The sequence below is a fragment of the Ornithodoros turicata genome, chromosome 1 (genome assembly GCF_037126465.1).
Source record: "Ornithodoros turicata isolate Travis chromosome 1, ASM3712646v1, whole genome shotgun sequence".
NCBI classification, from domain to species: Eukaryota; Metazoa; Arthropoda; class Arachnida; order Ixodida; family Argasidae; genus Ornithodoros; species Ornithodoros turicata.
In genome coordinates this window covers 75576900-75648988 of record NC_088201.1, presented here as the reverse complement: position 1 = coordinate 75648988, position 72089 = coordinate 75576900, and the positions used below count along the sequence as shown (strand labels likewise).

Genomic DNA, 72089 nt, shown 5'->3' with positions numbered 1-72089 from the left:
ATAAGTCAAAGCGACACAGGACTGTCCACTTACAAAAAGCCGTTAGAACTGGCGCATCGACACGGGAGGTCGCGACATAAAGAGATAACTGATTGCAGTGGGGATAAGTCAAAGCGACACAGGACTGTCCACTTAAAAAAAGCCGTTAGAACTGGCGCATCGACACGGGAGGTCGCGACATAAAGAGATAACTGATTGCAGTGGGGATAAGTCAAAGCGACACAGGACTGTCCACTTAAAAAAAGCCGTTAGAACTGGCGCATCGACACGGGAGGTCGCGACATAAAGAGATAACTCATTGCAGTGGGGATAGGTCAAAGCGACACAGGACTGTCCACTTAAAAAAAGCCGTTAGAACTGGCGCATCGACACGGGAGGTCGCGACATAAAGAGATAACTGATTGCAGTGGGGATAAGTCAAAGCGACACAGGACTGTCCACTTAAAAAAAGCCGTTAGAACTGGCGCATCGACACGGGAGGTCGCGACATAAAGAGATAACTGATTGCAGTGGGGATAAGTCAAAGCGACACAGGACTGTCCACTTAAAAAAAGCCGTTAGAACTGGCGCATCGACACGGGAGGTCGCGACATAAAGAGATAACTCATTGCAGTGGGGACAGGTCAAAGCGACACAGGACTGTCCACTTAAAAAAAAGCCGTTAGAACTGGCGCATCGACACGGGAGGTCGCGACATAAAGAGATAACTGATTGCAGTGGGGATAAGTCAAAGCGACACAGGACTGTCCACTTAAAAAAAAGCCGTTAGAACTGGCGCGTCGACACGGGAGGTCGCGACATAAAGAGATAACTGATTGCAGTGGGGATAAGTCAAAGCGACACAGGACTGTCCACTTAAAAAAAGCCGTTAGAACTGGCGCATCGACACGGGAGGTCGCGACATCAAGAGATAACTGATTGCAGTGGGGATAAGTCAAAGCGACACAGGACTGTCCACTTAAGAAAACCCGTTAGAACTGGCGCATCGACACGGGAGGTCGCGACACGGAGTTGTCCAATTTGAAAGAAAACCACTAGAAGCGGTGCGTCGACGCCGGAGGTCTCAACACGGGATTGGATTTTGTACTCGTTACCATAGGTCATGGGAAGATGCAATAAAAAACTGCTTAGGAAGAGCCACGAAATGATTCCATTTCTACTTAGAAGCGGTGCATCGAAGTCGGAGGTCGCGACACACTGTCTTCCACCTTGAAAGAAGTGCTGGGGGGGGGGGGGGGGGGGGGGAAGCGGAAATAAGTGGCGACAGGTAAATGGTCTGTCAAGTCCTAAAAATAAAACAAGGGAGAGGGTGACACTTGTATTCAGTCACAAGCATGTCACTGGTCAACGTAGTCCACGCACAGTCCGAATTGGTTTTGAAGGGGGAGTGTGAGCTTTTTCAAATCCCGCCCACTCAAATTTCTATAGAATCATGCGAGAATCAATTATTCTACCCTGTATCAACAATTACAGGCGGCGAATCTACGATTGAATGGAATATAAGCAGCTTATCCGATCTCTATCTCGATGATTCTAGTATGTACATTAAACTAACTATGCAGATATTGACAAGCTAGAGAATAAGAGTTCTACATCTTGAATTATTGTATGGAAGCTGTGAAATTGGTAATGAGTAAGTATATTCTTTATTATGTGTCTTGTGTTGCTTCTGTTACAGGTCGTGAAGGTTTTTCGGCTGGGTTTTTCTCCTTCACCTGATTGGCATCACAATTGGCACAATTCCCAGCACAATTGGCTTTATAAATATATATCAACTTGATTGGCATTACAATTGCCATTAATAAAGATACTTTCACTTGTACTTTTTGTGTATGGCCCTTCTTTGCATGTCTCTGCATGTTATAAGCGCACGGACAACCCTCCGCACACGCGCCGCGCGGGGAAAAATACGCGAACGACAGTGTCGCTGCCCTGGTGGCAATGTTCGAGTTTCTCATGCGGCCTCCTAGGGCCAGACACAGTACTACTAGCGCTTACCGACATGTTCCAGTCGCATAAAACGAGATGAACGCATTTTGCCAGCGTAAACTATACGGTCTTCCGCGAGATGGGGGCCTATTTCTCTTTAGAAGCTGTCTTCGATTGGGCCACACTTCGTGAACTGGTGCAAGTAGTGCAACATCCCGCATTCGATTCAGCGAAAGTGGAGCCGTTGCACTACGCTCTCCCATTCGATTGAGACACGTGCCACGGGAGCGCAGCACGAGCGCATGGAAATCCTGCACCAGCTCCGACGTTCGACGTTGGTGCAAGGTTTTCGTGCACCATGAAGCAGACGACAAAATGAAATTTTGCAACGCTGAATATTAGGCCATTTGCATTAATGAGGGGTGACTGAGGATCCGTGTGACCCGCATTTAACTTGACCTGCTTTTTGAATTCGTATCCATCACTCATTTCCATCCTCCGGTCTCCTGACGGCTGCCTTGTTTTCTTTTCTCCTCCTCAATTTTCCACGGGTTTCTCAACTGTGTCGCTCCTTCTCGCCTGGTTGAAGCCGCAGAAAATACGTCGCTGTACACATGTAAATAAATAAAATATTCGATTAATATGGAAAAGCTCTCTGAAGCGCACAGTACCACAGAACTTAGTACTACAGGACAATGTATTTACATCAGTATATATTACATCACATATTTACTACGTACAACACGAATCAATCGCAACACGTTGGGCTGCCTCTCGTGGCTTTTGCATGTCTATTCCGCATTATTCAAGTCTCAGTGCAAGATTTTCACACTCAATTGTTGCGGTGAATCACCTCATACCATCGTCATTCATGTAGTAGTTGTTGTTGTTCTCGCACTGAGCTGAGACGTCAAACCTACCGGTGTCGGGTACATCGGAGATGGAGGATTTCGTACCCAGGTACAGCAAGGCTATCAGGCGTGCCTTGTCGCCTGGTATACACGGCCGACCCCTACTTGGATTTCTGGGAAATAAGGCGAGTCTGCTTCGAATTCTCTCGACAGAGAATCCCGCGTCTTCTTCAACAAGCGAAATAACTTTTTGAACTCAAAGTAGGTGACTACCCTTCTCATAGTAAGTTCACCCTCTTCCTGCCCAAGCACAGTCGCGCAAAACGTTACCCGCTGTAATCAACAGTTTCGATATTGTCGTCTTCTTCTTCCTCCTCACTACTTGACTCAATCAAGTACATAACTGTGGGCAAACAATCGCTCCTATCGAAAGCTATCAAAACGGCGGAGGGAAATAGCAAACGCGTTCTTTATAAACATGGAGGAAGGAAACACAAGAGCGGCCCTTCCAACTTTTTGCGATTGGGACGGGCGTGCCAGCTTTCGCATTGCATTCTGGGATGCTCCTGTCTACCATGTGACCAGTCTGCAGGGCTAGAAACATCATTCGTGGCAGCGACGTTTGTGTGACGACGTGGCCACGTTTTGTGTGTTTGTTGCTGAAGTGGTAAAGCATGCCAGTAATCAAACTTGTACAGCAATGGAGGAAATCAAATGAATCTGCAGCTGTAGCACAGCGCCAGCTTGGAAACGAACGATTCAAGATGACTCTCTCACAGACAGGGGTACAAAACAACCGATCAAGTACGTACTTACCCAGGGAACACATGGGAGTCTACTAGACGTCCAGACCTGTTCTAACCCTAGACTTTAGGGATAGTGCCCAAACTAGACGTTGACTAGACGTCTAAAAGTCTAACCATTATTTAGACGTCTAAAATTAGCGATTTACTAGAGATCTGGTGGACATTTAGTAATTGACGTCCAATTGTAGACGTCTTGTAGCTGGCCTTGTACATACCACGTATTAGAAATCATCAAGATTTTGTCTTATTAGGTTTTTAAGAGGTGTGGACACATTCACACATCAAATAGAGTCACTAAATTATAAGAGGTGGTTCTAAGCTTAGCCTTCAGGCTTACAAAACTGAAGTTCAATTGTAACAAAACATATGCAGGAAACTGAATTACTTGATGGCAGAGTCTACATAATTGTGTTGTTCAAGTTGTCCGTGAACCTGCCTTGGTGGCTGAGTCTGTAGTGTGTTCGCCTTCTGATCCCGAGATCGCCGGTTCGAACCCGGCCAAAAACACCAGCAACTTAGTGTCAGGATACAAGTTGCTTAGACATGCCATCTTCCGCAAGGGACATTAAATACGGTGTGTTGTGTGGTGAGCTTTCATTGCACATTTAAGGACACTCAGGTGGGCTATCCACAGACCGACTGTTGTGGCGTCGCTCATGATCTCAGTTGTCTCGCAATGTAAACTCCAATTATTATTAAGTCTTCCATGCTGGTATCTGTCCACAAGAGTCACCACAAGAAATCTAAAAAATGCAGCCAAATGCAGAAAGAGAACTGGAATTAGGGGGGTCATCCAAAAATAAGTTTCCCGATATTCATATTCCCGATATTCAGGAATATATTCAGGAATCCCGATATCCCGATATTCAGGAAACATCACTAGGACAAACTGAATGGTGTAGTAGTTGGGTGTGACATCCCGGCACTGCAGACGTTGGTTAATGGAGTGCCGTTCACCTATGTGTCAGGCATTCAAGCATGGATGTAATATTTCCGAGTACGTCTGACTATCCTAGTAAGTAAGAGTTATCCTACTTTTCGTTAAAGAAAAAAGAGTGCTTTAGAGAATACCCACTGACAGTTAACACCTGTTTATACAAAACACTTTACAGGCATTGAAATGGTGTGTCCTCTATACAGGGTCGTGAAAATCTGCACAATGAACAGTACAGTGGGAGATCAGCTATAACACCACGAAACAACGTTTCTTTTCTGAAATTCCGAGAACTGTTAACGGAGACTGGCGGGTCACTGGTACTGCACTCTGATACTAATGAGAACAAATTTCCTTCAGCTTGGTCAACGAAAGTTATGCGAAATGGGGGCCACATTTGCTCGGTAACGTTCGTAAAGAGCCACGAAAAAATGCAGCTTGCATTTTCCTTCAATGGTATCAAGACGGTCAAGATGAATTTCTTGGAACAATTATTATTAATGAAACGTGGGTGCACTATGCAAGTGCTGAGACAAAATACCATAGGAAGTCATGGTGGGTGCCCGGTGCAAGCATTCTGAAGGAGGTCAAACTCGCGTTTTCGTCTGGAAAGGCTATGCCGTGTTTTAGGACTATCGTTGTGTGCAACTTGTAGATTATCTCACACGCACAATCACAGTAAATGCAGATGTACTGCGAGATCCTGGGTAAGCTTCAAACTACAATGAAACAAAAACGCACAGTACTTGGAAGGGTGTAGCATATCACGTCAACGCTGTCTGCACTCGTCTTGAAAGACTCGGGATTTGTTCCAAAAATGCATCTGGAAATTTGCCAAAGAGAGAAAAAGTACACAAGCGAGCTGGTACAACGTTGAAGTAGGAAGCATCACCTTGAGCATGAGGAGAATGAAGTATACAGGAGACACACAAACGTGTGTTCCCTCTTCGTGAGCTTCCTGTATACTTCGTTCTCCTCATGCACAAGGTGATGATTCCTACTTCAATGAAAATTTGCCCAATTTGCTGTTCCATCTTCCTCTCAAAGCGCCCCAGTCTCGGCAGTCACCAATTCGCAAGTGATCATGAAACACAAATTGATCAGGTGAAATGCAAAGTGAATGCCTCACTTTGCAAACAGGACATGGCACAGACAATACAGTATTGAATACTTGATATCACAGTACCAAAAATGTTCAGCTAAATAAAGTGACTATATTAGGCAGTAACGTTGAGCTCTAATCTGTACATAATTTTTTCCCGATGTTATGCTGTAGGTTTATTATTTTGTTCACAGCAGATGAACTTTTGTTGGATGATCCTCATACATGAAGGAAATTCCTTATTCTGTTACTTTCCATCACACATGTGTGAAGCAGCAAGTACAATCTGTTTGCAAATGATCATACTGAGGTAATAAAACTGGACTCTGTAACAACTTTCAGAAACTATGCACGAATGGACCACATTAACTTTGTCCAATTATATTATGACCAAATGGATAGTATGTAGTCTTTCATGCTATGTGAGTTGTATGCCCATATATTGTAACAAAAGATCAGTCAGATGAAGGCAGTCTCACTGAGGTACGTAGATAATTTAAGTAATGTCCATACATATGATTATCCGAGTTTTTTTGGCTCACTGGCATACGTATATACCGGGTGTTTCGGTTAAATCCCCGGGCTAAATAATTCGCGAACCGGTGCACCAATCGAATAACTTTCTGTTTTACAAGTATCTGACCAATACCGCCTACAAGATGCGCACCGCGTGAATGAGCGGGAGGCGCTCATTATTTAAATAAAAATTCAAATGAGTTTCGTGAAAAAAGCTAACTTCTAAAGCAGGGCGCCGTCGGCATTAAAATGGGTACTACCCCTTCTGGGATCTTCAGTAGATACCTTTTAGAGAAAACACTGCAGCCGAAGTCGGTCATTTGTTGCAGTAATAAATTGGTTTCGGTTTACATATTTTTGTCGCGGCTGGTCGCGGTGAAGCGCAAAAGGACGCTCTTCCACTCCCTTATCCACCAATGAATTACGTCCTTACACCAATGAATTACAACAATGAATTACGTCAGTTTGCGCTTCGCCGCGACCAGCCGCGACAAATATACGTAAACCGAAACCAATTAATTACTGCAACAAATGACCCGCTTCGGTGGCAGATTTTTCTCTAAAAGGTGTCCACTGAAGGTCCCAAAAGGGGTAGTACCCATTTTAATGCCGACGGCGCCCTGCTTTAGAAGTTAGCTTTTTTTACGAAACTCATTTGAATTTTTATTTAAATAATGAGCGCCTCCCGCTCATTCACGCAGTGCGCATCTTGTAGGCGGTGTTGGACAGATACTTGTAAAAAAGAAAGTTATTCGATTGGTGCACCGGTTCGCGAATTATTTAGCCCGGGGATTTAACTGAAACACCCGGTATAGCATCCACAACTAGAAGACTTTACCAGAATCTAAGTGCTGTGAAGTAATATTTTATTTTACTGAATATATATCTTTTTTCTTAACGAAAGTCCGCATTTGTTCGGGGCAATGTTTCTTGAACTAGCGTTCCTGATGGCGTTACCGTTGCTGGTAAATGTAAATCTTGTACGTCAGTAACTCCCATGCAGAATACTACGCTACACTAACTTAAAGAAATCAGCAACTAAATTATCGAATCACTTAAATGTCAATAAAAAAGTCGACGACTCCGACGAATCGTTCAGCGCAGCACTGTAAACCATTGCTCCATAAACACAGAAGCACTTTGCACGTACTGTGGGCAGCAGATGGCAGATGTTTGTTTACTGCACATAACATTTTCCCACAAGCTACACAGCTGCAGCAGTAAAATGGAATCTGACGTGACTCAGGGATTTCAGGACCCTTCAAAAAGTCTTGAAACTGCTCATGGTATCTCTTTGAAACCGCTGAACAGGCAATACGGTACGTATTAGGCACATCTGCAGCTCAGTAACAAAGGCACTGATAAAATGTTTGCAAAAAGAACAGCTATTTTCAACACACACAGCACCAAAATACGACACTCGTCACTCGTCGCTGCAACGACGATGGCGATGGCATAATGATGATGATGTTGATGTCACTTCCGCTGTATAAGCATATGTGTTATTTAACATTTAACCTCCGCAAACCAATTATAATGAACGGCCACAGAAATTAAAGAATATTAAAAAAAATAAGTACTCAATAAGCACGAGCTAAAGCAATGTCAATGACGTCTGCCCGTCTACCCAATCACCATCCATCATCCATCCATCCAACCAGTTGGAACCTGTTCAGTTTCAATCGTTGAAACGTCGAACTTTCCGAACGCGCAACGGGTAGCAGTTGAGCCTTGGCTGGTTCTAATCTCCCGCACGTTTTGTCTTGCAATTTTTGAGCATAGCGAGAACGTACGCCGTGCTGTCAGTGATAAGAACAGTTGAGCGCAGCAGAGCTCCCAGAGTACACTGTGGTGGACAGCGTTTCTTTGTTCTCTGGCTTTCAAGTTTAAGGGGTGAGTTCACTCTTCATTAAAAGTTTGTGCCTGTTTCTGTGTACCAAATCGCATGTAGTAGAGATGCGTGGCATAATATCGGAATATCGTTTCCTTTATCTATTTCGGCTTCGTGTCGCCGATTGAAGCACATTGGAAGTGTGGCTTGACCTGACTGCACTTGCATTCAAAGTAGTGATTAACGTTATATCACGGTCCCTTGATAGCTTTCTGGTCATGCAGCTCTGTCAAAAAGTTGGCCTAGGGACAACGAGAGCCGCGTGGTGGCGCCGCCATCGGAACGCGGTAGAATCTCCCCCCGGGCCAGTCATGGAAACGGCAGATGCAGTGTTGTTTTTGCGCTTTTCCAAACATCGTACCAGAAAATTATTTGTTGCAATGGGTTTCCTGCTACGTTGCAGCAACTATAATCGAATTATCGTTTTCTGTTCGGCATTATTTTATGCGGAAAGCTGCTACCTTCCACTTCGGGTGGAACGGATGTATTGTCCCGAGTCTCCTGTCTTCAAACCCTCAACCGGAGATTCTAGCGCAGTTTATGTGCATAGGGCACGGTGGTAAGGTGATCTGTACTTTATTTAGCGGGTACAGTAGCTTTTACAGTTAATTGCGGACAGTTGATGCGCCCATGACGGCGTACTAATTGACGCGATCGGCCGATCGCAATCACACCAGTCCTTTCACGAGGTACCCAGATGAGTTACTCGCAATTGTTGCCGCGAAGCTGATGAAGACAAATGTATAGCGTCTAAAAAGATCCCGACTGACAGACATGTCACGAAATTTAACCACTGTGTCCTTGTCGTTCATCTCTTGCTTTAGTCATCTATCGTGTCGACCTCATTTCTTTTACGAAACTGAAAGGAACCGCCACGTACCCGACATGCTTCCGTGAATCAATCCCGAGCGACCTTTTTATCCTGCCATGCTATACAGTTAATCGCAGACAGTTACATGACCGCTTAGAGGCCGCGCTCACATGTAGCAACTCGGTAACTCCACACACAAGCAACCTTACGGCGACCGGAGAGTGTGGGTTCGAATCCAACTGGTGGAGAGTTTTCCTTATCAACCGTTTGTCGAATTATAGTCTTTTTTGTGCGAATAGATCATTATTACCTTCTAGAATGGCAATTGACATATTTTCGTGACGTTCGCAAAAAAAAAAGAAAGTTATTTCTGAGCTGCACTTGCAGGATTTGATCCCGTGAATGCACGAACGAAATCCTCCTCGCCCTCGGGAGCCACGTGACAGTACTCCTCTCGCTGATTGGCCAGCGCGCGAGCAACTTTTCAAGTTTTCGTTCGAGGAGCGATTACGAGCAACTCGAGTTGCTGGAGGTTGCCGGTGTCGCCCGACTGCCAATAACTCCAAAGTTGCTCATAGTTGCTGGAAAAAGTTGCCCCGTGTGAACGCTTGCCTTATAGTATTTGACGCGATCGCACGATCGCGATTACACGATTATTACAAATGTTGACATCCTTGGGAGCCAAATCAGCTCAAAAGCCCCAGTTGCATGAGCAATTTTCTTTCAGATTCTATCTATAAAAGCACTGAGTTTGTTGTTGGTGTCTACGGAAGACGCTTTCTTTTTACGGGGCTATTTCCCGGGCATCGTTGTCTGACGGAACGGCTTCGCAGTTTCGGCGTGCTCAGATACTACGGCAGCCGTCGAATACGCGCGGCACAGCATCTTCTCGAAGCTTTGACTTTCCACGCTTGTGCAGCACTTTATCGCCGTTGATGACGAGTTCGTAGTGCCATATGACATCGCTATGGTCAAAGTGCTTCTCGCAGACACGTGTATGGAGAGTCAAAACTGAACTGCCCACCATCAATGCGATGGATGGCACGTTTCCACTTCTCACACTTGTCAGAATACGCAGGAAAAGCGAACATGTATACCTTGCCAGCCCCCGAATACCCAGAGCGACATTTGGTAACACAGCATGTCTCTGGCATGCTGCTAGCGCACGGTTATAACGCGACAACAGCCGAAAAACGTGCACTGCAATGGGAGACGCAGGCGTCTCTCTTCCGCGTTCCGATGGCAGCGCCACCACGCGGGCGCTCCGGTCCCTGGGCAAAGCTTCCCCATAGAGTTACGGAGAAGCTGCGTGACCAGGAAGCTATCAAGGGACCGTGGTTATATGTTCGGCAGTACAATGTTTCAGTAAGTGCCTTGATTCGTCTTGGTGCTAAAATAAATATCACTAATTAACCATCGAGATTCACGAGTTTTCGATGCCTGTTGAAGTCTTGAGTAAACGAAAGTCGACAGTTACGGTTTGCAGGGCGGACACGCCGGAACATAAATGCTGGTTAGTTCATTGTCATGTTAGCCTGACTTCGGTTGTTGCATTTTTCGCTGGTAGTGAAACCACACACTGAAAATTTTGCGCAAGTACTTTGCATATCATGGTTTCATAGCAACTGCATTTTTCTTATTATAGGTGCTTGGACCACCTCGCATCGGTGGATATGAAAATAGTGGTAACCTACCCTACGAAACATCTATTTGCACATAAGCTTAAAGGTCAGCTATGCCGATATCCCAAATAGTCGAAACGGTTGTGATATTCTGAAAGCCCACATCCAGCTCTCCCCAAAATGCAACTTCATTCTCTCAGTTCGGTACAGTACATATGTCAAAAAAATAGATAATTCATTCCGAAACACACATGGGCGCAGCCATTTTTATGACGTAGATGCACCCGAACGGGCATTGTGACGTGTACGCGCCTTCGTACTTGCCAGTGGATTTCAGCTACGGCTTCTCGCGGCTTCACGTATCTGTGCTTGAAGATGGCGGATAGCCGGGTTCCACCGTTCCGCAATAGTAAACAGTGCAGCAGCTGCGAACTCATTCGCGAACCAACCTCTGTGCGATGTTGTGACTGGAATTCGTCGTTTGTGTTTTGTGAGCATGTACAATTTGTATCAAGTCTCGTCCGCGTTAGCGCCTTTGCAGCACTTGCCCATTGTAGAGACTGACGTTTCGACAGCCGTGTTAGCAAGAAAATGCCGACAGCGTTTTATTCCTGCAGGAAAAAATTGTGCTGTGTATTTGAGAAACCGAATACTACTATGGGACAAGTTTTACGTACGATTTACAATGTGCAACAGCGTCGACGATGGTATGTAATGACGAGAGACGTAAAACGAAATACAAATCACATTTTAAACTTTTTGTGGGATTCTGTGCATTTTCCAGAAGCAATCTTTGAATCACACCCCCACGCTGCGTTGTGTGGCACGCTACAAACTACTGCATTTTATGTCTAACATCTGGATATTGTTTGTAATGAACACCGTCGCACAAAAACATGCACACGAAAGCTCCAGTAGCCATGTGGTTGCACACTATGCAGACGCAAAAGAAGTACCAGAGCACATATTGCCACTGAGAAATTGTGTTTTTAGAAATATGGTGTCTGAAGAGTTAGAGCATAGCATATATACTAGAAATCAGGTGCACCTTATCCTTCTGTAGAGTGCTCTTTCAATTCACAACTCAGCCCATGGGGTGTAAAAGTGTTAGAGGCAATTATGTGACTTGTCGTCCCGGGTGACATCACTGGCCATCAGTTAGGTTATGATGTTCCGTTGATGAAAGGACTCGATGTCAGAGTAGATACATCCGGCCTGTTGAGCACCGCCGGATCCTTTCTGCGCCGGACACCTTGCGAGGAAGACGCTCAGACAACCGCCGTGTGAATGAGTATATACATTTATTGCAGGAAACTGGTGGACCGGAAGGTTCCACTTCGAGCCCGTGCCAGAGACCCTTTAATCCCCTCGTGCTGGGGTTTTAAGGACAAAATTTGCGGGACACATCCCTAACGTTCTCCAACCAATGGTGCATTCAAAACCCTTTCCCCCAGTTCTTATTAGCTGCACAGTAATAAAGCCTACCAATAAGAGTTACCAAACACTCTTTCCTATGTGGATGATAGGCCGGAGCAACACATCTGTGTTTCATTCCAAAACATCGTTAGGGCCCCGACGTTATTCCTAGAACTCGTCAAGGTTCCTTTAATTGTAGAATAATTTGCCCAGCGTTCAATAGGTACATTTGGTAGCGCCGCCGCCACAGTCGGTGTTGTCCCAACAAGAACGACGACGCTCCAAGGTTGCGTTCGGCGGTAGAGCTTTCATCCCCAGAAAACCGTGTCCCAAGGCTAACCGACTTCCGCATGCCGTCGTTCCGCGGGAAGCCGTCCCCGGAGTATTACAATAAGGAAGGGTTATCTTCGGGAACTTTGTCAAGCGGCTTCGACTAAGACGAGCTGTGCCCGACACCCCCACACCAAGTGTGATGCATACCCCTAATGTGGTATGCAGCACTACAACAATAACAGGCACAGTCAAGCACAATTCACAGTTGTTCCACTATTTTGTCACAGACAGTCATGTGTCAGTTCTTGTCCATATCACAAACACCCACCGCGGATGTCTCTGCCCTAACGTCCCCTCAAGCATTATGACCAGGAACGTAGATTCAAATGGCACCCTAGCCTACACAATGTCATAAAGAGAGGCCTCATTGGCAGTCGTTAATCTAGATAGAGCATCAGCATTTGCATTTAATGCACCTTTCTTATGTACAATAGTGATGTTGAATTTTTGCAGAGCCAATGCCCATCGAGTCAACCGAGCACTATGTGGAGTAGTTAGCGTGAGATACTTTAGTGGGTCATGATCCGTAATCACCGTGATAGCTGTCCCGAAAAGCCATGTTTCCAGTCGCTGTAGCGCCCAAATTATTGCGAAGGCCTCGCGTTCAATAGTTGCCCAGCGAGTCTGGGTTGGTGACAACTTTTTGCTCAGGAATGCTATCGGGTGTTCTTTCCCGTCATCCCCCAATTGCGCTAAGCACGCGCCGATTGCGTATTCGGAAGCATCGGTGGCAAGGATGTATCCCTTCTTTGGATCCGGTGCGTATAGTAAGGACGCGCGAACTAGGCACCTTTTGATTTCACAGAAGGCCCTTTCTGCTTCAGCATTCCACGGTAGTTTTTGTGGTATACGTTTACCAGTTAACTGAGTCAAGGGTAGCACTACCTCAGCGAAGTTTGCCACATATTCACGATAATAATTACAGAGGCCTAAGAAACTTCGGAGGTCTCTTTTATTTTCTGGTCTGGGTATATCATTTACCGCTTTGATACGATCTGGGTCGGGTGCATGGGTACCTGATCCTACAACATGTCCCAAATAGTGTACTTGCTTCTGTGCAAATTTACACTTGTTCATATTGATAACCAGCCCAGACTTTGCGATTGCGTCGAGTACCTTGTCCAGGTGTCGAATGTGATCATCCCAGGTTTCCGAAAATACTGCCACATCATCGATGTAGGCACATGCGTATTCACGGTGAGGATACAAGATTTCATTGATCACTCTTTGAAATGTGGAGGCGGAATTCCGTAACCCGTAGGGCATCACACGCCATGCGTACTGTCCCTGATGCGTGACGAACGCTGTGCACTCTCGCGCATTCTGCTCGAGGGGAATCTGCCAATAGCCTCTTAGCATATCGACTACAGTGATATATTTCGCCCTCGCCACTTGAAACAGAATGTCACTAGCATGACCCATAGGGAATGCATCGGGTTCTGTAATCGCGTTTAACTTCCGGTAATCCACGCAGAGACGCATTCCGCCATCCTTTTTAGCCACACAGACCACAGGGTGTGCAAATTTGCTCTCTACTGGATAAATCAAACCCCATTCCAAAAGTTCCGCTATCTGCTTCTCCACTTCCTTGCGCAGTGCTACAGGTATTTTGTACGGGTACGTTCTCTGTGGCGTCGCGCCGTCTTTAAGCCTGATGGAGTGGTATCCTACGTTACATTGTCCAGGTACGTCCCCAAATACTCCTCTATATTTAGCAATGATTTGCGTGAGCTCCTCTCGCTGTTGCAGGGACAAATGCTCAAGTTTAATAACCGCTTCTTGACAGCGCGCTGTCGGTTTTGGGATCCATTCCACCTCCCCAAAATCATCGTCGTCTTCAAATATTACACCGACTGTGTTTACTCTTGAGTAGTATGGCCTTAGTTTATTGGCATGTACCGTCTTAGGATTGCCGCCATCTAGTTCAATCACGTAAGTGTAAGGGCGTACGCGCCTTACTACGGTAGCGGGTCCCGTCCATTTTGGCTTCAATTTGCCCGTGACCTCATCGTTGAACCACAGTACCTGATCCCCTTCGGTGAAGTCCTTATCTCTGGTCCGCAGATTATAGTGTCTCCCGTACTGCTCCTGTCTTTCATCGCATACCCCACGAGCCCGCTCCTCTACCGTTGCCATCTTTTGTCTAAGCTCTGCCAGATACTCGCCCGCAGGCCTGTTCAGCGCATCCGGGACGGTCCAATCCTCAGTCCAGGTCTTTTGCAGTATAGATAAAGGCCCCGTTGGACTTCTGCCATACATCATCTCGAACGGAGATTCCCCGGTAGTTGCATTCCGGACTTCCCGATACGCCCATAACAGAAAGGGCACATGCTTATCCCAATCTCGTCCGAATTCCTCCACTACATGAAATAACATGGACTTAAATGTCCCGTTCCATCTTTCCACCAAGCCGTTGCTTTGTGGGTGATCTGGCGTGGAAAATCGCGGAGTAACACCCATTCGCTCCAAAAACTCCTTCATGAGATTAGCTGTGAAGTTACTTCCATTATCACAACATATCGTTTCGGGCACGCCTAGGCGTGAGAATATCTCAAGCAAAGCATTACATGTTGCTTTAGTTGTTAGTGTTTTTAGGCACACCACTTCGGGCCATCGGGTGCACAAATCAACTACACACAGTGCGTATTTATGCCCTCTAGACGATGGCGGTTCGATGGGCCCAATGCAATCCATATTAACCACCTGGAATGGCACACTGGGCCTGCTAATGGGCGCTATTGGGACCTTATCCGACCACCGTGCTGGTGACTTCACTTGACAACCGTGACAGCCCTGACAGTACCGTGTTACATCGCGACCTATCCCGGGCCAGTAAAACGAACCCTTAATCCTTTGCAATGTCTTCTTCCCTGACAAATGGCCAGCCCACGGACTATCGTGTGCCAGCTGCATAACTTCGTTACGTTTTTCCTTTGGAAGTACTAGCTGTGTACACGTTTGCCCATTTATGACGTCACGATGGTAAAGCAACTCATCTCTAACTATCATCCCGTGGGTTCCTTCCCGCGCTTGCTGCCAAGCTTCGTCCAATGTCGGATCGTGTTTTTGTTTTCCTATGAATTGCCTTCGATTTCCATGTGTCACGGTCTCCTCGCCCTCTACTATTCGCAGATTATGAATTACTGCCGCTCCGTTTCCTTCCTCGTCACTCATGGTGTCCTCCTGGCATTGTATTTGTGATTCCCCTCCTAATCCTACCGCCGCTTCACCTGTTGGTTTCATTACATCCCCTGAAATGTCCTCACTACTACAGCTACTCGGTGGCGCAGACGTATCTTTCAACTGCTGGTACACATCCGGAGTTATAAGCGCGGCGGTGCCTTCGGCTAGGGTATCAACAAGTGCGCACAGAAAGACAGGTTCTGTGCGTTCAATCGACATGTAAGTACCGTTACCCTTCAGACTTAACGGTACATAGGCTAGTTTTGCTCTCGTTTCTCCTCCAAAGGCACCCACTAACTTGATGGTCGAGCCAGAAGGGTCATAGTCACTTAACAGTGACCTCCTAATAACCGAGATTTCAGTTCCTGAATCTATGAATGCCGGAAAAGTAGATTGGTTATTCCTAAGCTGAACTTGTTGTAGTTTATTCAACTGTGGTATTTCACCCCTACGCAATTCTATTCCAGCTTGCTTACCTAGCATAGGTATAGCAACTCTTGCTACCAATACGTTTTCCTCATTTGTCTCCACACTGACCAAATTTGTATGCGCTCTGGTTTCCTTCCTTCGATGGGGGCATTCTCTAAGCATATGATCCGGAGATTGACATCCATAACAGCCTCCTTTCCTCGGCCTAGCTCCTGTGTGAGTGTTACTATGTTTCTTACTACCCTCTGCCATTTTGCCATTTGTACCTCCCCGATGCTCTTCCACATTGGAGCCTCCACTTTCGCGATGTCTATTTGAAGCAGTGCCACCCCCACTGGTTAACTTACATTTAAGGCTTTCATCAAAGCTTTCTGCCTTTTTAGCGAGCTCACTAGGACTTATTAGACCTTCTCCTCCGTTTAGTACTACATGAGCACGAGCCTCAGGTGTCAAACACTCTCTTAGCCTGTCTGCAACCATCAGTTGCTGTAACTCTTCCAGAGTCTTTACGTTACAGCTGCGTATGTAGTAGCTAAAATAGTTTTCGATCCGTACTGCAAATTGGTCCCAGGATTCCTTGCCACTGCGCCTTGAATGTAGAAACAATCGTCGGTATTCGGCCGTGGATAATCGTAGGCCCTCAAGGATTTTGGTTTTCAGAGCATCGTACTGTGTTCTCTCCACTGACGACAATCTAACAAGTAATGCCCTTGCTCTGTCATTTAAAAGTGGTAACACCAACCCCGCTCTCCACTCTTTGGGAACATTGTACGCTTCCAAAGTGGCCTCGACCTCCTCAAACCAGATGGGCACCAGCGACTCTTGGCCTGGCATTGGCGAAAGCACACCCTTCATTAAATTTGCAAATTTGAGCATTTTGTCCTCCTCTCCACAGAGAACTATGTTGTCCTGACGTGCATTGGCTCCTTCTCTTGCTAACCGTTGCGTCTCTAAAACGAGCCGTTGTCGCTCCATTTCTACTTCGGCTACTCTCAACCTGAGCTCCATCAGCCTGATCTCGTCATTTCCTGACGCCACTGAGCCTGTCTCACTCGAACTCGTCTCCGTAACAACTACCAACTGAGCCTCTCTTTGCTGTTCATCCATTCTCTCTGTGCTACCTCTATCACTTCGCAAATTATACCCTCCGGTCATAACGCCTATAGAGTACGTAGCGAGTCAGAGACACCCACCTGTGTATTGGGTCGATGAAAGCCTTCCAGCGATGCTGCAGTTACGTCGCCACGTTCAGAAACTGTCCCTTTTCTCTGAGATCCTCCAGTGCCAGCGTCCCCTTGGAGCCTTTTGACGATCGTTGCCGATGAGTCCGTTGATCCCGCAGATCCAAGACGTTTGTTCGACGCCCTTTTTAGCTGTTCAAGGACAGCGCCAACGTCGGCTGTCTTGCAATCCTACGGAGACGTAGTCAATCACCTCGTCTTTGGCTCCCTGTCTTCCCTCGCAGTAAGTCCGGTCGCATCCTGTCGACTGCGCCAGTTAGGTTATGATGTTCCGTTGATGAAAGGACTCGATGTCAGAGTAGATACATCCGGCCTGTTGAGCACCGCCGGATCCTTTCTGCGCCGGACACCTTGCGAGGAAGACGCTCAGACAACCGCCGTGTGAATGAGTATATACATTTATTGCAGGAAACTGGTGGACCGGAAGGTTCCACTTCGAGCCCCTGCCAGAGACCCTTTAATCCCCTCGTGCTGGGGTTTTAAGGACAAAATTTGCGGGACACATCCCTAACATTCTCCAACCAATGGTGCATTCAAAACCCTTTCCCCCAGTTCTTATTAGCTGCACAGTAATAAAGCCTACCAATAAGAGTTACCAAACACTCTTTCCTATGTGGATGATAGGCCGGAGCAACACATCTGTGTTTCATTCCAAAACATCGTTAGGGCCCCGACGTTATTCCTAGAACTCGTCAAGGTTCCTTTAATTGTAGAATAATTTGCCCAGCGTTCAATAGGTACATTTGGTAGCGCCGCCGCCACAGTCGGTGTTGTCCCAACAAGAACGACGACGCTCCAAGGTTGCGTTCGGCGGTAGAGCTTTCATCCCCAGAAAACCGTGTCCCAAGGCTAACCGACTTCCGCATGCCGTCGTTCCGCGGGAAGCCGTCCCCGGAGTATTACAATAAGGAAGGGTTATCTTCGGGAACTTTGTCAAGCGGCTTCGACTAAGACGAGCTGTGCCCGACACCATCCTCGGAATTAATTCCGTGCTCAGGAATTATTGTACAAATCACTTTGTATGTAGGACATGATAAGCAATATGTAAGTTGCAACCTTGTCTGCAGCATTCTCGATGGCCTCTTACCTTTGCAGTTTCAGACACGTTACCAAACCATTTAAAAAGGGCACACTTACAGGGGCCGTGTAATTTGAGTTTTTAATTTATAAAAATATAAGTATACAATATGTAATATGAAATTTATATAAAATAAAAATAACATTTATAAAAAGAATTTATAAAAAATAAATGAAAAGGCTTCATGGAAGCAATCCATTAGCATACCCATTGCACATGAAGCACAGTTATATATGCTTGGACATCATCTAATTAATCTTCTGAACCATATGTGTGGCTGCATACGAAATTTTTTATGCGCATGCTCTACCTTCCTATTCCTACATGTGCACACGAACAACAGTGAATATATGTGAAGTGGCAAAAAGTAATGCTAGACTCTACCATCATTGTGCCCCTTTAACTTTTCCACATTTATTTCTGGTCAACAGGGAATATCTCACTAGAAAAGAAGACATTTGTGCATTGTTTGGCAAGCAAATAAATATATTTATTTACATTTTCCATCAATCAACAATGTTGTGACCTGGTGCAAATATTAATGTCAACAAGGAAAGTACTTACAAATTATTCCTATGTGCTCAAATGCAGATATGACAATTCTGTTTTTGTACCTCAGCACAGTACAGTTTCAAAATTAACAAACTGCACAGCATCAGCAATCTTAAAGTAGCTCAAGAGGGGAGTCACATAAAGCTCCAATAATAGACTGTGCAAACAAAGCTAAAAAAAAAAAACAAAGTACTTAAAAAAAAATCTGAATAATTGGTTGTCGTTGTGATATGTACTACTATGCACAGTTCATGAATGGAACATGCTACCTCATTGCATTCCCTCCATGTGAGCTCTAGCACAGGCAGCTTTTTAGGTTGCTCTTTTCGTGTTTTTCTATTGTCTTTTTTTGTTTGTTGTTTGTTTTTGCAATAGCAAGCATGGCCATAGTGAAACACAAGCAGCCAAGGACAGGATGAGACATCTGCAATGCGACTGCTAGCTCTCAACTGATATATTAATTAGCAGACTCTGGAATATACACATATATGTTGCTAAGCAAATGACAAGTTAACCAATAGAATAACAGACAAGAAAAAAGGGTTATATATCTTCCCTTCTCCTCATTCTATTTCACAGGCAGCCCTAGTATCATTCGGAGTGTGTCCGTGCGTTCCCTTTGATATAACGTATCTCAGACAGAAGCAAATCCAACAGCAGACTGCTTACACGTGCAACTGTCTTGTATTTCTCTAACCACTTGTTACTTAACCGCTGCCTTGAGCTGTGTGTTCTGGAAATTTATGCAGCATCCATAATCCCTGCAATGTGTTGCCATGTTTCTCGAGGGCATCAAAAGTCTGTCCTTGGCTGCCTGTGTTTCATTATATCTCTCAGATACAAACTACCCCATTTCAACACAGTAGAAAACACAGATTTGTAAATAGCATCTGTTGATTGCACTGTACATACCCCTCATATAAAGGATCATAGTGGATACTACATCTCGTGCGATAATGTCAGAAAAACAAAAAAACTAGATTTGAAACCACTCTTACGTCGTAGTAGTAGTATTTGTGTGAAGCTACGCAATTCCTGTCCTGCAAATAATTTAAACGATATGTTTCATCTGCCAGCGTGATGATCCCCTGAAAAGTAATTCACACTTGGCGGGAACTACCGGTTCTGAAACCTATCCCTGACATGTGTAGCCATCAGGGAGGAAACCCAAGGGCTGCAGTGGAAAAGACAAACACACATGGGCTATGTTCTCAATGTGTGCCAGCTGCTCTGGCTACTAAGAAGAACATGTTCCAAATTAATATAACATGGCTTGACATCATATGCCGGCGAAAGCTAACCAATAAAATTAGTAGTTAAATGTACAGTACGTAAACACTTTCCATAACATGACAGTTCCCTTTCTGCATTTATGCGCTACCATTCAACCCACATAAACAGTGTACTGAATTTTTTTATAGCATTACACGTCGTTTGACAGAACTTGAACAAGATTACATAGCACACGAGAGAAGTAGAGTGAACATAATGTGCAGAAAAAATGGCTAGGAAGCAAGCGAGCTGGTGAAGATGATGCATATGTAAAACCCCGTGACTAGGGAACACAAAGGGACGTGTTTGTGTTTGTCCCTTCGTGTTCCTAGTCTTGGGGTTTTACATCATGCATAATGTGCAGCCTTCCATTCACGCTTAATGACCGTGGCAGTAATGCATGAAGGCCACTGCTAAGTTGTGTTGAGAAACACCACTTTATGTTTGCCATGTCTAAATGAAACGTACCTGACCTGATCCAAATTAACCGTTCTGAGTCTGGAACACACAAAGAGAAAAACGCAACACACGCCACAACATTAACAGATAGACAAATGAGCTGTGGCGAGCTCCACCTTGGGACAAAGTCAACAAGTAATTCACCAAAAGTCAATGAGCGCCTGAAATGTAACATCTCTGACTGGTAGCAGGACGGTCCACGTTCAATTCCTGGTGCTAGCACTGACTGGCTTTTTCATGAATTATTTGTTGAAGTTTCGATGTACTTGAGAACCATTCGTCAACCATTGTATCCTCATGAGGTGATGAGGGTTTGTCATCTCAAAGAGACTCCCTTTCTGCCATGTGTCCTTATGGATGCTCATCACTGCAGAAAAAAAGAAAGAAAAAGCATTTAATGACAAGAAATGGATAGTCGTATTTACTGTATAATGATTGTGCACAAGAGAAAGAAGACTTTCGCACAGAAGGCTGTACTTCTTGAGGTCTAACATCAAGTTACAAAATTCCAGAATATATGACATGTTGTAAGGTAGAGAATAAGTAGAGTTATTGAGTTGTCGAGTTGAGTTGAGGGGGGAGTTGTACCCCCTTTTTATTATATTACATATGATTGTGTAATTATTTTTATGTCTGTAGCAACCCTCGCTCTCTACATTACAACATGTTTTATATATTCCGGGATTTTGTAACTTCATGTTAGACATTAACAAGAGCAGCCTTGTGCACGAACGTCTCGTCTCATTAAAATTTAGATGCTCTCAACAGTCTTCTTTCTGTTGTGAATCTCTATCGCAGCATACCTGCACATTGCTGTTCTACGTACTGTGACTTTGCAGTAAGAGTATAGACTTTAGGTAAAAAGACTACACAGCACTCCTCAGGTATTTTTGCCTATCAAACAGTATGTATGTATGCAGTATGCACACAGTATTTGTGCACCAGACCCACTAAAAATGTAGTGAATGTGGCATTGCCCACGGTAATGCACCAAGTTCAATACAATTATTGTAGAATCCAGGTATTTTAGCTTACATGTCAAGCCAGTACCACATCCAGTGTGAAGTTGTGACAAATAAATAGTTCCGATTTTTCTAAGCTCTCAGAACACAGACAGTGAATTAATAAGAGTAGACAATGTTAACATGAATTCTGGGCTATTCTTCAATTAAAGGTTCACATATAGTAAAGGCACCTTCCTCAATGGACGTTGATGACACTGAAAATTCTAAAACGTTATCAGAGGCGACATCAGCTTCTGTGTGTCAAAGGATTGTATGTCCAACAGTAATCCAACTAACAGTAACGAAAATGTGCAAAAGACAAATTAACTGAACTAATGTAACGTACCTTCTATATCAGACAGTGAAGCTTGTAACAGCCCATCCACAGGAACCAGTGTCCAGACAGCAAAAGTGCTTGAACTGGGAGATAGCAGCTAATCGGAATGGCGACCTTTGTTTTCCACCCTGAAAGCACAGGTTGTAACTTTGAGGGCAGATTTAAAAGTGGTGTCAAGATGTCTGCATGCGAGTGCACATGAAAAGTTGAACATAGGTGAATACTCAAATTATAACATCACACTGTCGTACCTGTTGGTGGAGGTAGACTGCAACTAACGTGCCAGCAATTTCTTCATGCACCAGATGCAAGCCAGATCATGCTTCATTTCCGCCTTCAGCGTGCACCTGTGACAATTCAGAAGTTAGATTATCAATACTATTGTGTTGTTAATCGTGGTTATATCAGAGTAAGCGCAGTAGGACAGCTGCACATCGATTCATTAGGCTTGCTATTTTGTGTATCTGAACCTCGACCTACCTTTTTTGCTCTCGTTTTTTGCCTTGATCCTCCGTGGCACGTTCAAAATGTTGTGCGTCGGGCACCTCAGATTTTCATCCGACGATTTCGTGCCGATATTCCAAATTGCCTCTGGAGTCACGCGTAACCTATGATAACATTCGTTGACGAAATCCTTGCAGTAGAAATTAGCAGGCACCACTGTCAGCCAAGAGCTTCGCACTGCTTGGTCTTTTAGCAGCTTATAAAACGTAACACTTGAATGCTCCGATGAATTGTTCTAACAGCGTAGCACGTAGCACCGTCGCATCATCGACAACTTCGCCGTGGCATATCGCTCCAGCCCATAAAAGGCAAGGTCAGAACAAGGAAGTGCACTTTCCAAACGACGCCGTTCCAAAAAAAAAATATTCACAGGCTTTTTTTCCGGCTTAGCAATAACATAACAGCTGTTCGCTTATGTACGATGCACAGAGGACGAAACGAAAGAAGCCAAGCGGCCAAGCCAAGAGTGCATGCCAAGCCAAAGACAAATAAACCGAGAGCAGTGACGTCGGTGCGCCCGTGCGCAGGGTTTGCCGACGGTCTGACGGCCGGGCGTGGGAACTAAAAAAACTGTTTTCTAAAAAACTACGAACAGTTGGAGCAAGATATTTCGCACACATATTCAGTGTTAGGTAATGAACACACAGCGCGAGTATCGCTCAGTTCTGCGACACTTCAAAATCGGCATATCTGACCTTTAACAGTTCCCTGTGAGGTAAGGGGAAGCAGTTGTCTCTGACGTGTGACTGTGTTGTCCTCCAATGTTCCTGATGTTCGATGTGCCCCCTAATCTTACTCTAGAGGGAGCCTCTTTAAATTTTTGTCAACAAAGTATTGCAAATAGAGTTGGTGGAAGCCTCTGCTTTCCATTTACATGGTTGTTGTGTGGTTAACGAAATCGAACTTTTTTTCAGATGCTGTGAAAGTCAGTATAGGGAAGTGCGATGTAGAAGAAAGGACTGCCAGAAGCTTGCTAAAGAACTGCACAACATGTATGGGCAGCAGACAAAATATTCATCAAACGGTACAATTTTTGCACCAAAGTTATGAGAGCAGCACAGTTGTTGTTTTAACGTAATGCAGTGATGGAAGTGCTGCGCCAATCATGCTTGGCAGTCGCCTGCTCGACCAGGTAAGGTCGTGCATCACGAGAAAACGCCTGTCACATTGATGTACTTTCACCAGGTGTCTTTCACAGCGACAGCTGTTACATCCTTGTTTCCCTGAGATCCTGGCAGCGTCCACATCAGGTAGTCACGCACAAACATATTTTCAGCTGTTGCTGCAATTCGTGTTGCGTAGCTGTAACATTCCTGTGATTTTTGTACGTGCAGCTTCTTTACTTTATGTGCCTCTCAGATCAGTGTTGATACAGTTTTTGCTGTTATGTGGCCAGACAAGCATCCCGTGAAAGACTGCATAGCCACTAAACAAACTAGTTAGAACTACACTCTTAAAAATGAACTTCACCGCATAGCACGCTCCTAGCCAACCATCATCTCGAATGATATCGTTATCTGCCCTGATTTGTTGAAAACGGGAGGCGTACGCCTTTTTTGTGACACTTATGCTGTTCATAATTGTCACAAAAAAAGCGTACGCCTCCCGTTTTCAACAAATCAGGGCAGATAACGATATCATTCGAGATTATGGTTGGCTAGGAGCGGGCTATGCGGTGAAGTTCATTTTTAAGAGTGTAGCAGGCTACATAATGCTTTCTGTCATGTTTTGTTCTATTTTCTAGCTACAGTGAGTCATTGGAGGCAGTGCTGCCGCACGAACAATCACTCATTGGAAGAAAGGAATGAGGTGGCCTTCAACACCCTGCTGCCAGTTCAACACTCATCAGTCAAAACACAAGACGCCTGCTTGGTGGCAAAGTCAATCCAGTTTTAGACTTGAGTTTTGTACAGTACACTCTTAGAAATGAACTTCACCGCATCGCACGTTCCTAGCCAACCATCATCTTGAATGATATCTTTATCTGCCCTGATTTGTTGAAAACGGGAGGCGTACGCCATTTTTGTGAAACTTATGCTGTTCATAATTGTCACAGAAAAGGCGTACGCCTCCCGTTTTCAACAAATCAGGGCAGATAACGATATCATTCGAGATGATGGTTGGCTAGGAGCGTGCTATGTGGTGAAGTTCATTTTTAAGAGTGTAGTCTTCCTGTGTGGTTTACTGTGAATAAATGTTTATGCTGAGATCCGTGTTGCTATCAATTATATCACATTTCTGCATGAATGCATGCCAGGACTGTAGCAGGACTAGTCATGGTCTAAAGTACTTCTAAGGGTGGCTAAAGTAAGGTACAGGAAATGTATAATCCTAGACCTGTCGCCTGCATGGAGGGATAAAATTGGTCTAGCTGTAGACTTCATGTCTAATACATGGTTAATTGTCTGACCCTGTTCCAGACATCAGGTCAAAAGAATGTCTAAATCTCGGCTAGGTACATATACATCGGATGTCTAGGGCTAGATGGCTAGGTGGCGTAACGTTAGACGTGTTATTTGACGTCTAGTGGACGGATACTTGCCATTTGGTCTAGTGCCTAGACATTCTATAGACATTCCTTATCTCTTTTTTTAGACGTCATTTAGACGTCTACTAGCCCACCATGTGCTCCCTGGGTACGCATGAAACGTTATTCCCGTGACAGCTGAGCTGCTTTCTGTTGAACGATAGTCGTAAACGCGGTAAGAACACGTTAACAAAACGTTGTTTCCGCAATTGTGCTCACATTTTACGAGTAAATGACTTTGGAAAAGCATAAAAGCACGGAAAGCAGCGCGAGGAACAAAGCGTTGCTAAACCGAAACTTTAGACGGGATCACGTGGTGGACAGGAAGTAATGGCAGTTTTGACAGGAGCGACCGCAAGAGGGGTCCCACGGAAATCTGTTCGAAACGGCCGCTCCTGTGTTTCCTTCCTCCATGTTTATAAACGGTTTCGCTAGGTTTCGCCGCCGGTCGTGCGGGCGGCCATCTTTAAGGTCACGTGTATGGTGACGTTTCCTGTGACGTGACCTGGACCTGTCCAGAACGCATTGCGCTCGCCCAGAACCCTTTCGTCCCTGGAGCACCTGTGCGTTAAACTAAGATCACACTTGCGTGATTCCGAACACACTACTTTTCAGAACTAGTTCACCCATTTAAGAGGAACGAAAACCCAAAGTCTGGAGTTTTTCTCTTTTTTTCCTGTGAGCAAAATTATATATTTTATATCCAGTTTACAGCAACAACAATTATATTTACTGCTCAAATACTCCTTTATGTGTACTGTCCTTGCGCCTGATTCAGGATTTGTGAACAAACTCTATGCACGCTGACAGACGACTAGATCGGTGAACAGTAAAAGCGAAAAATGGCGCCGCTGGTTTTCCCCTTTCTCTTTGGGGGGGGGGGACAGGTCGTCGCATGAGGTTCGGTCTTCTTTTGTTCGTATACTTTAGGAGGTTCGTTCAACATTTTTTTCCCTTTTGAAATCAAAGGATATTCAATCTGTACCCTTCCTCGTTTTAAAAATGGAACTACATCGATGTAAGGTACTGACAACAGTTACCCAACAGAACACCTTTATGCGATGCCTAGAACTTCTGTCGTTTCTTGTTGTGAAATGTATTCAAATCTCTTTCAATACACGTATCTCGAACTTCAAACTCAACAGTACAGGCAGCAACCTCAAGAAATGGAAGTGCGTCACCCTTCTCGGCATGCTCTCTCGCAAGTGTTTGCACTCACTCTAAAACAGAACTTCACCGCATAGCACGCTCTTCACCAACCATTGCCACGAATGATAGGGTTATCACTTCTGATTGGAAGAGAGAGAGGGGGGGCGTACACCTTTTTGGCAATTATCATATATCCAAAGTGACACAAAAAGGCGATTTCTGGCAGCGTTATCTGCCCCCATTTGTTGAAAACGGGAGGCGTACGGCTTTTTGTGACAATTGTGAACAAAATAAGTGTCACGAAAAAGGCGTACGCCTCCTGTCTTCAACAAATTAGGGCAGATAACGGTATCATTCGAGAATATGGTTGGCTAGGAGCGTGCTATTCGGTGAAGTTATTTTTAAGAGTGTACATGTCAAAGTACTGAAAGAGAAATCGTTTTGCTACAGGTCATAATTACGGAAATACCTTCCCTTCACGCTTAAAACAAAGCTTTACAACATAGCACGCTGAAAGCCAACCACTGTCATGAGTGATACCTCTATCACTCTTGATTTGTGGAATGCGCGGGACGTACGCCTTTTTGTGTCAATTAACATTTCTGCATAAGTGTCACAAAAAGGCGTACGCCTCCCGTTTTCAAAAAATCAGGGAAGAGAACGATGTCACTCGGGATGATGCACTCTAAAAACTGAACTTCACCGCATAGCACGCTCTGCGCCAACCATTGCCACTAATGATAGAGTTATCACTTCTGATTCGAGGAGAGAGGGAGGCGTACGCCTTTTTGTGTCAATTATCATGTATCCAAATTGACACAAAAAGGCGTACACCCCCCTCTCTCGTCGAATCAGAAGCGATAAACCTATCATTCGTGGCAATGATTGGCGCAGAGCGTGCTATGCGGTGAAGTTCAGTTTTTAGAGTGTGGTTGGCTAGGAGCGTGCTATGTGGTGAAGTTCATTTTGAGGAATGTTGAACGTACACTCTTAAAAATGAACTTCACCGCATAGCACGCTCCTAGCCAACCATTATCTCGAATGATATCGTTATTTGCCCTGATTTGTTGAAAACGGGGGGCGTACGCCATTTCTGTGACACTTATGCTATTCATAATTGTCACAGAAAAGGCGTACGCCCCCTGTTTTCAACAAATCAGAGCAGATAACGATATCATTCGAGATAATGGTTGGCTAGGAGCGTGCTATGCGGTGAAATTCATTTTTAAGAGTGTACCTCAGCGGTCGAGCTGGGACATCAGAGGGGAGAGAACGTCGGCCATTCCTATTGGTTCTCGGCAACATGGATTCTACTTCTTATCGGAACCAATGGCAGCACGCATGACTCAGGAGACCGCGCTATCAACCGTCTCCTAACCGTGTATTCACACGAGCGTGTTTTCTGACGGCGCAGCGACTGAAGGAGCGAGAGGGGTGAATGATAAGGCGCTGAGGCTACGCCTTTTTGGAACGCCTACACAGATAGTGTTCCAATGTGCTGTCGGCTCAGATGCTGGGGAAGCCGGGGATTACGTTCGCGCTGCGGTTGAACGTTGCAGCATTAATTTTATGTGCACGGCGCTTGGTACACAATGGACGAAAGAAAGCGAAAATTTGTGGCACTTGCTTTTCTCATTGACGATAGTGAATGCTGCCACGAAAAGAAGCGGTTAAAGAAGCTATGGACGAATGAATGGTTGATGAGGAAAGAGTACGGTCTGCAAAATAGCCTTCTACGGGAGTTAAGACACGAGGACCCATTTGTCCACTGCAAGGTTTTGAGCATCGATGCGGCCACTTTTAAATACATTCTGCTCCGCATAGCAAAGCGCAAAAAGAGAGTATAGAGGCCAATATGCGGGACAGTATACTAGCCAGTGATCGTCTTTTCGTAACCCGTCTGCAACAGGTTCGTTCGCATTATGTGCGCTTAAACATTCCTCTAAATGCATAAAACGTTCGTAAATAAGAGTGAGCGGGAAAGAGAGTAGGAGAGAGTAAAGCTGTGCGTCGTCGTTTTTTACCGTAACTCCGCAGCAGTCTGACGGTGTTGAGTGTGGTGTAAAGCAGAGACGGCTGTGTGTAAAGGTCGCACCTTTCGAACACAGTAAAAACAGCTTCGCCGCATAGCAGGTTCTGCGCCAATCATTGCCGTGAATGATAGGGCTCTCACTTCTGATTGGAGGACAGAGTGGAGCGTACACCTTTTTGTGTCAATTGTGTGTATGGCTCTGGTGATCCCTCTGCTGTACGTTCCGCTAAAGGAAGAAACCTTGTCCTCTTTCTGCAGAAGAGAGGTCTTGCTCAACGGCCCATCTAATACTTTGCTCTCCCCGACGAACTCATGCACCCTCAACGCATCTCCACCCTTCGTCCTCTATCCTCCATCCGTCTTGCTTTTTCTTTTCGGCTAGCTTTGCTAGCTTCCAATTCCTGCGTTTCGTTGGCCCCATTGCTTTAGACGTTGGACAGGCCATGTGTTTGTGTCTACTACTCATTCCCAGTGAAACGTTCATCGCGTATACCGGTGGCATAGCGAGGCAGAGTTCACACCCACTCAAACAACCCTTATGATCTGTTTCTTTTCTTTTTCTCTTTTTTTAGTGGGGGTACGTTACCATCCCATGCATACATATAAAATTATGGAACAAAACGAAATTCACGAATTGGCACTTTTTGCATATCGCGTTATATAGAAAGCTCCCCTAGTGACTAATTATGAAATAATGTCATGACAAAGCGAGACGCCATCACGTAAGTGTTGTATTTTCAGCACTATAGCTTTGTCCAGGGGTAAAGCACGTTACTCTAACGCGCTGTGGCAGTTCTCAAACTGTGTGGCCGCGATGAATGGGAAACACGTAAGAATAGTGAAACCGCGGAAAACTGACTCCCTTTATTACAACTGATCGTTCTCGTTGGTGCTTGTCAGAACACGATGTATGCGCACAGTGGCCTCCCGTGAATGCGCTGCATGACGTGATGATGACCCCGGGGTGCTGCCATGTAGCCTTGTGTAATGACAGCCCTAAAATATTATACCATTACATGGTTAATTTATGATGCCAGACAACTATGAATATGCGTGACCCCACAGTGGCCGGCTTGGGGATAAAATTTTGCACCCCTTTGTCTTACCCGGCGTGCCAGAGAGTCGAACCGAAACGTTTAACGGTCCGGTTCGGGTTTAGGTTCGGCGATAAGGGCTCGGTTCCGGTTCAGCTCCAGAAGGCAATTATAATGATTCAAACCGGTTCTTTCCAAACGGTTCGGTTCCCGAACCGGTTCAGGCGCGACGCGTGCGAATGAAGCACAACAAACAGGTTAAAACAAGCTTCCGTGTGTGTGTTACCGTGCTTGAAGTGGGCAGGAAGGCGTCAGTGGTCGTTCAGGATTTTGAAAGAGTTTGTGCGACATGAAAGACAAGATTAGTAGCGGTTACAAGAGGAGCATAGCCATAAATTACTGGTTTGGGTTGACTATCCCCGGACGTAGCTCATGCAGTGGGGGTTAACTCACCCATCGGGTTGTTTGCAGAATCTCACCAGGAATAACAGTCAACCAAGCCTGCTACCTTGGCCTAAGTCATTTAAGTAATTGAAATTATTCGTTACCAGTCAGAATCGCGAATACACGTTAATCAGATAACGACGCTTCGTGGTATGTGGTTGTATTGGAATGGTGCGATGGTGAGCTCGGGGACTTTATGTCTAAAGGGCACGTTATTGTGTCAGCACTGACCGCTGCCGTGCTCGCCGTTAGAGTGAAGTGTCTGTGGAACAAAGACAAAGCAAGTGCAAACAGAGAGTTCGACTTATTTTAGACCCACTGGCGATTTTTAGATACTGTGTCAGTATGGTCGTTTTTGCTTCTTTTATTTTAAATCCACAAGGAAAGCCAACTTGGCACGTTCTTTTCATTCTGACCAGCATGAGTGTGGCCGGTGCTTTACTTTCTAGTACCCTAGGCACGCGACAACTTATTGCATTAAACGGAATGACAGTAACTTCACCTCCTGACCAACCCCCGTCGCGAATGACACCGTTTCTTCAACAAGCCAGGAGAGAGCGACGCCACGCAAGATGATGGTTGGTGAGGAGATGAACTTACCGGCATTCCGTTTCATTAAGTTTGCAGTGTGGCTAGCGTATAAGGGGCTTATGTAAGTTCACACGCGCACACGTTGGGAATTATGCTGCAGCGTTGTACACACGAATACGTGCTAGAGCTGAGCTCAGGTAGTTTGCTTTCGCAATGCATTACGTACAAGAGAACAGAAGAAGAAAAATAAAAACGGAGGAGAGAATATTTGACAGACGGAAGATCGCAGCCGACGACATATACGTCGATTGGTCCGCGTATTAGCATTTATATACAGGATGCCTGCGATAACGGTAGAGATGATATCGAAGACATAGCGCTGTCGAAGAAAAACTGACAGATTTGTGTTACAAACTGACTGATCTTGAAATGCAGCGCCTGTTTCTGACACAAACTTCATAGGAGAGTGTCAGTTTCCCATTGACGGTTCTATGTACAAGCGACCATTTCTGCTACTAGGGTGGACACCCTGTGTATAGCTGACTCTGATTAGTATATTATTATAATATATGTCACTTACTGACTGCGTCCCAAAACTGTCCCTAATGTCCTGTTGATCCCTAATTCTTATATACAGGGTGTCCCAGAAAACGCGTCATTAAATTATATATAAAAAAAACTACGCCACCTAGAATCATGTGGTCGACGGCATTTGTTCCTATACTAGGTTTCTGCCACCCCCTGATGTGCATGTCATGTAACCTAAGCTTAATTATGTAACTTTTTGCGAAGTGAACTCGGAAACTTGCCAAGTAAAGGTCACTTTTTTACCAAAAATACAGTTCACAAAAATGTACATAATTAAACTTAGGTTACATGATATGCGCATCAGGAGATGGCAAACGCCTAGTCAGAACAAATGCCGTTGACCGCATGATTCTATGTGGCGTAGTTTTTTTTATTATAATTCAATTACACGTTTTCTGGGACACCCTGTATATTCTTATGTATGTCTTAGGGCCGGGTCCCATAGCTTTATGCGAGCAGCAGCAAAGCAGCAGCGGTGCGGCAGCAGCAACACGGCAACATGGCAGCAGAGCAGCTTTCTGCTGCCGCTGCTCTGCTGCTGGAGGCGTCCCATAGCTTCGTTTTGAATTAGCGTCAGCAGCGGCTTAGGAAACACAAAACGTGTTGGCAACTGTGGCATTGTTTACATTCCGCACATTCCGAAGGCGTACCGTCGTCCTACTGCTGTGCAGAACAGTCCTTGCTGTGTTGTGTGGAGATTCTTCTACGGGATTTTGTCATATAAATATTGCCTCGTTACTATAGTATTCGATATTTTGATTTACGGTGACTGTCAAACGTGTACGTTGCTCTTAGTGAAATAAAATTGTCTAACGAAAACAAAGGCCCCTTCTGCTAGTATTCACTGCATTCTGCCTGTTTTCACAAGGAATGGGTTCATTACCTATCTCTATTGAACCTTTTCTTGTTGTCTGAACGTTGTTTATCTCCATCTAACCCTTTCCAAGGGTCAGTTTCCTTTACAACCACCTAGCAAGGTCTTGGAATACCGACCACAAGAAATGTGGTCGGTATGGTTTTCACACGGCATGGACCTGAAAGTAATTTGCTTGTACGTTATCAGGTCACGGGTTTTGAAGTACTTTCCAGAAAACAAGCGAACATGTAGCTACAAGTGGTACAAACATATGTATCACGTAGGTTCGGACGAACACTTTATTGAACTTTATGAACTGAATTATGTCCTGAAAGCGCACTTCACGCAGTCCCGATGGTTGAACACTCGCTCCAAACTACTGACAATCACAAGCGTATCCCCCAGGTCTTCATAAACAAATCACAGAACAACCAGACACAAACCTTCTGCCGTCGCTCACCGCCCCGCTAACCCTAAACACCGTCGAACGAAAACAATACCAACCAGCCTCATGATTGTCTTTCGAGACCAGCTGCTCAGGCTGCAGAGCAACAGGGCAGCACAGCAACCAAAAATTCGTATACGAGAGCAGCAGGGAATTTCTGCAGCTCGGCAGCGCTGCTGCTCTCGCCCAGTGCTATGGGACCGCTCGTGTCACTGCAGCTCTGCAGCTGCTGCTCAAATCGAGGCTATGGGACCCCGCCTTTAGACGTTAGTAGCCCTAGCAGTTTTAAGTTACTATGTGTTGCTATTTCGTGACTCGAGCAGATCCAAATCATTGTTGCAGGACACGACTTTTTCGGCAAGCAAGAGGATGTCTACGAAGCTAATAAATGAAGAAAAAATACGAAAAATAGTTTTTGTGTTCATGCACAACATCCAATGTTTCGCACTTAATTCCGTGTGAACCGTTATTTGAACCGAAAACCGGTATTTTTTTACCGGTTTTGTTCCGGTTCAGTTCCAAGATGGCGTCGACTCTTTCGGTTCGGTTCAGTTCCGGTTCAGTAAAAAATAACGATTAATAACGGTTTTCGGTTCGGGTTCGGTTCGACTTTCTGCGGCGTGCGATACTGCTCATACATTTCTCGCCAAACTGCACAACATGTCCTGAGCCGATACCTTTTGGTTTGGAACGCGAATGCTGCCAACTCGTTATTATTAATTAACAGCAACTGATACAACGACTGCGCCGTGAATATGGGGACCCAAAAAGTGTTTTGATGTACACATCTACCGTTGCTTCGACATCCGGGTGTCTCTTTTCCATTTCAAGAGCGATCTTTTCCTCACATGGCATGTTTCCTCGGTACATTTCGGTTTTGCTCATCGGCAAGCTTCCACAAGATCGGATGTTGCTCTACCTGGTGTAATAGATAAAACATAATAGAGCTTGTAACATTGGCAACAGAGGGTGGCTTTCTTTTTCGCTCCGTCCTCCTTCTGCGCGTCAGTCGTCAGATTCTGTGCCCCGCAAACAAACTATCCGTGGGCTTCTTTCTGACGGACGGAGCTGCTGAGCGCAGTGATATTGCACAAGGCTCTTTGATATCTCGCCAAAAATACAATAAAAACGTGCGCGCTTCATAGATTCTGCTGTGCGATAAGCTCCGCCCGCGACCGAATGGTTGGATGATTGCGTGATAATGCTGATACCTCCTTCTCCTCCTTCAGTCGCTGCGCAGTCAGAAAAGGCGCTCGTGTGAATATACGGTAAGAACGAGAAAATCTGCGTGCCGTATGTCGCACGCCAGGTAGCCAAAGGGGTTCAAAATTTAATCCACGAGCCGGCCACTGCGGGGGTCGCGCATATTCATAATTGTCTGGCATCATAAATTAACCATGTAGTGCTATAATATTTATTATATATATATATATATATATATATATATATATATATATAATACATAATAAATGTAATGTTCCACACGGGAGACACCTTGCCTCCACCCTCGAACACGGGAACGTTAACTTTATTGTTTTCCTCGCAACCTCTCCTCTTCGTCTTCTGCCCACTACATACCCCCCCCCCCCTTTCGGTTAACCGTCCCTCCGCGGACGGTACGGGATGACGTTTCCAATGGTCGCCATTTCATCGGTCCCTCGTGGTCTTTTATAGCCCACGGTTTTTAGGATCCCTTCCTGGTGCATCGTTTTCCACACTTTGTATGGACCCTCGAAGCTTGCTTGGGTTTCCTTGGTTCCTCGTCTTACAAGGACCTCGTCACCAATTTGGATTGAGGGTATCTTAGTATTCCTGTGTTTGTCGAAGTTTTCTTTCATCTTCTTGCGATACTTGTCGATAGCTTCTGCCTTCTGGGGATCGGCGCCGCTCTTCTAGGTGGACATGATCGGTTATACGGAGTCGTTCATCCGCAGGGAACAACGCGGGAGTGTTGAATACCGCAAAATGGGGGCTACATCCCAGCGCTGTGGTGTGAGACCTATTGTGATGCCTGACTGCCGCTTCTAGAGCACATTTCCACCCTCCCTGGAACCGGGGATACATTGCGATGTATAGCTTTAAGTCCCTGATGGTCCTCTCCGCGAGACCGTTGGCCGCTGGGTGGTACGGTGTTGTTGTGCGTAACTGTACCCCTCGTTGCTGAGCCCAGGCTCGCAGCCGGTGACTCCTGAACGCTGGTCCGTTGTCGGAGACTATGATCTTCGTGTCCCGAAACATGTCGCGTTCCAGCAGCTTGATTACACATTCGGCGTTTTCTCTCCCTGCGCGCGCGGCCGCCATTCGACCGCTACGAGAAACGCTTGCGTTCGAGCAACTCCTTCCCCTTTCTTCCTTAACTCTGCGAAATCCAGGTGGAGGGTCTCGAACGGTACCAAAGAATGATGAGGCAAAATCATGCTGTCGCTGGTTGGACGATATTTTGCCTTATGTAGCTGGCAAACGGGACAAGATGCTACGTATTTCCTTATATCTAACTTCATATTGGCCCATGGCTTCATACTGCCCACTACAATAATTATTTTAGGGCTGTCATTACACAAGCTTACAGGTAGCACCCCGAGGTCACAATCACGTCATGCGGTGCGTTTGCGGGAGGCCACTATGTGCATACATTGTGTTCTGACAAGCATCAACGAGGACGAGCAGTTGTAATAAAGGGAGCCCGTTTTCTTCGGATCACTATTTTTACGTGTTTCCCATCCATCGCAGCAACACAATTTGGGAACTGCCACAGCGCTTCAAAGTAACGTGTTTTATCCCTGGATAAGCTAGTACTAAAAATGCGACATATTGATGTACTTACGTTATAGCGTCACGCTTTCAATGGCATTATTTCGTAATTATTCACTGGGGGAGCTTCTTATACAACGCGATATGCAAAAATTGCGATTTCGTAAATTTCGTGTTGTTCCATATTTTTATATGTATGGATGGGGCGGTAACGTACCCCCCCCCCCCCACACACAAAGAGAATAATAAAAAAATATCGAAAGATCATAAGAGTTGTTTGAGTGGTAGAGGATTATTTCCAAGAGAGGTTCTTTTCCCGTTCTACTTGCACTACCAACGGTGTGGGTTCATGGTGGTGAACTCTACCTGGCTATGCCACCGGTATATGCGATGAACGATTTATTGTAATGAGTAGTGTATGAAGGCAGTAGACACAAAAACATGACCTGTCCAACGCCCATGGCAATGAGGCCAATGAAACGCAGGAATTGGAAGATACCAGAAGAGGGGATCGGACCTGAACCATCCGATTTTTGCACTCCGAAAACCGAACTTCACAGCATAGAACACTATGCCTCAACCATGGCCACGAGCTATAGGGTCGTCGCTTCTAATTCGAAGAGAGAGGAGGGCGAACGGTTTTTTGTGTCAGTTATCATTTATCCGAATTGACACAGGGGGGGGGGGGGGGGGGTGTTCGAAACATTACTTTCGAAACGTTACTGTGTTCGAAAGGTTCGACCTTTACACAACAGCCGTCTCTTCTTTGCATCACACTCAACACCGTTGACTGCTACGGAGTCATGGTAGAAAACGAAGACACACAGATTTCACAGCACTCTCTCCTACGCTCTTTCATGCTCAGTCTTATTTACGAACACTTTATGCATTTAGAGGCATGTTTAAGCATACGTAATTCGAGCGAACCTGTTGCAGATGGGTTATGGAAAGACGATCACTGGCTAGTATACTGTCACGCATATTCTTCTCTATACTCTCCTTATGCACTTTGCCATGCGGAGCAGAATGTATTCAAAAGTGGTCACATCCATTCTCAAAACGTTCCGATAGACACATGGGTCTTCGTGTCGTAGCTCCCGTAGAAGGCTATTTTGCAGACCGTGCTCTTTCCTCAACACCCATTCTTTCGTTCATACTTTCATTAACCGCTTATTTTCATGGCAACATTCACTATCGTCAATGAGAACAGTAAGAGCCACCATTTTTCGCCTTCTTTCGTCCATTGAGTACCAAGTGCCGTGCACATAAAATTAATGCTGCAACCTTCAACCGCAGCGCAAACGTTATCCCCGGCCGCTAAGCTGACAGCACATTGGAACACTATCTGTGTAGGCATTCCAGGAGGGCATAGCCTCAGCGCCTTATCATTTACCCTCTCGCTCCTTCAGTCGCTGCGCCGTCAGAAAACACGCTCGTGTGAATACACAGTTACTGCCTTTTCAGTCTTCAAACTACACTCTTAGAAATGAACTTCACCGCATAGCACGCTCCTAGCCAATCATAATCTCGAATGATATCGTTATCTTCCCTGATTTGTTGAAAACGGTAGGCGTACGCCTTATTTGTGGCAATTATGAACCGCATAAGTGTCACAAAAAGGCGTACGCCTCCCGTTTTCAACAAATCAGGGAAGATAACGATATCATTCGAGATGATGGTTGGCTAGGAGCATGCTATGCGGTGAAGTTCATTTTTAAGACTGTAGAAGAAAAAAGAAGTGTCGTCTGACCACGTTATCTCAATCTCGCACAACGTGCGTTGCTTCTGCAAGTGGTCCGTTTAGAGAAATCTGATAAGAGATAGCAATGAGCTTACCGCCGAAGATGAAGGCAGTGTCGACGGCAGGACCTACGACGATATAAGCTCCTTGGCTGTTTGGGATTCTCTCCCCTTGGAGTCATCGTTTCACTAGCTGTATCCGGGCCAACTAATGATGACGACGATACCAAGGCTACCGACACAAATCTCTCAACGCAAAGGCACACGCGGTCAACGTATATACGCCGAACACGGGCGAACACGCGGTGAAGGCAGTCCTCCACAGGTAACGGAGGATGCGGCTGTACAGTCTACCCAGGGAGCACATGGTGGGCTAGTAGACGTCTAAATGACGTCTAAAAAAAGATAAGGAATGTCTATAGAATGTCTAGGCACTAGACCAAATGTCAAGTAACCGTCCACTAGACGTCAAATAACACGTCTAACGTTACGCCACCTAGCCATCTAGCCCTAGACATCCGATGTCTATGTACCTAGCCGAGATTTAGACATTCTTTTGACCTGGATGTCTGGAACAGGGTCAGACACCAACCATGTATTAGACATGAAGTCTACAGCTAGACCAATTTTATCCCTCCATTCAGGCGACAGGTCTAGGGTTATACATTTCCTGTACCTTACTTTAGCTACCCTTAGACCTACTTTAGACCATGACTAGTCCTGCTACAGTCCTGGCATGCATTCATGCAGAAATGCGATATAATTGATAGCAACACGGATCTCAGCATAAACATTTATTCACAGTAAACCACACAGGAAGACTACGGTGCAAAACTCAAGTCTAAAACTGGATTGACTTTGCCACCAAGCAGGCGTCTTGTGTTTTGACTGATGAGTGTTGAACTGGCAGCAGGGTGTTGATGGCCACCTCATTGCTTTCTTCCCATGAGTGATTGTTAGTGCTGCAGCACTGCCTCCAATGACTCACTGTGGCTATAAAATAGAACAAAACATGTCAGAAAGCATTATGTAGCCTGCTAGTTCTAACTAGTTTGTTTAGTGGCTATGCACACTCTTTCAGGGCACGCTTGACTGGCCACAAAAGAGCAAAAACTGTATCAACACTGATCTGAGAGACACAAAAAGAAAAGAAGCTGCACGTACAAAAATCACAGAACTGTTATAGCTACCAGTGATGGCCAGTAGTTAACTACATGTCGTTAAACTACTAGTTAAACTACCTGATGGTAGTTAAAAAGTAGTTATCAACTACTTGCAGAAATGTAGTGGCAACTACTAGTTAAACTACTATTTTAAGTAGTTAACTACAGTAGTTAGATTACTGAAAGCGCCAACTACTTCCGCTTTTGCCGGAAGCTTTACGGCACGATTGTGCTTCCGACTTTTACCTCGAGCTACTTGTTTGATGAGAAAGGAGGTGCAGAGCAATTGCGTCGTGCATGTGTACTAAATCTTTACTTTTAATGCTTGTCTAGCGAAGCCTCATTTGCTGCGAAATAATTCTGCAACTTAGTTTATCGCGTAGGCACAGAAAGAATCTCGCCGCAAGCTTTGTATTTGACAATCGTAGCCATGGCTTCAGCCAATATTATTGCTTGTGATTCATATTTAGGTATCTAAGAACACTACAAGAGATTGGTGTTGATGGACGACGTTAAGTAGTTATAGATGTAGTTACACTACATTGCAGTAGTTAAAGAAGTAGTTTTAACTACTCCCCTGAAAAGTAGTTGAACTACTAGTTAAACTACTCAATCACAAAGTAGTTAATAGTTATAGTTAAACTACTGTAGAAGTAGTTAGTGGCCATCACTGACGGCTACACAACACGAATTGCAGCAACAGCTGAAAATCTGTTTGTGTGTGACTACCTGATGTGGACGCCAGAGCTCTGGACCATCCGCGGATGGAAGCGGATATCCGCAAGATACTTGCGGATTTGCATGAAAATTTATCACTTTCTGCGGTGTGCGGATCAGATGGCTCGAGGTCGGATGAGAGGGTAGCAGGTCGGATGCGGATATACCGCATGCTGTAATTTTTCTACTAGCAATTTATTTGTATTTTGCGCCGACAGCGAGCGCATGCCCGGGTTCACCTTTGACCATGCACGACCAAGACGGGAGAGAAGGCATTCTGGCGTCCACACGAGCACCGGCGAGGTAGCGTTCCATGCGTTTCAGAAGTCTCTCCATATCGCGTTTGTTGAAAGGTTTACCTTTGCTTGTCGTCGTGAGTCCTTCCGTGAGAGCATGGAGGCATCCGAAATTATACCAACATTCTTCCGGCGGTGTTTACGCGTCCTTCGAAACTTGCGGATCGGATGCGGATGTAAACGGTTGTGTAGGCAGCGGTGCGGATCGGATGCGGATAACGTGTGCGCGGATGCGGGTCGGATGCTAAAAATCTTATCCGCGCAGGGCTCTAGCGGATGCTGCCAGGATATCAGGGAAATGAGGATGTAACAGCTGTCGCTGCGAAAGTACATCAATGTGACAGGTGTTTTCTCGTGACACACGACCTTACCTGGTCGAGCAGGCGGCTGCGAAGCACTCCATGATTGGCGCAGCACTTCCATCACTGCATTACGCTAAAACAACATCTGTGCTGCTCTCATAACTTTGGTGCAAAAATTCTTCTGTACAGGATAAAAATAAACACTGTGAATATTATAAAAGACAATACAAAGCAAGAGCTGTATCACCACGTGAAATATCAGGTTTAATCACATGACGTCATCCGCAGGAGACCGCCACTGTCGCTAGCAGCCAGATTTGCTGCCATCGGCCTTTGTAGATCTCGGCCCTATTGTAGATTTCAGTCAAGCTGTTACCCATATTATACTCACCGTATATCTCGTGTTTAAAACTTGTTGCTCTGTGATTTGTAAAATATCCAAGCAATTTCCATGTTTTTGGTGTTAATCGTCACATAAAAAGCATAATGCAGCGAACAAATGCAAGGACTTCACATTGAGGGACCTATAGCATGGCGCTGAGGTGACTTCAGTGAATAAACCTTTTAGGAACTCAAATCTTGCACTACTGCCAGATAGCTGTTTGGGTGAAGTAAGACGGAATGACATAGTCACGCTGTTCTCCATACAATGCCAAGGATGTTTCAAAACGACTAGAGAAACGACAACAGAAATACTAGTTTTGTACCGTTGGATGAATATTTTGTCTGCTGCCCATACATGTTGTGCGGTTCTTTAGCAAGCTTCTGGCAGTCTTTTCTTCTACATCGCACTTCCCTACTGACTTTCACAGCATCTGAAAAAAAGTTCGATTTCGTTAACCACACGACAACCATGTAAATGGAAAGCAGTTAGAGCCTTCCACCAACTCTATTTGCAATACTTTACAAAAAATTTAAAGAGGCTCCCTCTAGAGTACGATTAGGGGACACATCGAACATCAGGTACATTGGACGACAACATGGTCACACGTCAGAGACAACTGCTTCCCCTCACCTCACAGGGAACTGTTAAGCTTATGTGCAAATAGATGTTTCGTAGGGTAGGTTACCACTATTTTCATATCCACCGATGCAAGATAGTCCAAGTACCTATAAAAAGAAAAATGCAGTTACTATGAAACCATGATATGCAAACAAAAATACTTGTACAAAAGTACAGAAGTTTCACTACCAGGGAAAAATGCAACAAACGAAGTCGGGCTGACATGACAATGAACTAACCAGCATTTATGTTCCGGCGTGTCCGCCCTGCAAACCGTAACTGTCGACTTTCGTTTACTCAAGTCTTCAACAGTCATCGAAAACTCGTGAATCTCGATGGTTAATTAGTGATACCGTATTTGTTTTAGTACCAAGACGAACCAAGGCAATTACTGAAACGTTGTACTGCCGAACATACAACGTTAATCACTACTTTGAATGCAAGTGCAGTCAGGTCAACCCACACTTCCAATGTGCTTCAATCGGTGATAGGAAGCCGAAATAAATAAAGGAAACGATATTCCGATATTATGGCACGCATCTCTACTACATGCGATTTGGTGCACAGAAACAGGCACATACTTTTAATGAAGAGTGAACTCACCCCTTAAACTTGAAAGCCAGAGAACAAAGAAACGCTGTCCACCACAGCGTACTCTGGGAGCTCTGCTGTTTTTATCACTGGACAGCACGGCGTACGTTCTCGCTATGCTCAAAAATTGCAAGACAAAACGTGCGGGAGATTAGAACTCAGAAAGATTTTCGTATAACAACCAGTGGAGTGCAGCCGCGAAGACCCAACTGCTACCCGTTGCCGCCCGTTGCGTTTGAAGTTTCAGCGGTTGTTGAAACTGAACAGGTTCGAACTGGTTGGATGGATGGACGATGGATGGTGATTGGGTAGACGGGCAGACGTCATTGTCATTGCTTTAGGTCGTGCTTATTGAGTACTTATTGTTTGTAATATTCTTTAATTTCCGTGGCCGTTCATTATAATTGGGTGGCGGAGGTTAAATGTTAAATAACACATATGCCAATCCAGCTGAAGTGACACCAACATCATCATCATTATGCCATCGCCATCGTCGTTGCAGTGACGAGTGTCGTGTGTATTTTGGTGCTGTGTGTGTTGAAAATCGCTGTTCTTTTTGCAAACATTTTATCGGTGCCTTTGCTACTGAGCTACGGGTGTGCCTAATATGTAGCGTATTGCCTGTTCAGCGGTTTCAAAGAGATACCATGGGCAGTTTCAAGATTTTTTGAAGGGTCTTGAAATCCCTGAGTCACGTCAGATTCCATTTTACTGCTGCAGCTGTGTAGCTTGTGGGAAAATGTTATGTGCAGTAAACAAACATCTGCCATCTGCTGCCCACAGTACGTGCAAAGTGCTTCTGTGTTTATGGAACAATGGTGTTTATAGTGCTGCGCTGAACGATTCGTCGGAGTCGTCGACTTTTTTATTGACATTTAAGTGATTCGATAATTTAGTTGCTGATGACTGAGTTGGTGTAGCGTAGTATTCTGCAGGGGAGTTACTGACGTACAAGATTTACATTTACCAGCAATGGTAACGCCATCAGGAACGCTAGTTCAAGAAACATTGCCTCGAACAAATGCGGGCTTTCGTCAAGAAAACAGATATATATTCAGTAAAATAAAATATTACTTCACAGCACTTAGATTCTGGTAATGTCTTCTAGTTGTGGATGCTATATATATGCATGTCAGTGAGCCAAAAAAAAACAAAAAAACTCGGATCATCATATGTATGGACATTATTTAAATTATCTAGTACCTCAGTCAGACTGCCTTCATCTGACTTGTCTTTTGTTACAATATATGGGCGTACAACTCACATTGCATGAAAGACTACATACTATCCATTTGGTCATAATATAATTTGACAAAGTTAATGGGTCCGTTCGTGCATAGTTTCTGAAAGTTGTTACAGAGTCCATTTTTATTACCTCAGTATGATCATTTGCAAACAGATTGTACTTGCTGCTTCACACATGTGTGAAGGAAAGTAACAGAATAGGGAATAAATACAAAATAATAAATCTATAGCATAACATTGAAAAAATTTACGTACAGATTAGAGCTCAACGTTACTGCCTAATATAGGCACTTTATTTAGCTGAACATTTTCGGTACTGCGATATCAAGTATTCAATACTGTATTGTATATACCATGCTATGTCCTGTTTACAAAGTGAGGCATTCTCTTTGCATTTCACCTGATTAATTTGTGTTTCATGATCACTTGCGAATTGGTGACTGCCGAGGAGCGCTTTGAGATGAAGATGGAACAGCAAACTGGGCAAATTTTCATTGAAGTAGGAATCATCACCTTGAGCATGAGGAGAACGAAGTATACAGGAAGCTCACGAAAAGGAAACTCACGTTTGTGTGTTTCCTGCACTGATCTCTATGTATAAAGGCTGGATCGCACATGGGAGAGGGGCCCGTGGGGCCGCCATGTTGGTGGGCCCTAAAGTGTGTGTGTGCCCATAGAAAACAATGGGAGGCAACAGAGATTGTAAGTATTTATTGCGCTGCAAGCATTGGTCGTTGTTTGTCATCACACAATTTTGTAAGGTGTCAGTATACTGATGTATCCTAACAGTGTTTCACAGGTGTCCTGCCGTTCGATTCTTAATTACGTTATGTTTTGCATTCCGAAACTAGACCGTAACTGCAGTGCGGCGCTGGGGATTGTACTACAGCACGTTTCCCAGCCAATATTTCAATAAGAAACGACTTGAGGTTAACAACAACCATGTATATAATATCCCGTACTGCGTTCTGGACAAAAATTGTTCCATAAAGAACGGTCCAGGAAAAGATATACTCGCATGGCAGAAAGAGATCGTTCTGTAGAATCACAGCCGTTGTTTTAGCCGTGTATGCGTTTAGTATGATTTATATCAAGCATCGCCTTAGAAAGAGTGTTTTAGTAAACGACAGCGGTGCTTTGCCTCGCAAATATGGACACACCGAAGCAGCCCAAATAATTACTTCACGCAATTAGATCACACTCGTTAGGACAGTTATCAGGTAGAGATGTAAGCTTAATCAATTAAGTTACTTAGAAAGTGGTAACACCTCCTTGAGACACAGGACTTATCTCTTTTTGAAGTACAGCCCTTCTATGTTTGTTTGCTTCTTCCTCTATTTGTTCTGATTATTTGCAGGCGCGGTTGTGCCAAACTGAATGTCCTTCTCCAGCACTCACATGCTTTTGTTGAATACAACTGCAGCGTGAGAAAAGCTGCTTGGGGATGGGGTCCTGCTATCCAGTGCTGACTTTGTCATGCTTGTTATGTGGAGCATGTTCCAAAAAATGCAGCTCCACGTATGGTCTTCAAATTGCAACAGGACTATTTGGAGCTTGAAACAGTTGTGATTTTGTCATTTTGGCCCTCGTGTACCCAGTCTGTGAAACGTAACCAAAAAAGTCTAACACGATATGCTTTTGTAATGAAGATCACTGATGATGAGTAAAGAGAATATACGAGTTCAAGTTTATTCAAAATTTTATATCATTCATTATATTATTCAACATTTTATGTCAAGTTTATACAACATCAAGTTTATTCAAGTTCAAGGTTTATTTCTTGCACTTATGCGTTTCAGGATACAATGAACGTGCAGGGAGTTCGCAAAAGACTACATTTATTGTTTTGTGACCTTGCTACAATGGCAATATATATTTTAGGAATGACAGTGGTCAGGTACGCTCTCTCAATTTTAGGTTGGAATGAGCAATGAATAGCAACTTCCCTCCTGATATTTTCTCATATATGCTAAATTTTAAATTTAATGTGATCGAATATGTGATAATATAATAATAATATATAAGAATATAATATGTGATAAATGAATGTGATCAACAGTAGATGTAAACAACATGAGTAGCCAGAGAAGTGCATTCTCAATAAATAATTTTCTTCTTATAGCGTATATGTGCATGCCTATTAACTGAAACAATTATCACAGTTCCCTGACAAGTTTTAATTTCTGAGAGTGTACTGTAGAGGCTGCTTAAATCTACAATAGTTCATACAAGGTATTATATACTGTGGATGACTTTAAAAATCCCATGTGACACATATGCCTTTACTTTCTGGAGGTGCTGTGGTAATCAAAGTTTGTGGGCAATACGCACGTTCTGCACCCATTTCTTGAGTATGTCGAGGCAGCTGTGAAGTAACCTGCATTGATGATGATTATTCCAATTTTTATGGTGCATCGACAACAAAGGAAATAATACATCAGAACATTGGTTTGGGTGCAACCAGTTAAAAATGAATATGTTGTTTCATAAATGCATTGGACAAATGTTAAAACATCAGTTTAAAACATGGTTTACAATCCCTGTATCTTCTAAAAATTAAAAAGATTAAAAACTACTCTAAAAAGAATTATAATCTCTAATTATTATATTGCTGGGTGAAGGAGCCTAAAGTCTAAGGTGTGTTTCTGATGTGAACATGTAAGAAAATATGCAAAACTGAGAGAGGCTAACCACAGTGCGTGCACTGAGGTTGTACCTTCCTGTAAAGTAGAAACCAGTGGATGAGGAACGTGATACTTACCTGTACACCCAGCCGTATCACACTGCACAGATTATTCACTGGGTAGCCCTCATGACGAAACCTGTATTGAGAGACCACTTTTGCCTTAAAAATTGCTACAAATAGCACGACACGCTACAAATTATTACTATCGTAACAAGCTGACGATACAGCTCAGACACAAAGGCGTTATTCAAGTCGCGCCACACCACCGTTACGTAGGATTATTTGTCACAAAACCAAGGCACAAAACAATACCAATACATGAAAAAAGGTGACAATCGTGGTCTCATTATGACGTAATACCGAACTTGTGCGCGAAGGTAATTCAAAGAAATGAATGTGGCACTTGCTTCCGCAGAGAACACCGTGTACCATGCTAGCAATGCATGCAAAAAAGCGCTCGAGTGCTTGCACATATATTGATGACAACACTACCTGTGTAGTGTAACATGTTCTTTCAAGCATATTATGCACTCAAACTGTATTTGCCGCCGGGTAAAATGCAAGTGTGCTCGGTTGAACGTCGGAAGAGCGATCAAGCAACCTGCATCCAGTGCTCGTTTTGGCAAAAAAACACTTCATAATGGTCAACTAAATATACAGAATGGACGCCTATTTATTCCTCGATGAAGAGTGACTCACCTGTATAAATTTAGGCCCTGTAACCTTGCCAGTACGGTTGGTACGACCGTAATTGCAAGAAGTTGCCATGATCGCTGCGGCGACTGTTGTGGGTACAGTAAGATGGCGGCCGGTTTCTTCACGCTCGCGCTCCCTATCCGCGATCCAGCCTTTTACAATCGAGATCAGTGGTCTCCTGTATACTTCATTCTCCTCATGCTCAAGGTGATGCTTCCTACTTCAACCATACTTCAACGTTGTACCAGCACGCTCGTGTACTTTTTCTCTCTTTGGCAAATTTCCAGATGAATTTGTGGAACAAATCCCGAGTCTTTCAAGACGAGTGCAGACAGCGTTGACGTGGTACGCTACACCCTTCCAAGTCCTGTGCGTCTTTGTTTCATTGTAGTTTGAAGATTTCCCAAGATCTCGCAGTACATCCGCTTTTACTGTGATTGTGCGTGCGAGATAATCTACAAGTTGCACACAACGATAGTCCTAAAACATTGTCAGCATAGCCTTTCCAGACGAAAACGCGAGTTTGAGCTCCATCAGAATGATTTCACTGGGCACCCACCATGACTTCCTATGGTATTTTGTCTCAGCACTTGCATAATGCACCCACGTTTCATTAATAATAATTGTTCCAAGAAATTCATCTTGACCGTCTTGATACCATTCAAGGAAAATGCAAGCTTCATTTTTTCGTGGCTCTTTACGAACGTTACCGAACAAATGTGGCCCCCACCTCGCATAACTTTCGTTGACCAAGCTGAAGGAAATTTGTTCCCATTAGTATCAGAGTGCAGTACCAGTGACCCACCAGTCTCCGTTAACAATTCTCGGAATTTCAGAAAAGAAACGTTGTTTCGTGGTGTTATAGCTGATCTCCCACTGTACTGTTCATAGTGCAGATTTTCACGACCATGTATAGAGGACACACCATTTCAATGCCTGTAAAGTGTTTTGTATAAACAGGTGTTAACTGTCAGTGGATATTCTCTAAAGCACCCTTCTTTCTTTAACGAAAAGTAGGATAACTCTTACTTACTAGGACAGTCAGACGTACTCGGAAATATTACATCCATGCTTGAATGCCTCACACATAGGTGAACGGCACTCCATTAACCAACATCTGCAGTGCCGGGATGTCACACCCAACTACTACACCATTCAGTTTGTCCTAGTGGTGTTTCCTTTGAATAACAAATATCGGGAAACTTATTTTTGGATGACCCTCCTAATTCCAGTTCTCTTTCTGCATTAGGCTACATTTTTTAGATTTCGTGTGACGACTCTTGTGGACAGATACCAGCATGGAAGACTTAATAATAATTGGGGTTTACATTGCGAGACAACTGAGATCATGAACGACACCACAGCAGTCGGTCTGTGGATTGCCCACCTGAATGTCCTTAAATGTGCAATGAAAGCTCACCACACAACACACCGTATTTAATGTCCCTTGTGGAAGATGGCATGTCTGAGCAACTTGTAGCCTGGCACTAAGTTGCTGATGTTTTTGGCCGGGTTCGAACCGGCGATCTCGGGATCAGAAGGTGAACACACTACAGACTCAGCCACCAAAGCCAGTTCCTGGACAACTTGAACAACACAATTATGTTAACTCTGCCATCAAGTAATTCAGTTTCCTGCATATGTTTTGTAACAATTGAACTTCAGTTTTGTAAGCCTGAAGTCTAAGCTTAGAACCACCTCTTATAATTTAGTGACTCTATTTGATGTGTGAATGTGTTCACACCTCTTAAAAACCTAATAATACAAAATCTTGATGATTTCTAATATGTGGTATATACAAGGCCAGCTACAAGACGTCTACAATTAGACGTCAACTACTAAATATCTACCAGATGTCTAGTAAACCACTAATTTTAGACGTCTAAATAATAGTAAGACTTAGACGTCTAGTCAACGTCTAGTTTGGGCACTATCCCTAAAGTCTAGGGTTAGAACTGCTCTGGACGTCTACACTCTTAAAAATGAACTTCACCGCATAGCACGCTCCTAGCCAACCATCATCTCAAATGATATCGTTATCTGCCCTGATTTGATGGAAACGGGAGGCGTACGCCTTTTTTGTGACACTTATGCTGTTCATAATTGTCACAGAAAAGGCGTACGCCTCCCGTTTTCAACAAATCAGGGCAGATAACGATATCATTTGAGATGATGGTTGGCTCGGAGCGTGCTATGCGGTGAAGTTCATTTTTAAGAGTGTAGTAGACTACCATGTGTTCCCTGGGTATCAACTACGGAACTGGAATGCTTCGTGGGCTGGTGCGGTTGGAGCGTGAAGAACGCGTTCGGGCGCCGTCGGTTTTGAGGCCTGACAACAAAGACAGGATTACGATTACGTGCCACACAAACGTCTTTTCTGCTCTGGAAACGAAATAAGATGCTTATCATAAAATCGGCCGGCAAGGCGTCCTCTTGTGTTCCGTGTTTCGGTGATGTCAATCGGCAGAACAGTTTGTGGAAGTGTTCGCTGGCTTATTCATGCGTCGATGTGATTCAACGTGTGTTGTGCTGTTCCTGGACACGACTATTATCCCACGAACAGTCTATCAACTCCGGAACTGGAATGCTTCATGAGTTGGAGCGGTTGGGATGTGAAGAACAAGCGCGGGCCCTGTCGGATTTCGAGAGCTGTGTTCGTTTTGCTTCAAGTTTGAACTTAGTTACAGTGCGTCAGCAACGCAGTGGACTTTGTATTCACAGTACACCCATGTATCAGATCTTTGAATCAGTGCTTTGTGTCAAATAAATATTTCTTTTAGCCAAAAGAAGCTTCAGTTATTTTGAATAACGGGTAACGGCGGTTGGCGTGAAATCCGGTAGAAGTCGATGGTAGCCAGAACCGGTCGAAAGGTCAGCCAAAGTTAAGGCTCCTGATTGGCTGACGGGCATTGCATAATTTCTACAACGTTGCACTCTCATTGGTCGTGTGCCCAGTGTTGTGTGAATTATCTCAAACTATGGGCTCTATGAGGAGCTGTTGGAGCCATGGTGAAGGCATGAAAACTCCACAGGCCGTTTCCGGTACGTGTTCCGGTTTAGAGAGCCATCTCCCGCGAACCTCTGGGACTGCAACCACGAATGGTTGCAAATCATTATAGTAGGTGGCGGGAGACGGTGTACAGCAGTTTCGGTTTCATGGGTCGTCAGCGCGTGTATTCTGGGGCGTCATATCTCAACTGTAAATGTGTCGATGATTGTGACATTTCTAATTATTGTACGCGCACTTCTACGGCTCTGGTGTTCTTCTTGCCTGTCGCGGAATCGCAGGACGGTCAAAAGCGACCAGTTGAAAAAACTGCCATTATTCATACTCTTCCCGAAGCCATTACAAATTATTATTACCGCATGCAAAAAATATCGCCCTTGAGCACCCTTCAAAAGGGACGAAAGAACACGCTGCAAAGGGTTGGACAGTGCTACCTTCTTTTGTTTTCGCAATATCTTGCTGGGATAAACAGCAATTTTCGAGGACATTGTCTTACTCTCGGTCCAGTAGGTCCGCTGTCGAGAGTCCTATTAAAAAGAGGTCTCTTGGCCACCCTAGCCAAAGGAACCAGCTCTCCAATGATGCCAATATCTTAACAAACAGACGCACACATGCGGAGATATACTGCGTGGAAAATTGCCGTTTTCACGGGATGAGCGGGGCCGCAGCCTTAAGGACGCTGTGTGTTCAGCTCTATCGTAAAATACCTTTTCCACCGTCCAGTCTGCTGACATTCATATTCACACGTAGCATATACTTTTCAGTTCTCCACATATGCAAGCATATTGACGTAACATGAAAAAGGATTGGTTGGTGATTCATATGAATTAACAGAAAGCCTGATTGACTAGATATAGCATGAAAAATGGTTAAAACTTGGCCTTGTTGGAGACTACGGGAAGAAATTTGCAGAATGCCAAATTCGTATAGTTTACTGTATACCACTGAAGTGTGATAAGGTGTATATCGGGCAGTCATCAAGGTGCATAAACACTCTTTTAAAAGAACATTCAACAAATACCTCCAATGGAATACCTCCAGTGCGTTGGGGGACCACTTACTGAAATGCGTGGGATGTTAGGCAGAATTCCAAAAAAACAAAAATTTTGTTCAGGTGTAGAAAACAAGGTAGTCTTCTCTTTCGAGAGGCGCATGAGATAAAAAAAGCAGGTCGTAACTGCGTCAGTAGCCCCTGTATTTATCTTTCCAAAAACATATCAGCATTAATGTCGACCACTTAGTGAAAACGGTTGTGTGTGCGAGAGATGGTGGTGTAAACAGAAGTCCAACACGAGAGGGAATAAAGGGGGAGAGGAGGGTTCTTATGCATTTAAGACCTCGTTTCACAAAATAAAAATTCTTTGGTTAGCAGTTCAGTGTGGTGTCCTCGTCTTTTTTGTGTTCAGTTCTCGTCTTTTCCTGCACTGGATATTTTATCGTTTTTAACTATATTAGACGTAAGATGTGAAGCAGTGATTACGTTCACAAAGCATGTGCACAAATGAAGTTTACTTTGCTGTAGATCACTGATTATAGATTTCGTAACAAAATTTGTTTGCTTCGCTTTCACATGAGTGCATGCGAATAATGCATGCAATTAAGAAATCTGTGCAGCAGTAAAAGATGAGTAAATGGTTTGTATTACACGTTAGTAACGTTACTAATATCTGCAAAATTCATATTCACCCACCCATATGCTTGTTGCTTTTTCCACACAAACGCTTCATGCTTGATAGAAGTGAAATGTGGAACACCGTCATTGCGTACAAAAAATGTGTGCACACGTAGTGCCATTACTTTGACCGACATAACCACTTATTGCTTTGAAGTATAATTTGTTTATATATGGACGTGTACAACATATCTGGCCTGAGCTCTGTCATGTACCATGATCGTTACCTGTGTCTGAATGGCACGTCGTTCCGAGGAACTTTGAAATCCCGTGCACTGTGCCTTCAATAAAATATCTCACTTGTGCACTTCCAAAGCGTTGTCTCTATGCGAAGATCTAAAAGCACAGGCGACAAGTGCTTGCAAAGCAACATATGTGCTTTGCCTGTATGTATGCTCATCACAGTGAAAAAGATTTTCTCCAATAAGGAGGGATAAGCTATATTGAGACTGCTTTCCATAAGCAGAAGTATGCTGTTCCCACTGTGGTCAACCATCGTACCTGGCCGAGTGGGCTAAGGCGTCCGCTCGTTGGTGGTAACTGATGTCGTGCTGTAGACTGGGAGGCGGTGGGTTCGAATCCTACCGCCGGCTGTGCTGTCTGAGGTTTTCCTTGGGTTTTCCGAAGACTTTCCAGACGAATGTCGGCACAGTTCCTCCTGAAGTCGGCCCAGGACGCATACTAATCCCCCTGTCCCCCACTAATTCCTGCTGTCCTCTCTCCGTCTGTCCACACCTGTACGCCGCTCATAGCCACAGTTGCTTCGCGGCGCTAACACGCAATAAAAAAATCAACCATCATACCAATATACGCTTAGTGTAGGCTACTCGTTTTGGTGCAGGAAGAGGGCAGGCTACTCACCAGTGTGCTGTGAGAGTTCGTCACTGCTGTACCTTAGAAATATGCTGCTTGAGTAATCATAGATAGAGGAAAAAATGAAGCATCAAGTCATTTATCTGTAACATTTTGGTAGATGTCTTCTGTTTTTCTTTCTTTTTTTTCTTTTTTTTTGCTATGCCTTCCCCTGTGGTCCATGGAGGCTTTACATCAGGATTGTGCCATCTAGGTGTGGTCCACATTTCGTGATCTTTCGAGGTCTGCATTTATCAATTACGTTTTACCCTTAGCAGTATTGTAATGCGGAGTGTTTAACGTTCCATCCTCCCTTCCTTTGCAAATATATAAAAAAACATTTCAGGAAGATTTTGGCTCAACATGTAGTTCCAGATGTGCCTGCATATGGTAGATATGTAGCACGCCGCAACCCACAACCAGGAAACCGAAACTGTCATTCTTGCTTGTGCATGCGTTACAATGCGAGCGTTACACTGCGAGCGTTACAACAATCGCTAAGAATGTCAAAGACAACAAGGGTTAGTTATTACTAATTTTTACCCGTTTACTGCATCATTTTTCAAAAAATGCGTGTGTTTAAGCAGATATGACAAAAAGACAACAGCGGTGTTTTGTGCCGCCGTAACGGGCGAACTTCGGGTTTCCGGGTCTGGCAACTGCGTTTCACAAGATGGCAGCCTCCGCTGTTTGACGCTGATTTAACGGCAGCTTGACCCACCTGCTTCATGCACGTGAGACGAACGAGCGTGCTCAAGGACGTTGGCTTCATCTGTGCGCGCCGGCGTCCAGCGTGCTCTTGCAGCCATAGAGCTGGAACGTAGGAACGCAGCATGCTGTAGCTAACCCGTTGCCATGTGATATGTAGTTACCAAGCACCTGCGATAGATACATGCGTTATCGCCTAGATAACCTTGATCCCAGAACAGCGTAGACTGCTTAAAGCAGCAACTGCCCTGTTAGCATGTAGTGTACAGGCTAACCGCACTCTCCTTTCCTATCTAATCGACATTCCACCACCATCCACCACCAACCTGTTAGATCCTTTCTTTCCTGTATGGCTCCCCAGCAGGCGAGTCAGTCAGTACTGCAATAAAGGAACCCGTATGTGTGTGCCTCCGAGTCCGGCTTCTCTGGGATATACATAACATAAATGGCGACCAGTTGGTGAAGCAGTACTTCTAGCATCATGATCTATAGAGGATACGTGCCTGTTTTATGGATGCTTGTGACAAGAAGAATACCCTTCCACAGCAGTTCGACCGCAACACGCTTCCTACGACCACAAGCATGGTTGCAGGTATGTCAGCCAGGAGGGCACATTTCTCCCCTCTTCAATGAGTCTGTCTTGGACTGGAGGACCCCTCCCCCCTGACCTTTGGACTATATTCATGACTGGAGGACGTACGAGCAACGTGTTTCCTCGTATTTAAAAGTGAACGAGATTCCGAACGATTTGCAAGTGGCCGCGTTCGTCACATTGATTGGACCCAAGACTTATTGGTTGCTACAAGATTTGGTAGCACCCTCTGAGCCAACAACCAAAACGTCGGAGGAGCTAAAGAGTGCGTTACGGAAGCGTTTGTCTCTGCAGCCGTCAGTTGCGAAGCGAACGAAATTTTATGTTAGGAAACAGAAGGAAGGCGAAACTGTGTCAGAATTCGTCGCGGCATTGAAACACCTTGCACAGACTTGCAAGTTTAGTGCGAACTTAGAGGAAGGTTCTTTCAGGAACTTTCAGGTTCATGACGAGTTCATGCGGCTCACTGGGATGATTCAGAAAGAGAGTTTCTCGAATTCATTAACACAAAGGGAGAACGCATTATGAAGCTCGCGAGATAGAAAAAGAGCACAGCGAGGGTGATGTCACTTATAAATGACAAGCTCAGTCAGTCATCAAGTCTTGATGCACAGAAATGTAAGTCCAAGCCACATGAACAATTTCTGCAATGTGTCCTGTAGTACTGTCGTTTGTGTGAAAAAATGATAAATTACGCCATAACATTTACAGCATACCGAGGGACTAGGGTCGTTGGTACTGAACATTCATACTGTATGTGCAATTACGACACGGACGCAAAATGACAAAGACCAGCACGTACTTCCAATTCCAAACATTCGCATATCCTGAATACACATATACAAACAAACAACGCCTCTATGATCTACCAACGGCTGCTCTGGTTGTGGTGAGCTCTTTATCTCTGAGCGCAACCGAATTGTGGCTTACGCGTCCGCTCATCATTCTGATAAACGCGGCCTTCACTAACTCCTTTTCATTCCCATTATCAGCCTTGTATACAACCTTTGTATGTTCTTACATTTGTCTGCACCCCCGTTAGTGGGTACGTTCTTTTTAGGTAGCCAGGTCATTACCAAGCAGAGTTGTACGTAACTCGTTACCCAGCAACCAGTTACTTTTTTCGGTAACGAAGTAACGACATAGTTACTTTTCTAAAAATTGCAACTAATAACGTAGTCAGTTACAAAAATCGGTAACTGGTTAGTGGTTACTCACGTTACTCGTTCCTTTCCTTCGTTTACACTCGGCTTCAACATGGACTACATGGTCAATTACTATGTGGAAATTCCTAAATCTCGTACGCTTCTAACACGAGGTGATCTGACCTGGATGTTCAGAGCAGCATGTTCGGAGCCTCTGGTCGACAGTCATTCTTTCGTTGAGTCCTAAAGTGGCCTGCACGACGAATGCCGCAACAGTTCCCGGTCGTGTCATTGACCATGAAATCATTCTTGGAAAAATACCTTGGTTTTGTTTGTGTGTGTGTGTGTGTGTGTTATCTCCCAGCAGCTGCCAATGGATATACTAGAGTAACTAAGCTCGCCGAAACTCGGATCCGGAGATGGCATTGTCATTCTCTGCTGATTCACCGTGCTATTGTCAGACTTGTGCCCGTTACTCGAAAAAAGTAATTGATTACCGTTACCGTTACTTGTACGGAAAAAGTAATTGATTGTCCTTACCAATTACAGGACTTCAAATGTAATTGAGTAACGAGTAGAAAAGTAACGCGTTACTCCGGTCGTTACTCTGCATTCACACAAATTATACCCGTCTGTGTGTGCCTCAGAAAAGAAAAGTTCAACAGTGGAACAGCTGAAATAACCCAAAAATATCTACGTCTACTGTAGTTATCACCCGGGAAGACAATGACCCGATTGTGGAAGATCATGCGTGGAACTTCCCCATGACTCACTAAACCTCCAAAGTTACCACAAAGGTACCACCACACTGGTGTAAGAACAGATTAGGGGGAGAGACCCTGAAATTCCAGAACAAAGGCTGATGGCACGAAGATCTTGACTTGGGGCAGAACATCTAAAAGATGAGTTAGTCTCTGCCGGGAAAGTAATCAATTACTGAGTAATCGATTACTCAGAAAAATAATTGATTACTCGAAAAATTGCTTTGACTTTAAAGTAACTGATTACTCGAAAAATTACTCAAAAAAGTAATTGATTACAAGTAACGCAATTACTAGTAACGCGTTACGCACAAGTCTGGCTATTGTAAAGTGGGCCCACCCGACCTGAACCACGAGATCCCGCGCTTATCATATGCAGCTCGCGCGTGTTATTGGCCTAGCAATGTGTCCCGGGAAGAAACTTTAGTCCTTCTATTTTCTCTTCCACCTCCACACTTGTGGAATCCAGTGAGGATCACTCGTTGGATTATAAGGTGGCACAGATGATAATCACGTAAGTGTGGCCTGGGTTGTACGAGACATTCAGGGTGAAGCTGGCAAAAGATGACAGGAATATAGTAGTTTAGTGTCTTCTGTGCCTCCCAAACTAAAATGACCGAATATTCGTATTCGAATTTGGAGAAGTGTGCTCAGGTAAGCGCCTTCAATATTCTAGTTAGCTATAGCAGTTACCGTATCGAGGATTATGCGTTAAAGGCACTGCTTTTCACGAATCAATCGAATACCTCCTGGAGCCAATGACGTGTTGTGAGGAGGCAGCTCGAGAACCCTGACTGATCTGATGGTTTACAACGGACGGGGGATCATGTTTATTAAAAGAAAGGAAAAGTTAGCCATGCAAAGAGCCAGCTTATACACCGGCTTGTAGACGTTGGTGTAGCGTTTATCAGTTCAAATAAACCCACAATATTGCACTGACGTCTTGTAGCCTCCTAACAGTGGTTCCAAAATTAAGGAATAAAAGCAGCTGTTGACCTTGAATTCACAGAACAAAAAAAGAAGGAAAATCAGCCTTGTTACTGATCAGGCACATCCAATACATGCATCAAACAAAGGTGGTCGTATCTGATGCAGTCATGCCTTTCTACAGTAATTTTTTCGGTCTTGCCACAGAGACTCTCTCGAGCAAACTCACCAAAAATAACCGATGCCCATTTCGAGTACCAACTATTCTTGAAAACGAATTCCATGGAAATTGTCGGACAAAATAAAGCACGTGTCAATTTTGATGTTGACATGGTTGTGGCTCTGTGACAAAGTGGTAACGTAAAAGTTACTCGTTACTATCGAGTAACGGGAACGCGTTCCTTTTGCTGCTTTGGTAACGGGTAACGTATTTAGGTCCTTTTTTTTCGTGGTAGCGAGTAACGGTATTTAGTTCCTCTTTTTTCGGTAACGTGTACAAGTCTGTTACCAAGCAATGACCCTCTATGCTCGTTTAACCTATTGTTAATACATCGGCCAGTTTGGCCGATGTAAGACTGCCCGCAGGACAGTGTAAATTTATACACCACACCGCTGGCACATGTGGTGTATTTGCTAACATTCTGTCTAGAACACACTGCTCGCTCTACGGGGATCATTAATCCTGCCCATGAGAAGAGTCAGTCTACCGTCTGTGATCACCAAGTGTGAACCCCGTGGCCATTAATTAATTAATGGAGTTATATTTTTATTGTTTTGCATGTGGTCTTACATCGGCCAAACCAGTTGATGTAATAATAGGTTAAAAGAGCATGGAAGGTCATTTCTCGGTAATGACCCGGTTACCATGAAAGAACATAGCGGCGGACGTGGGTGAAGTCAATGGTAGAAGATACCAAGGTTGTATACATTGGATGATAATAGGATTGAAAGGGAGGTAGTTGAGGGCGCACTTATCAGAATGACAAGCATATGCATAAGTAATGAGGTGGATGCGCTCACAGATAAGGAATTAATACGAATCTGGACAGCTGCTGATAGACCATAGGGGGTGTTGTTTGTTTGTATATTTAGGACATGTGAATGCTTGGAAGTACTGTACGTGTTGGAAGTGCTGGATTTTGTCTTTTTCCGTCCATGTCTTACTTGCACATACAGTATGAGCATTTACAAAGCGGTAGTCCAGGGGGAAGGGCAACAGACAGGGACAGTGTTTGAAGCTCTTCCTTTGTGTTACACCCCTGCACTTTCACGTATTTAAACTTCAACCAACATGCTCATGCTCTAGAATTCGGTTGGCCAGCATGTACCACATACGACTGTTCGCATTCTGATTGCCTGTTTCTATGCAGATTGCTACTCAGTGGGAGTTGTCCATGCCATCGCACATCTATTGAAAGAAAGTGCAAGTGATATGTTTACCATGGCAAGCAGTCATATTTTGAAATGCGCGCGTTAGTTAGAAATGCTAATACACGCAGTTATACCATGTAGATCAATGAAATCAAATCACTCTCTTATCACTGTAAGTTATGTGTGTGTGGGAGAGATTTACTAAACGGATTTCACATGGGTACTATACAACAAGCACAACAAACACATACACACACACAAAATCAACGATACATGGCGATGCAAATTGCGGCTATTAACAAATGAGAGGCAATGAATGATAAATGATCATGGATGGGGAAAAATATGGATAGTGAAAAAATTATGTACAAAATATGAATTCACTTATGACAGGACGCCAGCGATGGTGATGAGACCGCCTACAGCGCGAACAGAAGGGTGCTGGCCCTAACGGCGCACAAAACCACCCTCCCCTTGCGCAAACAGTTCCCTCTGGAGGACGCTGACGACGCGAGCCCGCAGAGATCGCACAAGCAGGAAGGTTGGGACGTCGCGCCTACGCTGCGCCACAGCATTACATCTGGCACCCCACAAGCAGCCGCCGGCTCTAAAGCGAAACGCACCGCCTCCAAAATAATGTCGCCACCGGCGCCCGTACGCTAACGATCTCTGATTGGCTGCGCAATATATGTATAAATATTTGGATGCTCATTGGTCTAAAAAACTGGCGTCAGTTTCCTTTGCGCTGATTGGGCGAGAGTCATTTGACTGAGGAGCGAGCATCCGAACGCGCGAACCGCTCAACGGAAGACCGAAGCAGGCGAACGGAGGAGAATCACGAATCACGTCTGTTCGGCCACGCGTGTTCTCTCGGACTGCAACCGTTGTGCACGCAGACGCTAGGGGGTAGTTTGAGGGTTTTGAATGCTTTAGATTTAGATTGTGGCGAACTGCTAATGTGAGAACGGAATGGCACATCCACCTCATCATCACAACAGCGGGAAGACGAACATGTGATGGAATCCCTGCACCTCCAAAGGACGCAGAAATCGTCAGAGAGGAAGTCTGCACTCTTTCCGACGTACTGCAGGTGAACGGTAAGACAAGTTTGATTACTTTTTTGTGACTGAAGGAAGTAATGCAGGTTTATCACGTTAAGTGTATTACGTACAACATTTACGAGTCACTCAGTACGTTAGCGGCGTTTCATTGTGCAGTGCATTGCCGTAAATTGTACGTTTCTGATATGCCGGTAATCAAATTATGTGTGGTTATTCTAGCTGCCCCTCATGCGCGTCGCAGCCGTTCATTCACTGTGATCTACGAACATTCGTGACGAATGCCTTGGTGTTCAAATACGAAATCAAGATCGATTACCTATCATAGCAGTGATTTTCGTGCAGAGTTACGGATCATCAATATATTTTTTGTTTTGTTTTAGTTCTACCGCAGCCATCGGCAACAACGACGCACATAGCTCAGCATTGGCTTTTGAACTGCCCTTCGATGTCGAAGCACCTAAAGCTCCACAAGAACAGTGAAGCCTGTTACAAGACGTAAAAAGATATGTACTCTAGCTTTTTCGAGGCAGTTCCCGAGGACAAATAAAGTTGATTTGTCATACACCATCGCTTTTTGATTGTTTGCTTTGGGACAGCATGATCGTTGCTCTACAGCAAGACAGCAAGCGCCGAAGACAAACCACAAACGGACGAGGCTGGGGGGATAGGGGGGACGAGAGGAGAGACGAAAAACCCGAGGAGAGAAGGGGAAGGAGGTTGGGAAAGGAGGTCGGTCTGCGCATGCGCACTGGGCCCCAGCTTTTTTCCCGCGCTGGCCAGCAGAGACGTTGTGAGTGGCTCCTGGGGATCACGTGGTTTGGGCGCCCGCCATTTTCCCTGGACCGTTGCGTAAACGGCAGCTTCCGGCGGATGCCACAAGACCTAGGCCCCACAAGCCGTCACAAGCACACTGTACCGCTGGCTGGCACATCTCCATTAGTTGTGCCCCTACTGCCATGGCTTTCTACCTATACTTCAGTGGGTTACCAAGTGTAGGTGGCAAGTTTTCCGCCATTAGACGGTTGAAAGCGCGACAAGTTAGTAGCGCCTGGCTGGGTTGTCTCTGTGCCCTTTTTTTCCTCTTTTTTCTTCTTCTTCTTCTTCTTCTTTTTTTTTTTTTTTTTTTAGTGTTGCGGTTGCCAACAAGTCAGTCAACACGTATCCTGGTCAAACCTATTTCCTTGTGCAATATGCTTTGCTTTGAGGATATGCAGACTGAGGATGGACACAATGCATGTGTTGCCAATCATTAGGGGAAATAGACTTCTCCTCTGTCACCAGAGGTCAAAAAGATAGGTGGCAGTCCACAAGTCAGTGGAGTGGGCTCGTTAAACAAACTGTTTCTACAAGCTACGTGCTCTAACTTTTCCCTTCTCTTGATAATGTGCTGGAGCTATAGGTTCTGTACACACGGAATCTATTAATGAGTGTTATCATGTGTACAACAGTGAAATCCGAGACACGGAAGAGAACTGTCGTAATTATGTACCAGCTCGCCCTTGCCCTTCTGCTGTTATCATATGTGTTTTGTTCTTCATTTGACCGACCCTGAGAAAATTGAAAAAGCTGCCTGTTTCACCTCTTGAGTTAGGCTGTGTTAGATTTGTTGCGCTTCCTGGTTTTGGATTACATCCAAACTAGAATTGAAGTCTGTGCAAAGATAACACACATCGTCATACTAATCTGCTCCCTCTCTCTCTCTCACACTTCTCTGCACCAATTTCACATAAGAGGACAAAGCCGTGTATCCAACAATTGTGACACAGGATCCTTTCAAGTTCCAGTCATATCGAGTTGCAGTAGAAGGGTGCACTTATGAGGCGATTGACACCATAGCAGCCATATGTATCATATTTGAACTTTACTGGGTTTTTAATTTAAAGTATGCACCGTTACTTACAAGAACACTGAGCCTTTTTGAACACTGCCTTGGACTTGGCAGCAGTAAAAGAAAATGGTACTCTTGTGCCGCGAGTAATCTCTGACCTCGACGCACTAGAGGCTAAGCACTAGAGTCAGAGAATTACCACAGCGGCAGTCTGCGAGAGCCATTGATAGAGATTGATGCAGACAGAAAGACCACAGAGCTTTTTGATGACATTTATGTTTGTTGAAAGCCTCTGTGTATGGAGTTCTCAAGCTCTAGTCAAGTGTGTTTAAGCTTTAGTGTGTAAACACCAGGGAAGGTCACTGGGTGGTTACTAGTCACGTGAAATATTCTTTATTTTATTGGTAAAGTGGGCAATCTACACAATAATGTCTTAACTAACTTAGACACGAGCTGTTACATGATGTATTAAGTCTTTGGTCCCACTGTAATTCAAGCTGAGTACTGTAGATTACTTCTTTTTCCACTAGGCTATGATATTTTTTAAATGGAGTTTCCTGAGAACGCCCAATTTTACTAAGCTCCCTTTTCGGTCTGTTTGAGATAGCAGTCAGCTGCTGCAGTAAGTTCATAGAACAGTGGATAACTGTGATACTTTGTACTGTTTTGTTTTCTCATCTTATAAATTTTGCAATCGAGGAGGTGGAACCAGAAAACTGGAGTAATTTGTAGTCCATTGCTGGAGTAATAATACTCCTTAAATGGGCTTACATTAACTCCCAAACAGCATTAAATTTACCTTATATGTGGGGTTACACTTACACCTCATGGTGGAGTAAATGCGGGAGTTTTGTTAGAGCAACATTAACTCCCTTAAGAAGGTGTACGTTTTACTCTGTTAGAGTAATATTAACTCCGTTAGTGAGGTGTAAGTTTTACTCTCTGTTAGAGTGACATTAACTCTCCAAAGGGGTTTAAGGTTTTCCTCTCTGATCCCTGGAGTTCTTGTTACTCCTAAAAAGGGGTGTTATTTTGCATCCCGGAGTTAAGCCATTTTACCCCCACAAAGACATTGGCACGACTCCTTTTTTTTTTTTTTTTTTTTTCAGAGTGTAGGCTATGCCGCTCTGAAGCCTTGACATGACGAAGCGTCGTGGTGGCTGCACCTCTGCTTTCGAAAGATGAAACAGTCTTTCCACACTGTGCTTACTGGCTTTGTATCAAGTCTGACAAATCCGACAGACTTTTGGACTGCCTTTTTCAAGAAAGTTTGAAATGTAAGTATGTGTATATTGGTTTCACATATCCAGCACATATTGAGTGTATGTATCATTGTACTATGTATGCTACAGCATATTAGCGTACGTTATTATTCAACACCCGGTGTGGCAAACTCGAGATCAGTCACACAGTGCCAACAATTGTTTCTGCCTCTTCTTCAACTGCTTATTTTTATCGTATCATGTTTTTGCCTATATCTCAATTTACCAACCAAACAAGTATATAATTTTAGTATAATAGTCTAATTTTTAACTAGTCAGTTTTACCATGGTTTTGGCGCACTATAGCACGAGTTGCTTATGCGTCATTAAATTGAGTCATCATCATCATCTTCAACTGCCATTATTCAATTGAAGTGCCAGGTCTCAGTTGGAGACAATGATATGGCGAGATATATTTTTTGCTTTCATTCTGGAATTGCTTATTTCAGAAGAATAGTCACTGTGAAGTTTGTTTTCGTTTTCGGAAACATTAAGAGGACTAAAATTGAACACTTTTCTTTCAGAGCATCCCTTATGCACCTGCATTTCAATTCCAATCTGTATTACAAGAATGACAGACCACTCAACAGCGATGAACATTTGAAGGTGAAAGAGCAGAAACGAAGATGCGTTAATCTGTGTGAAAGGCGCTTTGTATGTGTCTGATTCCTGTCTTCAGAAGAGGTGACAACTATGCTCCTTCTATCTACTAACCAGCTCCACTTTTTAGGGTTCCCTGTAAACTAATGGAGCACATCATAGACTAGCACGTTGTCAACCATGTTGAGTGTATCAATTTCTTTTTTAAATTCTAGCATGGTTTTAGAAAAGGGTATTCAGGCAAAACTAACGTAGTGGAATTCGTTCCCAGCATTTTAAACTGTCTTGATTTCTGGGTCCACGTAGATGCAGTATTTTTTTTTATTTTGTAAGGGCTTTTGACACTACTTTATGCTCGCGTGTTGGCCAAACTAGCCTAATTAAAATTTGATCCTGCTACCATTAACTGGATATGCAGTTTCTCAACTAACCGCACCCTGGCAACAACTCGTGAGGAGAATCTATCATATCGCCACCATGCAGCATTTGTTATGTTACAATCGCTTCACATTTTAATCTAGTCAAAAGCAAGGCATTTTGGTGATGGGTCCTGTATGATTACATGCCCCTCCGTTATGTAACACCACACTGGGTTCTTCAACCTATGAGAGATAAATAAATATATTGCCAAGTAAATTGTTTACAAGGCTCGTTATCCCATTTCGCCACACTACCACAAGCAATTGTTAGAGTAGTGGCCCAGGGTATGAAGCTCGCCACTAATCATCATTCAAACGACGTTCATAATGTAAAATCCTTTACTGAGAACACCGGCTTAACACAACAATTAAGAAAAAAGAGAGTAAACGTTCCGTTGCCTATCCAGGTGGCATCATCGCTACAACAGAGAACAATCAAAAACAACATCAAAGGAGCCAAATCGGTGGTGCGCATTCCTTTCATAGGTGTTTCATACGCCATTTGGAGGGCACTGTGCCCATCAGGTATTTTGACTGTGCATATCAAGTTGAGTGCATAGAATGTGATGCAACCTACATTGGCGAGATAGACAAAAGATGTGAGACAAGACTAAAAGAGCACACAAGGGACGTTGCCAGGGCTACTAATGCTATTCGAACGAGGACCGAATTAGTCTACCATTGCTAGCCTAAGGGACATATATTTAATTTTGATGGTGCAGTAACCTTTGCACAGGACTAGCGATGGGGCCCTAGAAAGTTCTTAGAGTCCTGTTTTATCAGACGTGATGCATCAGCCTGTAATACAGATTGTGGCCCCCCCTATCGGATGTGTATGATGCCCTTTTAGATAAGTAGGCTGGTGTGCTCGTCTTTGGCCTCTGTTGTACTGATGATGCCACCCGGATAGGCGGCAAAACGTTTACGCTCTGTTTTTAATCGTTGTGTTGAGCGGTGTTTGCAGTAAAGGACGTTACATTATGAGGTCGTCACCCAGCTTTTTGAATATATTTTCAAATAAAGTTGTGTTTTTACAAAGCTCAATACATTGCAGAAATCATTCTTATTGCCTATTGTTTAGGGGATACCATTATTGCAGTCACATGAAGCACTGAAGGGCAATCTTATTTATGTTCTTGCCGACATGGCACAGCGTATGCACGAGGTAGCTCCATTTCAGAAGCCTGAGAACACTCAAAGCAATTAGTGTGCTAGCATTAGATATAGTGTACAGCATTACATATTTGCTTTTACTAGGGCAACGAAGAAGGGTGAATAGAAAGGCAGTTACAACCTGTTTCCACAAAAGACACTCAGATTCATTGGCAATTTCCTGCAAGAAAGCTAAGGCTTTTCTAGATTACTAGAACATGGGTACCTGGTTATAAATAACAAGAATTCATCCACCAGAGGTCAGTGTTTCACACACCCTGCTTTCCATCAAAACTATTAAAAGGTGTGACCCCAAACCTGCGCAAAATTCATGGAGAGTCTTTACTGGACACTAGTGACGGCCAGTAGTTAACTACATGTAGTTAAACTACCTGATTGTAGTTAAAAACTAGTTATCAACTACTTGCAGAAATGTAGTGGCAACTGCTAGTTAAACTACTATTTCAAGTAGTTAACTACAGTAGTTAGGTTACTGCAGACGCCAACTATTTCCGATTTTGGCGCAAGCTTTACGGCACGATTGTGCTTCCGACTTTTATCTTGCACTACTTGTTTGATAAGGACGGAGGTGCTGAGCAATTGTGCCGTGCATGTGTACTAAATCTTCACTTTTAATGCTTGTCTAGTGAAGCCTCATTTGTTGTGAAATAATTCTGTAACTTAATTTATTACGTAGGCGCAGAAAGAATCCCACCGCAAGCTTTGTATATCACGATCGTAGCGGCCTGCATAATACCTTGGTTACCGTCCTGGTGTGCACATAACCGCATAGGATGGCTACATGATCGATCATAGTGGCTAAGCGAAAATATTTTAAAGGTCAGCTATGCCGATATCCCAAATAGTCGAAACGGTTGTGATATTCTGAAAGCCCACATCCAGCTCTCCCCAAAATGCACCTTCATTCTCTCAGTTCGGTACAGTACCATGTCAAAAAAATAGATAATTCATTCCGAAACACACATGGGCGCAGCCATTTTTATGACGTAGATGCACCCGAACGGGCATTGTGACGTGTACGCGCCTTCGTACTTGTCAGTGGATTTCAGCTACGGCTTCTCACGGCTTCACGTATCTGTGCTTGAAGATGGCGGACAGCCGGGTTCCACCGTTCCGCGATAAGTAAACAGTGCAGCAGCAGCGAACTCATTCGCGAACCAACCTCTGTGCGATGTTGTGACTGGAATTCGTCGTTTGTGGAAGTGCACTTTCCAAACGACGCCGTGCCAAAACAAAAAAAAAAAAATTCACATGCTTTGTTTCCGGCTTAGCAACAACATAACAGCTGTTCGCTTATGTACGATGCACAGAGGACGAAACGAAAGAAGCCAAGCAGCCAAGCCAAGAGTCCATGCCAAGCCAAAGACAGATAAACCGAGAGCAGTGACGTCGGTGCGCCCGTGCGCAGGGTTTACCGACGGTCGGACGGCTGGGCGTGGGAACTAAAAAAACTGTTTTCTAAAAAACTACGAACAGTTGGAGCAAGATATTTCGCACACATATTCAGCTTTCGGTAATAAACACACAGCGCGAGTATCGCTCAGTTCTGCGGCACTTCAAAATCGGCATATCTGACCTTTAAGGTCCACAGTGGCGCAATCGGCAGCCACCACAATATTTGTGCGTGGCGCACAGATCTGTGACGAAGGAGCCTGAGTGTAAATCTCGTACATGGCCCGTCGTATGTTGTACGTACCTTTATAGCGGAAGCTTTCACTCCATAGAAAATATTCCCGCAACAAGCTATTTTGTCAGCGCATAATATATACATGGGACAGACAGTGGATTTTACGACAGTAGGCACACGAGTATACGTATTTTAAATATCATTATTACTGCTTGTGATTCATATTTAGGTGTCCAACAACACTACAAGGGATTGCTGTTGATGGACATCGTTAAGTAGTTATAGATGTAGTTAAAATGCATTGCAGTAGTTAAAAGAGTAGTTTTAACTATTCCCCTGAAAAGTAGTTGAACTACTAGTTAAACTACTCCATCGCAAAGTAGTTAGTAGTTATAGTTAAACTACTGTAGAAGTAGTTAGTGGCCATCACTGCTGGACACTGTTGCTGTCCCTCTCACCAGGTGCTCTCTATGAACCTGACTCACAGTTCTGGATGCACTGCCTGAGTTGACTTCAGCATGCTTTCCCAACACGAATGGTAACTGCTATGAGCAGTGTTGTACTTACTGAAAGCGATATGAAATGCTGTGCCTTGACAGGTAATGTTGATATCTTTCTTAAGACCGTAGAGAGATGTTCCTTGCTCCCTCTATTCCAAACCGCACTATTAGACCCAAGCCCAGTTTTCACCAAGCCAATGAGTTGTGCCTCACAGACAGGGCAATCAAGGGAATCTATCAGGGAGGCTTAGAAAAGCTGTTTTCCATCGGGATCTGATCCAGGACTGAGCCGTGAGTAGCCCCGTGAAAGCACCAGGGTTTCTTCGAATTTTAGATGTGCCAGCTTTTATTTTCCTCCCCCTCCTTTTTTATGTAGTAGCTGATTACTTTAGGCTTGTACTGCTTTGGAGATTGAAGATGTGGAGATGATGTAAGAGGTGGAACTAGCCTTTAGGCACAATGAGGCAAAGTGTGACTACATATCTTCTGAGAATGTTTATGTATCATTCACACAAAGAGAGGATAGGTGTTACAATAGATGTTACATCTTTTTCCGGTTTTGATATTTATTTATTTATGAATATACCTCAAAGGCCCTTGCAGGCATTACATGAGGGGGGACATCAACATGGGTCACTTAACAAACACGGAAGTTACAAGGAATATACATATTTGGAAGACAGACTCTGCTTTTCGTTTGTTTATCAGTCTTGCTCAAGAAATTGTTCGCTGTAGCAACGGTACACAATGTCACGAAAGGAGTGCTCATCTGTCGTTCCGCAAGACTCATTAAAAAGGACTAGTGTTGTGTTTCGACACAACGTATTGAACTCATGAACCATGCATCATCCTGAGAGCTATAAATCATCCTAAATACAGATGCTGAATTATTTTAAATGCGATAGACGAGCTGTGCGAAGAGGTACCTTCAGTTAGGATCTTGGGTACTTGAAGCCTGTGGCAGTTTCTGTGGGGAAGGCTTGCCAGACCTGTTCACTGCACAGGCTGGAATGACCATGCTCTTGTTTTTCCCAAGCTTGTGCCATACTCACCTTGCAAACTGGCGATACGCAGTGTATCTGTATCGCCTACACAGATGTACATAAAATACAGTTTAGGCAAATAGGTAACCGGTTACAGTACAGTGTGCACTCTAAAAAATAAGGGAGTCAGGGTGACCCTGCCACATATATACCCCCCTCCTGGAGTCACTATGACTCCATCAAGGCAGGGGGTCATTTGATGCCATCAAGGGGAGTCATTTGACTCCCACTTCCATGGATCTGTTTTGACTCTTACCGGCATCAAGTGACCCCGTAAGGGGAGTCACTTGATGCCCCCGGGAGTGGGGGGGACCTTCCACTCCCACACAAAAAATGCGCCAAAACGAAGCACCGTTGCAATAAATTATATTTCCTTGCAGTACTCGCTAACTGCACCAGTTCCTAGCCAGAACGTACAAATATAAATCTAGTTTGGTCACTTACACCAAGGTGTACTAGCAGTTCGAACATACAGCAGAAATACATAATTTGTTGCGAATGGTATTTTACATTTTTAACCAGCTAGTGAATGGTTCCAGACTATAGGCTTAACATAAGAGATTTTTATTGCTTTAACAATTAGCACTCCTTTGAGACAAGATAGCAGCAACAGGCTAAGTGACTAAGTTACACATGCTTTGCTCTTCAAATTGAAACACCTGAACCACCTGCTCAACTTTGACGTTGTTCACAGCCATGCACAAATCTGATGATCCACATCGATTAAGAACTAGCACGTGCTGAGTGTAGTGGCTATTGACTGTCCTATACTTCTTGAAAGCAGTTTCATCCAGTTAGAGTGAACAGCTGAATTATTTAATTTTTGACCAGGATGAATGTTTTTGTTCTTGTTGTTTTTTTCATTTGCGGTGAGACCAAATGTCATCTACACGGTGGTGCCTTCAAAAAGCCACCAGCCTGATATTTCCTGTACTGCAGATACGGAAATGGTACCTGTGGATTTCCAAACTGAGAGAGAAGGAGTTCTCATTACCTGACAGAACAACTCGGATGTGATTCGATATGAAAAGTTGCCTAAAAAATGCGCAACATAGAATGCAAAAAGGTTTCTGGCAACACCACGAACATCTTACTGATGTGCAGGCTGGTGACGCTGCCACCCAGAATTCAAATAACACTTGCATACTTTCCGTTGATAATGCCATTGTTACTGTATAAGAAGTCTGCTAGTAACACTTACGCGCTGTCTTCAAAATCTTTTCGTATCCTGTTTCATACATTTGAGTAACATTTTACTGCTATTCCAGATTAATTCCCAGTTTGCCCCCTGATAACAAGATGTGCTGTGTCCTTGCAATCCAACAGGCGTTTATCACTCAGCTGTAGCGCGCAAAAACTTAATAAGGGTGGACCTTCCAAGGCAACCGCCTCTACAATTGGGGGGGGGGGGTTACATGGGAACTGGTTATGGCAACTAGTAGTACTTAATCGATGTCCATTATGAAATTTGTGCACAGCGTCAATCTGTGTATGCTCCAAACAGTGATTCCATGTTAACGTAACAGTTAATTAGTTAAGCTCTAGGACTGTACACAACGTTAACGGTAAAGAAGGTAGCATGCCAGATGCCCGACCATGAACCCTTCGGTCAAAACAGACTGATGCAGAAGCTTGCAGGTCATCTGTTGTGTGATGGATGATGGTAGGATACACATGGGCCTCTCCCGGCTTCTGCAAGTAAAGTATTTTAAGAGTGAAATTATGAAGAGTGCCAGGAAAACAGTGCCACATTATCAGATAATAATATAATTTCATTAGTTCTATCTCTTCCACAGAAAGTCTTATGATAATTCAGGGGTTAAAATTGAGTTGGCATGTGCTTTTGGTATTTGAATGAAACAAGGTAAAGCGATGATGTTTCTCATCAGCACTGTAGTGATGTGATTGACCCAAGCCATTTTTGAGAACCTACTGTAGGAAAAAAAAACTTTCAAGCAAAAAAATTGTGCTTTTGAGCAGATATGCTACATCATCACGTACACGCTATGTACTTTATTTTTAATATACTTTCAAAAGAGGGACGTACATGTGGTCATAGAACCGGAAGCCCATTTCCTTGTAGCGATTGTCATGTATAGAGGAGTCAGTTGAAGTAGGTTACCTGTAATGACAAAAATTAGACCAGTGTTCGACCACACTCTTAGAAATGAACTTCACCGCATAGCACGCTCCTAGTCAACCATCATCTCGAATGATATCGTTATCTGCCCTGATTTGTTGAAAACGGTAGCTGTACGCCTTTTTTGTGACAATTATGAACAGCATAAGTGTCACAAAAAGATGTATGCCTCCCGTTTTCAACAAATCAGGGCAGATAATGATATCATTCGAGATTATGGTTGGCTAGGAGCGTGCTATGCAGTGAAGTTCGTTTTTAAGGGAGCAGAGCGGTGTCAAAATTCGAAAATTCCAGGTGAAGTACAGTACACAATAGAATATAGATAACTGCCAATAATTCCCCATTAGTCATTTTCTGCCGTATGTTGCAGCCACAATACCAAATATAAACGAAATAGTCAAAGAAAATGCCAAAGCTGGCTTACTGTTGTAAAAGTACTATGTGTGCTCTACACACAACGCCATCTGCTTTAGTTATTTTCGCATAGTTTTCGTTGGGCCTCTTGGGCGCTATCCGTATAGGACTTCGTATTGCTGTAAAAAGGAAGTGAGGCTCGCGTGGCAATTTTTGAAGTTCAATTCACTAAAAATAAATTTCCTGCAATTAAAAATTGTCCAAAGCCTTCCTCGACGGCGGCAAATGTTTCCAGAACTGGTAATTACCGAAAGTCCCGCAATGCTCCAGTGCCTATATCGCCAGTTCCAATATCACTTTACTATGAACTCATGTAGTTATCACTTTACATGAAACACCCTGTATATGCACTACATATTGAAACATAAATGTGTACTGTAGCACTAATGTAGCACTAAGAACTAATGTATGCATGTTTACGCATAATCTCTGTATGCGCCTTTATGTTCATTATGACAGAGGTTGCACGATGGCTCAGATAGGTGTATAAATATTCCACATATCCACCCACCCACCCCTTCTCAGAAAAATAGAGCTACAGCACAAAGAAATGCTTACCAACTTCTTGATGACTCCATCTGTCTTCTCTCTTAGCAGTGTTGGCAGAACATAGCACTGACCAGGGCACCTATATGCCATGGGCAAATTACAATGGCGACTAAATATGTTACACACCTGTATTATTCAATAAATTGAGATTGTGCAGTGTCATACCCTCAACACAGAGCCACTGCTTTCTGACCAGTAGACACCTTCATAAATAACCACAGCAGAAGGCGTACCACAGGGGAGAAGCAGGTATTCGCATGGTTCTGGTGTACCGAAGAATTATCTGAACTGCTGGAGTAGAAAGGTGACGAGGTGAGGATTACATATGCATCTAAGTTCTGCAAAGCATGCCAAGGTGCGAAAGGTGCCCAGGTCAACTGCAACAAAACCATGGCTCCAGCTCTCTCCTCCCATGTATGGGTGTTGGCATATGCTTACTGTGCTTCCATTTCAAAGGCAAGGAGCTGGAAAACGACAGATGCTTAATGCATGAAGGTATAAAACGCAATCTCAGCTGATGCGGTGTTCTGAAGTACTTCTCAGATGAAGGTGTATACTGTGCAGACATAGATGCTTCACACACACACACACAAAGAAAAGCTTTCCATAAGAACAAAACGTGCACAAAATCATAAGATATCTAGCAACTGCATTATATAAATATCAGACATTATGTGAAAATTCCGTCCTGCGTTGAACTGCGCAAATTCCCCAACCAGTCTGCCTTTCACCTGAATAATGGAAAGGCAGACGACAGGCCGACAAGCACATTCGAAAAACGGGGGGAGAAAAAACAACTGCTCACTGTAACAAAAACTGTATGCTCAGTTACACAGCAACATGCAGGCAGACGCGACACTGTTTCAAGATCTTCTAAGCATGTGCGTTTGTACGATCGACTTTTGCGTGTACCCTTATAGACACACACTCTTCCTCACACAGCACAACTGTCCCTGTATTCATTGTGCAAAGACGCGCAGAAAACGCATGCAATACAACGAAATCAGAGATCCATTTAACTGTATCAGCAGTTTGTCCGTTACGGTATCGAAAGCTTGAGCCCCGTAATGCTTACTTCACGTCATTTGCACGGTGATCGCCTCCCACTGAGATTTTGCTTCGTCGACGACTTGTATTTCACAAACAGAGTGACACTCGTGCTATCCTCACGTAAACGTCCCGCGAAAATGATGAACGAAAAGTTACAAAACTAGAAAGACCATGGGCAAGCATCCTCGCGCGTTTCTGCATATTTCAAATCAGTTGACGGGATCCAAAATGTGGAGCGCCAAATCCCGGAGCCTCATATATGAGTTGGGAGCGCATTAAGCGTGTATGTGCATGTTTTCACTTTTTCGTTTTACTTTTTAGTTGTCTAAGCGGTGCACAATCATTGTTTGTACATGGCACATTAGCAGAGCAAATTTTTCACCTATGCGTTTTACTGCATGCGTGCAGCCGTTTCACGCAGTCTCACATTTTGAGGGCACTGCTAATGGCTCCACCCAAGGCTCCACCACTGATCTCTGATCTCTATCTATAAAGGCTGGATGGCGCATGGGAGAGGGGCTCGCGGGGGAGAGGCGTGCATTCGGGCCGCCATGTTGGGAGGCCCTAAAGCGCAGTGTGCGCCCATAGAAAACAATGGGAGGCAACGGAGATTGTGAGTATTTATAGCGCTGCAGGCGTTGATCGTTGCTTGTCATCACACAATTTTGTAAGGTGCCAGTATAATGATGTATCCTAACAGTGTTTCACAGGTGTCCTGCCGTTCGATTCTTAATTACGTTATGTTTTGCATTCCGAAACTAGACCGTCACAGCAGTGCAGCGCTGGGGATTGTACTACAGTACGTTTCCCAGCCAATATTTCAATAAGAAACGGCTTGAGGTTAACAACAACCATGTATATAATATCCCGTACCGCGTTCTGAACAAAAATTGTTCAATAAAGAACGGTCCGGGAAAAGATATACTCGCATGGCAGAAAGAGATCGTTCTGTAGAATCACAGCCGTTGTTTTAGCCGTGTATGCGTTTAGTATGATTTATAGCAAGCATCGCCTTAGAAAGAGCCTTTTAGTAAACGACAGCGGTGCTTTGCCTCGCAAATATGGACACACCGAAGCAGCGCAAATAATTACTTCACGCAATTAGATCACACTCGTTAGGACAGTTAATCAGGTAGTGATGTAAGCTTAATCAATTAAGTTACTTAGAAAGTGGTAACACCTCCTTGAGACACAGGACTTATCTCTCTTTGAAGTACAGCCCTTCTATGTTTGTTTGTTGCTTCCTTCATTTGTTCTGCGTATTTGCAGGCGCGGTTGTGCCAAACTGAATGTCCATCTCGAGTACTCACATGCTTTTGCTGAATACAATTGCAGCGTGAGCAAAGCTGCTTAGGGACGGGGGCCTGCTATCCAGCACTGGCTTTGTCATGCTTGTTATGTGGAGCACGTTACAGAAAATGCAGCTCCACATCTGAAACACCAATCAGTATCATCGTCATCTAAAAGGGGCACCGTTGTGAGACCAGACACGCTTTCTGGAGATCTTCTATGGCACTTTCCGCAGTTTGCACAAGTTTCTTCAGCATCGAAGTCTCTCATAGGAACCACTTTCATTAACTGTGACTCCCATCTTACCCTTTGATGTGCAAGGGCCCTCTTGCACTACACACGTATGGTCTGCACATTGCAACAGAACGATTTGGAGCTTGAGACAGTTGTGCTTTTGTCATTTTGGACCTCGTGTATCCTGTCTGTGAAGCGTAAACAAAAAAGTCTAACACGATATGCTTTTGTAAAGAAGATCACTGATGATGAGTAAAGAGAGTATACATATTTCAAGATCAACATTTATTTCTTGCACTTATGCGTTTCAGGATACAATGAACGTGCAGGGAGGTCGCAAAAGACTACATTTATTGTTTTCTGACCTTCCTACAATGACAGTATATATTTTAGGGATGACAATGGACAGGTACACTCTCTAAATTTGTAGCACTCAATTTTAGGTTGGAATGAGCAAAGGATAGCAACTTCCCTCCTGATATTTTCTCATATATGCTGAATTTTAAATTTAATGTGATCAACAGTAGATGTAAACAACATCAGTACCAGAGAAATGCATCCTCAATAAATAAATTTCTTCTTATAGCATATATGTGCATGCCTATCAACTGAAACAATTATCACAGTTCCCTGACATGTTTTAATTTCTGAGAGTGTACTGTAGAGGCTGCTTAGATCTACAACAGTTCATACAAGGTATTATATACTGTGAATGTCTTTCAAAATCACATGTGACACATATGCCTTTACTTTCTGGAGGTGCTGTGGTAGTCAAAGTTTGTGGGCATTACGCAGGTT

The 72089-nt window shown here is 44.1% G+C and overlaps 5 long non-coding RNA genes across 8 annotated transcripts; 2 read left to right on the top strand and 3 right to left on the bottom strand.

Annotated features, from left to right (window-relative positions):
* Nucleotides 1–20361: 20361 nt before the first annotated feature.
* LOC135401071 (uncharacterized) lies at nt 20362–22350 on the bottom strand. The gene is made up of 4 exons (XR_010424716.1): nt 22247–22350; nt 22018–22113; nt 21776–21894; nt 20362–20792 (listed from the first exon to the last, which is right to left on the bottom strand). It is a non-coding gene; the product is annotated as an uncharacterized LOC135401071 (long non-coding RNA).
* Nucleotides 22351–51119: 28769 nt separating this feature from the next.
* On the bottom strand, nt 51120–56565 carry LOC135378403 (uncharacterized). Its single transcript, XR_010418359.1, has 4 exons — nt 56486–56565; nt 51809–51873; nt 51632–51730; nt 51120–51476 (listed from the first exon to the last, which is right to left on the bottom strand). It is a non-coding gene; the product is annotated as an uncharacterized LOC135378403 (long non-coding RNA).
* Nucleotides 51265–62258, top strand: LOC135378402 (uncharacterized). 2 transcript variants are annotated; one of them, XR_010418358.1, is made up of 3 exons: nt 51265–51897; nt 60100–60267; nt 60777–62258. It is a non-coding gene; the product is annotated as an uncharacterized LOC135378402 (long non-coding RNA). The 2 variants fall into 2 exon arrangements; XR_010418357.1 differs by lacking the exon at nt 51265–51897 and adding an exon at nt 58045–58154.
* LOC135378404 (uncharacterized) lies at nt 56897–57724 on the top strand. Its single transcript, XR_010418360.1, has 2 exons — nt 56897–57198; nt 57543–57724. It is a non-coding gene; the product is annotated as an uncharacterized LOC135378404 (long non-coding RNA).
* A 2867-nt stretch (nt 62259–65125) lies between the features above and the next one.
* LOC135401062 (uncharacterized) lies at nt 65126–70002 on the bottom strand. 3 transcript variants are annotated; one of them, XR_010424714.1, is made up of 4 exons: nt 68883–70002; nt 68727–68796; nt 67662–67736; nt 65126–67306 (listed from the first exon to the last, which is right to left on the bottom strand). It is a non-coding gene; the product is annotated as an uncharacterized LOC135401062 (long non-coding RNA). The 3 variants fall into 3 exon arrangements; XR_010424715.1 differs by having other exon boundaries at nt 68727–69181; nt 69793–70002; XR_010424713.1 differs by having other exon boundaries at nt 68727–70002.
* Nucleotides 70003–72089: the final 2087 nt, after the last annotated feature.